At 39.3% G+C, this 60948-nt stretch overlaps 3 protein-coding genes across 17 annotated transcripts; 1 reads left to right on the top strand and 2 right to left on the bottom strand.

Moving 5' to 3' along the window:
• Positions 1-1065: 1065 nt before the first annotated feature.
• MOS (MOS proto-oncogene, serine/threonine kinase) lies at positions 1066-2091 on the bottom strand. Its single transcript, XM_035126171.2, has one exon. The coding sequence runs from the start codon at positions 2089-2091 to the stop codon at positions 1066-1068; it is 1026 nt and encodes a 341-aa protein (XP_034982062.1).
• A 2721-nt stretch (positions 2092-4812) lies between these two features.
• On the bottom strand, positions 4813-43198 carry PLAG1 (PLAG1 zinc finger). Of its 14 annotated transcripts, none has more exons than XM_060277798.1 (4): positions 24644-43198; positions 20752-20855; positions 16007-16365; positions 4813-15472 (listed from the first exon to the last, which is right to left on the bottom strand). In XM_060277798.1, exons 3-4 carry the CDS (start codon positions 16246-16248, stop codon positions 14209-14211), a joined length of 1506 nt encoding a protein of 501 aa, XP_060133781.1. In that variant the 5' UTR covers positions 16249-16365; positions 20752-20855; positions 24644-43198; the 3' UTR covers positions 4813-14208. The 14 variants fall into 14 exon arrangements, with proteins under 14 accessions (XP_060133781.1, XP_060133779.1, XP_034981202.1 ...); XM_060277796.1 differs by having other exon boundaries at positions 16007-20855; positions 24644-24753; positions 30123-43198; XM_035125311.2 differs by having other exon boundaries at positions 16007-20855; positions 24644-24753; positions 35611-43198.
• Positions 43199-43419: 221 nt separating this feature from the next.
• On the top strand, positions 43420-51600 carry CHCHD7 (coiled-coil-helix-coiled-coil-helix domain containing 7). Of its 2 annotated transcripts, none has more exons than XM_035126189.2 (4): positions 43420-43567; positions 48680-48771; positions 50061-50159; positions 51228-51600. In XM_035126189.2, exons 2-4 carry the CDS (start codon positions 48718-48720, stop codon positions 51330-51332), a joined length of 258 nt encoding a protein of 85 aa, XP_034982080.1. In that variant the 5' UTR covers positions 43420-43567; positions 48680-48717; the 3' UTR covers positions 51333-51600. The 2 variants fall into 2 exon arrangements, with proteins under 2 accessions (XP_034982080.1, XP_034982078.1); XM_035126187.2 differs by lacking the exon at positions 43420-43567 and adding an exon at positions 48312-48370.
• The last annotated feature ends 9348 nt before the right edge of the window (positions 51601-60948 follow it).

Below are 60948 nucleotides of genomic sequence, written 5' to 3'. Positions count from 1 at the left end.
AAAGCATGCAAACAATCCAATATCATTCTTTCTCCTTTCCAAACAATACTAATCTGGGAGAATAATGCTTGAGTATTGACTCTAGAATAATGCTTGAGTATTCATTCTAGGGTGGCTAGATTCATGAGAAGCTACACCTGCTGAAATTCCTACTTCTACACTACTATTAAAGGTGCATGGCCCTGTTCTCTATTGTGTCTGGCCACACTTTAAAAGCAATCACTAGATAGTTAAACAATATACTCTTACATTTATTGCCTATAAATGACTGCTTGTGAACTGCAGTTGTATTTGTCCATCAAGGATCAGTCTCTGTTTTGTCAAGCCTTTTGCTATCTATGTACAGTTAAGAAAGTATTTTCATAAACTGCACCACCTGGTTAGGGACAGCTGGATGGTTTATCTGAACTGGAGACAAAATAGCAAGCCAATCTATTATTCATAATGTTTATCAGTTCCCCCCAAAATGCATGGATATTTTACACATACTGATACAGTACCTTGTTTGTAAGCCTGTTTTGACCATTTAAATCATGTCACTTTGGCTTAGCAAATATTTAAAACAAGGAAAGAAATTATATAACTTATTTGTAGCTCAATGCACACAGATATACCACCATTTTCAAAGAGAATAAAATAACATTCACACTGTTATCCCCCCCCCTTTGTGCAATACTAGTTTAATATGACACTGGCAGTATGACAATTGTTACATTTTTCTTGGTATGCATTCCTATTAGGAAGCTCCATTATCTGCAATGGACCCAATTCCCACCAAAGTGTGCCTAGGATAGCAACCAAGCCTCAGATTTTGGGCATATTTAACCTATGCAGATGCTTAGGACAAAATAATAAACTGAATACAGCTAATAGCATTCTCTGAACACCATCAAACCTTCTTACAAATTTCCTGTAATGAACTTTATTTATAGAAAATTGACCACCAGCAACATATATATATTTAAACTTCTTTTGCATGCAGAGAAGGGTCAGAGCAATAAGATACACAAACTGAGCAAGAGATGATCAACAATAAAAATGAAGAGGAACAAGACAAGGTTTTTTTTATACTATTAGAGACAGGGACTGAAGATTGTGAAGGAGAAGTTCTGCACTAGGACGCTCTGCTACATCAGCTCTCCAACAGCTTCCAATTATAGTTTCAAGCCTTTGGCCAGTTGTTGAGTCTCTAAACACAGCTGCAGTCAGAGAAGGGCGCAGGTTATAAGCTACAACAGAGTAGAGTATATACTGGCGCTCACCCGAATAAGGCTCTTGCTGTGTAACCATTTGCCAGAGGGTGATGGCAAAAGAGTAGATGTCTGCCTTGGGGTTGACTCTCTCACCTTTAAGGAGTTCAGGAGCACGGTGGGTGTATGTTCCCCCTTGTTGACAAAGTTGTGGGTCTGATGCAGCGTTCTGTAGCTTTTGGGAACATCCAAAGTCTCCAATCTTGCAAACATTGTGTTCAGTGATGAATATGTTGGCAGGTTTCAAATCCAGATGCACAATCAAATGTGAATGGAGAAACACTAAGCCTGCAATAATGTCACAGGAGTAGCCCAGGCACTCAGCTATACTCAGCTGATCATCTTTCCTTTTAGCTGTTATACAGCCAGTCCCATAGATAACATGGTCCAGAGTGCTATTTCCTACATATTCCATTATTATGGTGCCCAAACTATCCTGATTGCCAGGGGCACATGTGCTAGCAGCTACTATACGCACCACATTTTTGTGATCAAGGCGTGCTGCATTTAGTTCTGCCCAGAAGCTCTGCCGTGATGCCAAACGGTTCTTACTGCATTTTTTTACCTGCTTTACAGCCACTGTAGCTCCATGGTACGTAGCCTTGTAGACAGAACCAAAGCCACCAGAGCCTAGGGGGTGCAGCAGGCACAACTGATCCCAGTCTATAGAACACCAAGCTACACGAGAGGGTAGCCGACGAGCCCTATGCAACGGACCTTCCCCCAACAAGAGCTTTTCACGTTTGGCAGGAAACACCAAGGGACTACTACAGGGTCGTGTTTCCACAGATGGAGAAAATTCCAGATGGAGAAGACGACTATGTGGAAGAGGGGATGGCATAATTATTTCAAAAGAAGGTTAGGCAACACAGTTTCTTCCAAGAGACAGGATTAAGTAGGTTTTCTTGACTTTGTTCTCTTTTTGCTTCCAAGTTCATGTTTCCTTCTCATAAATAGCTGCTTTTAATCTCACATGACAAACTCCAATCAGTTTCAGATGATTCCAATTTTAATAATTACTCTAGTAACTTTAGCCTGTAAAGGGAATTTATATTGCAGTCCTAATCCTAAACATACTTACAGCACAATGCTAAACATCCTAAACATGTTTACTTAGCAGTAAGTCTCACTGAGTTCAGTACAAATTATTCCTACTAAGTGATCTTAGTGACAAGCCTTCCATTCACGGAAATCATGAAAGGCTTATTCCTAAGTACACTTGCTAGAAATATTTAATTTGGATCTTACATTAGGTTCTTATGCTGTCCTGGTCCTGTGTATTGCATTTGAAGGCTGTAGCTAAATAGAGTGACCTCTGGTGGAATTTAACAACTGAATGACAGGTAGAAATTCAACAGGCACTGTACTCTTGATGCCAGGAAGAGTCATAATTTAAATTTCTGCCCATTGTTCAGCACATTAAAGACAGAAGGGCTTTCTCAGAGAAAAGTTGCAACCTTGTGAAGCTATATGGCTCTGAGCAAAAAACCTAAGAGCCTGCTGAATCAGCTAATGGCCCATCTAATCTAGCATCCTGTTCTCCCAGTGGCCAACCAGATGCCAGCAAGCCAGAAATGAGTGCAACAACACTCTGCTCACCTGTGGTTTCCAGCAACTGGCATCCAGTAGCAATCAAGGTTGATTCAGTCCCAAAATTGTGCCTGAACCCAGATTGAGGTGGATCTAAATAATCTGTATCCCCCAGGAACTTCTGTAACTGCTCAGCCATTACTTTCTCCACCACCTTACCCCCCAAATGAGGCAATTGCAGTGGTGGTAAAGGTAAAGGGGCCCCTGACCATCAGGTCCAGTCGTGTCCGACTCTGGGGTTGCAGCGCTCATCTCGCTCTATAGGCTGAGGGAGCCGGCGTTTGTCCGCAGACAGCTTCCGGGTCATGTGGCCAGCACGACAAAGCTGCTTCTGCCGAACCAGAGCAGCGTACGGAAACGCCGTTTACCTTCCCGCCAGAGTGGTACCTATTTACCTACTTGCACTTTGATGTGCTTTCGAACTGCTAGGTGGGCAGGAGCTGGGACCAAACAACGGGAGCTCACCCCGTTGCAGGGATTCGAACCACCGACCTTCTGATCAGCAAGCCCTAGCCTAGACTCTGTGGTTTAACCCACAGCGCCACCTGGGTCCCTAATTGCAGTGGTGGTAGTTATTATAAATTATAGGAACCGGAGTGGGCTTCTTAAGGAGTGAACACACTGCTGCTTGTTTAAGAGAAGCAGGCATCACTCCATCACATAAAGATGCATTCACCACAGCCTGGTTGCATGGTTCATGAGAGCAAGAAACAGATTGCATATTTGTAAGAGTATTGTCCAAAACATTGGGCCACGTAAATTGAAATTGATCCCACAAAGCATGGGAAGGCACTATATATGACATCTCAGGTGGAATTGCAATGACAGTGACACCCAAGGCACCCAAGTTACTTTATCCTCAAAGTGCTGTGAAAAAATGCTGTGATCAGAGCATGCCGCTGAGGGCTCCAGAGGTCTACCACTTCTGGTAATGAGCAGCCTTTGGACTATCCAAAACAACTCTGCCAGACAGCTCTTTGAGGATGCAATGGAGACGGCAAAGTAATTCTCTTTTGTCACCTCCACTGCAGCATTCTCCAGGCAGCATTCTGTGACTTAATAAGCATTTGGTCAGCTTTGGAGTGAGTTTTCCGCCACCTGCGCTCTAGTTGTCTCCCATTGTGCTACATTGGGAGACACACAAGATGGGTCTTCGGCGTGATCCAGTAGGGCTGATCTTCTGTTTGTAAGTGTATTCAGGATTAGATTAAGTCATTTGCCCTAGAAAGAGGCTTCTTAGATTAGTTTTTTAAACTTGCCATAGTATTACTATGAACTTGTTAAGATTTATTCCTATAAGGAGCCCTCATTTTTCAAACCTCCCCCCCCCCATTCTTTAAAAGTTTTCATTTCCTTAAGCTGCTTTACTGAAAGTATTTTCCTCCTTTTCAGCAATTGCTTGCAATTATATCAGAATGAGAGGCTATGGAATGCCACACATAATTCATTATCAATCAGATAATGCAAAGGAAGTGCATTTATATTGGGCCCTTTCACAAAGTGATGCTCCATGCAGATTTCACCACACCATGAGCAACAAATATAATTGTGAGATGATGATGACACAAGTTAGCTGTCATTTTGCGATGTTATAGATCAGCTGCTACTAATCAAAGCTGTGTATATTCAATATGCTTACATGGGACTTTCAGATGAGCATGAGCACAAGTTAAACTTGTGTGTGATATGACACAGGCGTAACTAAATGCCTGGTCTTTATAGGTGAATGTAAGTTTCAGTATCTGATGTTACTTTTGAAATGACAAGATGTTGTTTGTATTGTACTTTTCAAATTGCTTTCAACTTTGCTAAGTAACAATTTGTTTTGCTTTATTTTTTTCTTTATCACACGAGGCTTCTCTAGGGCCAAAGCAGAATTGGAGCTAGAGAAATGTGTGGAAAAATTAGTCAAAAAATTGCAGCATTTTAAAGACAATATGCAATTTCAGTACATCTCCCATAGTGTTGCACAGCATTGTTATTCTGTTACCAGAGCTCATCTGTGTAGTAGCTAAGCGTGTGAGTTGTATGCCGTGAAGTCTTTAGGTCATTCTTACTTCTGCAATATGCGGTCTTGGGTGAGTCACATTTCCTCAGTGTCACCCTTCTTCCCTTACACCTCTCAGTATAGGATAACAGAGCTGACCTATCTTACAGGGTTCTTGTAAGGATGCTGCAGTCCTGTGTGCACTTAGTTGTGAGTTCCTTTGAAATAAGCGGAGTAAACAAAAATCCAACCTGGCTGTGGGATAATACACCTGAATCTCTTCAGCCACCTTATATATGTATGGTAAGCAAAATGCATGCATATTAGAAATGTACACACAAATTAGTATTTTGCGGCATCAAAACCTTCCTTTTTGAATTGTATAAAGGAGGCTGCCTTACCTGGAAATGACACCACACTTCTGATCAGGTCCTTTTTCTGTGCATTGCCCCATTTTTCTCTCTTTCTCCACCATTCTTTCTCTATGGGCATATGAAATTAAGACTACAGTGGTACCTCTACTTAAGAATAACTCTACTTACGAATGTTTCTGCTAACGAATGGAGCTCCGACCGCCATCTTTGATGCAGTTTACAATTTTTTTCGACTTACAAATGTGCATTCGGAACGCATTGAATTCATAAGTAGAGGTACCACTGTACTGGGCTTAATACTTAAAGTACTGGGGTTTGGGTGCCCGCACTATGCTGCTGAAACCCACCTCTCCCCTTTCCAGCTACAGAGCCTAGGGCTTGCTGATCGGAAGGTCAGCAGTTCAAATCCTTGTGATGGGGTGAGCTCCCGTTGTTCAGTCCCTGCTCCTGCCCACCTAGCAGTTCGAAAGCACGTTAGAGTGCAAGTAGATAAATAGGTACCACTCTGGCGGGAAGGTAAACGGCATTTCCGTGCACTGCGCTGGTTCGCCAGAAGCGGCTTAGTCATGCTGGCCACATGACCCGGAAGCTGTTCTGCGAACAAACACCGGCTCCCTCGGCCTATAGAGCAAGATGAGCCCCCAATAAGGCAAAATGAGTGGCTAGTAAGCAGCATATATTTTTGCAGGGATACCTGAGTTGTGGAATGCTCTCCCCAGAAAGGCTCACCAGACCTTTTCAGTTCCAGGTTTTATTTTCCAGTTGTTCCAGTTAAAAACAAGCATGTGCTCTTTGTTTCTGGTTTAATTCTGATGCTTTTATAATTATATATGCTTTTTTCTGTGCACCAGAGAACTTATTTAATGGGTAGTATTAAAATGTTGTTCATAATATACATTGTATATAATGAGATTGGATATTTGCTTCCTGAGTCTTCTGAGATATTGCTGTCATAGTCAAAAGTTAGCTAGGAGAAATTATATAGTTACATTTAATTTCACTTTTTAGTGGCAGAAAATGTGTTAGAAAGTAGCTATGAGTTCAGATGTCAAATATGGGAACGGATAAAAATGTTAGGAAGTAACACTTTATACAAAAAGTGACATTAACTAATTTGGACTTATTATGAATAAGCTTAAGTTACTGGAAAAAATGTGGCCTATACAGATAATATGTAGCACGCTGAAAGCATTGTTAGTTAAAAAATGATATTGAGCAAGTCACTGTAAGACGTCTTATTGCGTGCTTAGTAATGTTAACAAAAAAGACTGATACAATGTATCTACACAAGGGGGCAACCTTGTATTTTGTCTGGCTTGAATTTTTGATGAAACCGATTGATGAAATCAACAGAAGAACTATACGATTCCCCAGTATTTTAGTACTCTTTTCATATGGCATTTAAAAATCATGCATAAATTTGTATTCTAGGAACGATAAGCACAGACACGAAGACTGATGGCTTCTCTGTCTCTCTATGCCCCATGCTCAGTACAAAAACATCTCACTCTCTACCTTGCTCAGTGTATTGGGGATTTAGTAGAGGGTCTTCAATACTACGGTGGGATTTGAAGATAGTGAGATATCACAGGACTCTTCTGTGATTTCCTATCTTCTTCTAACTCCAGTGCAATATGAAAGAAAACAGCTCTCCAAAGTGGTCTTTCATTCTCTCAAACCCCACAACTTTAGATTTGTAAATAATGCCATTGAGAAGTTTGTGACTCCAGACAATAATGTTCAGGCTTAGTTTGGATTCCCTTTCTACTCCCCACCCCATTTCAATATGGTTACATCCAAGCATTGGGTAGTTTTGAGGTTGTATTCAGAAATCTTTTAAATGGGCTGCTCTGTAGAACAGGTGATGTGAGAACCACCGAAACAAAAACGAAAGAGAACAAAGTTTATAAGTGCTATATTAAACACTTGCTATGGTAAAATACAATATAGTTTACACTGTCTATTAAAACCTGTCTTAAAGTCATTTGCAAACAGCAAAAGGGCTTTGAAACTGCTGCAGGTTCCCAAACATCTAGCAGCTTTTGAGCACTTAGAAAGCCCTTGCAAGGGATTTTGAATGGTGGGCTGTGGTGCCCACCTGCCAATCATCTGGTGTCATGTGATGAACAGGTGGACAGCCCCACTCACCTTTCCAGTTTGACCTGCGAAACTGATCTTTTAAGGATTGTTATAGCCATTTGTCAACATAAATTGCCATTTACCACGTCAGACCATTGGTCCATCTGGCTCAACATTTTCTATACTCATTGGCAGTAGCTCTCTTTCACTCCATCCGAAGATGCCAGGAACTGAATATGGGACCTTCTGCATACGGAGTATGTGTTGTACTACTAAGCTCCAATCTTCCCCATATCTTCAGCATGTAGCTTTAGCAGACATTAACAGATTAGGGCAAATGGTTTTCACGCTGTGTCCTGGGGAACTGTTTCTTAAAATGAGATGATCAGCAGCTGAAGGGCAGCTAATCTACCACTTCTTCTTTTCCTGTATAATGCATGGCTATATGAGTGTAGAAAGTAAGTTACACAGCAAGACTTGGCAGACCTGGCTTAGTACCACATTATGTTACTGAGTGGGTGTTCTACCATAATCTTTGCAAGGAGAAAGTCAGTATGACTTCAATTCAAAAAGTCCATGCTTTCTATAGGGAGTTAAAATGTTGTAAGCCAACATGAACAGTATCTGTGATAGTTAGTTGGAGAAATGCAGTAGGCTACCGCAAATGGTGACTACTGGTGTTTCTGCTAGGAGGCAGTGGCATATTTATTCCAGTGATAAGGAAAGCAAAGTTGAGAAATGGTACCAAGCATTACAAGGAACTTTGTAATGAACTTTGCTGGGTTTCCTCATTCAGCACACCAGATGGATGTTGGTCCTTTGTGTTGGTTATCTTGCAGTGCTATCAGCAAAAAGAAGGTAGACAGGCCTAAATGTTAACTGTTGTCCCACGCTTACTAACTGCAAGAGTAAGTATCTGTAAGCCCTGTATAGAAAAAAACCCTGTAATTAGGAAGCATTTGTGGCAATGCACTCAGGAAAGAGAGGACGGCAGCTGTGACTCTTGTCACCCAAGGAAACCTATGAGCCACACCACTGCTACGGCTTTGAAGATTACTATGCACAGCATAGTTCCATTGCTATAAAATGATTCATAATATATATTAAAAACGGTAAGGTTTTGTAGCATAAGTCTAATGCTATAAAGCATGGGTGACTAACTTGCAACCCTCCAGATTTTTTGGACTCAATTCTCATCAGCCTCAGTCACCAAGGCCAATGGTCAGGGATTATGGAAATTGTCTAACAACATCTGAGAGGGCCACAGTTTAGTCACTCATACTAAAAAAATGGATACCTATGACAAACTTAGTTGGTCTCTAAGGTGCTACTGGAAGGATTTTTTATTTTTATTTTGACTGCGTCAGACCAACACAGCTACGGTACCTACCTGTAAAAAATGGTGAAAATGGTTCAGATAAACCTGTCAGCTCCACATTAAAATCTTGATACTGCCCAAGTTTGGAATGATGTCACCACTTTGCTAAAGACATTTTTGAGACTTGTAATATGTATAACCAAATTTTGAACTGAGGGCACCCACAATCTTCCATTAGCTGTCAATTTACTATCTGCAAATCAGAAAGGTTGTTGGAATACATTAATATTAAGTTCACAGCCTTTTGCATAATCACACACACACACACACACCATACTTAATTCCAGGCATATTTTGTACATAACTAAAACCATTCTGTTTTATTGATATTTTGTGGAGTTCACATATTTTTGTACAGCAAACATAACACTGTAGGCCACAAGAAGCTGCAGCACTATTGTTTAATAGCAGCAAGTTATATTTTTATCAGGGTATGTGGACAATAAATAGTCTGTTTCTTTGGATATGAATGTCTAAAATGAATTTCTGCTGCAGCTTCATAATGTGATAGCTATTTTACAGAGCTTATACACAAAAATATATATGCAATCTTTTGTCTATATTTTATACAAATACAACAGTAGTTTGTGAATACATTTTAAAGTAAATATACATGATAAGCAACTCAATTTCCCATATCACAGGATAGTAATTTTAAATGAAATACACAAATTCAGTCTGGAATGCATTTTTCTATTTTGACTCAAAATCTGTATCATTAAACATTTTAGCACACAAGTCCAAACATTTCTCACTATCTAAAAATATAAGTTTCAGCAATCCAAGTCAGGTTCAGGTGTCATTCTTTTTATATTTCCCGCCAGTTTGTTAATATTCAAAGGGCTCTTAAAAACAAGTATGTTCTTCACTTCACACCATATCAAAAGCCCCCCATTTCATCTATCATCTTCTAGTTTTGAGAATAGGTTCATTTGTGTACAAATTTACATGTCCAAGTTTCTCCTTTTGCAAGTGCATATGAATACATGGTGGTGTACAAAATTCATTAATGACAAATTAAGTCACAGTATAAAAATATATCATACATCTATAAATCTAGTATAGGCCTTTCTCTATGGATAAAAATACATCAGTCTGAATGAGACAGGGAGGTCTGTAGCACCATGAGAGGAGTTGTATCCCAAGTTATATTAGCAGCATGATCCACTATAATATATTTGCATGAGTGTTTCTGAGAAAATAAACATTCATTCTGGTTCAACTGTACCACTGAAGCTTATACTGAAAAGTGTTTGCATGCAGTTAGCAATAGTTCTGTGTCAACTTTAGGGTTAAATACTTACAAAAAAAAAACCATGGCCTTCCAGCACATGACCACCCCTTGAAGAGGACTATCAACACTCTTTTTTATTACTGTGACATCACTTTAAATTGTCTTCCTCTATAGTATCAAATAAGTGGCTGTTTTCATTGTAATATGACAGAATGCAAATAGGCAGCTGAACCTACATGGCATACTTCATAGCAAACAATGTATAGATTTTATTACTAAGAGGCACGTTATTTTAAGCTGCTAAACCAGTGTATGAGACAAATAATTAAGAGCTTAAGTCTTCTCTTTATACTAAAAGGCACAGGACCAACCCTATGTTGAATTCCAGCAGCAGCATAGCTATGGTAGGGAAAATCTTTCAAATACTGCATCTTAAATGTTCTGAGGGTTACAGTCCTACATGCACTTACTTGGAAGTAAATTCCATTGAATTCAGTGGGTCTTCCGAGTAAAATACACATAGTATTGAGCTATAAGACTGTGCTCCTGTGCCTAATTTCACACATGTAATTCCCACTGAAATGTATGGGACTTACTTAGCATTAGTGGGCACATGACTGCAACCTCTAAGATTTCAGAGTATACACTTAACTATTGTTGACTATTCAATTTTTGGACTGGTATGAAATGGCAGTAGAAGACTGCAGTAGAAACATGTAAACCTAGGAATCCACTGTAAAAACCCTTTAAAAAGACACACTGGTTTTGTGCAATATAGCAAATTGATACAAAAACACTTTTAAGATGTACCTGTTAAAAGTTACAATGTTTACCATTCTGTACCCAAAGCATTATACCAAAAGGCCCACATATGTCATCTAATGGCACTTGAAAAATTATAATAAAAGTTTTTTTTAATAATAGAAAGCATAACCTGTAAGAAATTCTCTTTTATAAGATTTAGGTTTTTTTTCTTTTTTTTGAAAGTGCTATATCTTGTATTATGTGTAACACAGAAGTTGATCGAGCTTTAGTTAAAAAACAACAAGAGAAACAGCCTACAATACATAGAGCTCACTAGGCAAAAATCCTGAAAATATGTACTCTTAACATTCATTATTAGCTTAATAAAGCAATCAGGTCTGGCTCATGTTTTTAGTCAGTATATGGTTTTTGAAAACCTCTACTGCCAAATGAATAAATCACTCTATTCCACAATTCACTACTAATAAACACAAGCAAATTATATATATATATATAATATTTTTTTTAATCCATAGCAGAAGTTTAGAAGTTGCACAAAGTGTGGTGCATGATCAGCCAGCACACACCACACCCCACCCTTAAGAATTAACCTGGTAACTACAAAATAGGCTTTAACATTGACAGTTTTAAGTTGCCAATAATGACTTTGCCTAAATGATAGTCATAAAGCACTAATGTGTAAATATTGCCTACGCTGTCATTCTGCTTCCATATACTCCTACACCTTACTTCAGTGACAGAAACACAAGGTGTAGCCATCTGCTGAAATACGAACTGAATGAGGTTCAATATCTTGTCAGAGGTCCCTACTACTATAACTTGAAGTGCACCTGTGTCTCTAATTAATCCCATTTTACAACCTGAGGGAACTGCCGTAACAACATGGAGCCTTCATATGTATTAAGGAGTACTGGAAAAACTAGTTTTTTTAAAAAAATTTTTTAAAAAACCAAGTTAACCAGCAACTAACACTGAAAACAGATAATATTGTCATGACATGCTTTGTACATACCACCCCTGTCAAACACCATAAGCAATGTAGTGGTAAGGCTCTATTAGAAAATGAAAGGTTAAAACTAGTTCGACTCACTTCTGAAATGGGTGAACAGCTTTTTCAAATAGTCACCTGCTGGTGTTTCCCCATTAACACAAAAAACTACTGAGTGTGTGAAAAAAATGGGACAGAGAAGGCCAGTCCCTCAGGTACCGATTCTGAAAGGTGTTGAATTGCTCCAACATCTACCGAAACATCATGGAAGGAGGTATACTTTTCTCATAGGACATGACTCCTTTCAAGAGATAGTAATTCCGTCCTTTCTACTACTACTACTAATCATAATCACAATTAAACAATTTTCTATTTGCTTTGTCATTTGGACACAAAGTAAGTTTGTAATGTTTCCAATTTTCTTCTGATGTGCTCCTCTCCCCTCCCTTAAAATGATGGTGCTAAAAGGCTGGAAAGCAATATTGAACAAGTCATTCCACTAAAGCTGTATTTAAGCAACCTGTTTCATAGAAACTAAAGGAAGCAATCATGCAGCAGAGCTAAAGTCTACTTTGAGAAAGTCTTCTCCCAGCATATTGGAGCAGCTTGCAGAATTTTGAAACTGTATTTTCCTTATTAATACACCCCTTTTTAATGCCTTTGGAACATAAACATTTATAAAAAGTTACCATTCAGTAATAAAATTTAAATACATCAGTATAAAATAGTAAAATCACACCTGCATATTGTTCCTACGATAAAAAAGTAGGAACTAATGATACAAATATTGGGAGCCAAAGCTCCTTAATGGGAGCAACTTTTGTTTCTGTGAAGTATATTAAGGTCAACCACTTAAAACCTTGTATTCATTTACACAAATAATTGGAGATAATTATGCCAAGGAATAGAATGTTACCAAGTCACAGCAAAACTACATTTTGCATTTATATATCACAGTTTCCCCCTCTTTTGGTTATTGGGGTAGGGAATATAAGAGGGCATTTTGAAAAGGAACAGCAATTTGATATACAGCATGAGTAGCCATTTTGTTGTTAGTTTTCCCAGACACCCTTTTATATTAGGTAAAAGTGGCATAAGCAATATGCTTTTACTTCACTCCTAAGAGTCCTGTTATTAATTATTGGCAGTGAGAAAAATCACTTGCCAAATACCCAGGCGTGGTAAGTGTGATTACCATCTGCGTTGTTACTTAGGGTGACATTACACACCATGAAATACAACTCAAGAGATCCGCTCCAATGATAATATGGAAACATGTATTTGCCAGTTTACATTCATTTTTTGACTGCAAACTAAACATCAAATCGACATCATATAAAAAAACTTTCTGTCTCGACTTCACCCTATCTTTCTGATGAGACTGCTAAAAAAGATTATGGAAAAGGTAACATTAAAATGGATTTTATTTGATACTTTCTGCTTATTTACTGAAGGAATTAGTCAGCAGAACTGGAAGAAGGCACTTGTTAGCAATTCCTCCTTCTACTGCCCACAATGGTTACTGTAAATCTGGTCCGGAGGGTCTGGCACAGATGGGGGTGGGGTGGGGGTGCAGGGGAGTTCAGGGGAGAGGGGAAACTGTCACAGAGGAAGAGTTTGGATTTGATATCCCGCTTTATCACTACCCGAAGGAGTCTCAAAGCGGCTAACATTCTCCTTTCACTTCCTCCCCCACAAGATGCCTCCCTCCTCCATTCTGCTGATGGATTCCTTTCATCAGTGAGCAGAAAGCATTGGATACTTTGGATACTCATTGGATACCCAGTGAGTAGTATTCAACCATATTTGACTCAAAATAGTCCTACTGAAACTAATAGACCTAACTATAATTTCTATAATTTCAAAGAGTCTACTCTGAGCAAAAACTTAGTTGAATACACCCAATATTTTTATTTGAAGGTCAGCTCTTACATTTTGTCTCTTTTAAAACTTCCCAATCAGGCATAACTTTCTTACCAAATTATAATACTTTGAGATTGCACTTAAGTGAGAGGTTTCTTCCTCTCTATTCTTGTGAAGTTATTTAAGCGTAAGTGGTAGGTCCTTCAGACCTTTGAAGAAGACTACACATAAAAACTTTTTCAAACAAGAGTAACACATTTCCTTATTTATAAATCATGATTTTCAGTTCATGAACAAGGCAAAAATATTCTGAATTTTTCACAAACTTAGTTGTATTAACAGTAATGTTTTGTTCCTAGTCTTGAAAGTATCAAAATAGCCACAATTCCATTGACAAAGTGAATTATCAGATCTTAATGAAACTTTAAACAAGGGATACATAACTTTTAGTGGGAATGGTTTCCTTTTCCTTTTTTAAGTGTGGGTCTGTTGGCAGTGAGAATAGAGATTTAAAAAAACAGTAAACAACTGTGAATGAACACATTCAAAATATTTTAAAAGTTAATTTGAATTTCATACTGGCTTAATGAGATTGGTACTGTACAAAAGTAGATTTACAAATAACGTAGTAGGCACTACATTAATAAAAGTAATCTAAGGCATTTCTACAAATAAACTTGTCACAAGGCAATTTTTCACCCTATTGGAAAGCTTGATGAAAACGTGGTAATGTTGTGGTTGTGTTTAAACTGCTTGTGAAAGCTGCTGATAATGAATGCAAAGACCCAAGACCTATACCATTACCAGGGTCATGTGGATCTTGTGCCTGTTGAGGAAGCTGCGTCATAGATGAATGTGCTTCCTCTTGCGTGTAACTCATTCCAAGATTTCCTACAGAAACAGAAGGATTAAAAGGAGGTCCATTTACTGGTATAAAATTGAATAACTGAGAGAAGTCCAGTGATGGGGTGCTTAGAGGTTCACTAATAGAAACTGAACTTTTCGAAAGGGAAACATCCCCAGATCCATCATCTAGTGGCCCTACTTGAGGATCCAACCCTAATTTAGATGAAGATGCTTGAGAATCTTGGGATGAAGAAGGCATACCACTTTGCAGTTCCATTAAGTAACTTTCAATTTCCCCTTTCAATGGCTGCTCTTTATCAGTCATAGAAACTGTATATGAGGTAGAACTGAGTGGATATTTTAAAGAGAGCTGGTGAGAAGGATGGACAGATTCCATATCTATTGGACAAGGCATTCCTAAAGGTAATGATGTGGCAACCATTTGGTGTGCAGATGTTGAGCTCTGCATGGACTGAATCTGAGTATTGTAGAGATTTAATTGCAAAGTGTTTGTAAATGGCTTTGATGTCAGTTCACTGGAAGATAAAGACATCACTGGAAGTAACTCGTCCTTTATAGGCACAGAAACATTGCAAGTAAATGGGTCTAGTAGATCCATTGGCTCCGTTTTGACCTTCAGAAGTTCTTGGTTGTGACTTTTCTTCATATGCCGTGTTAGGTGATCCTTCCGGCCAAATCTCTGTGCGCAATACTGACAGAGGAAGTCCTTTCTTCCAGTGTGCACTACCATGTGTCTTCGGACATCCTTTCGGGTGTAAAACCGACGATCACAATGTTCACACTGGTGCTTTTTCTCCTTCACTCCACCTGATGATTTGCCTGCATGAGTTTTTAGGTGCTCCAGCAACACCCCTGTGCTTTCAAATGTCTGCAAACATACTTTACAGGTGAGGTCACCACTTGTTGCAGCATGCAAAGCCAGGTGACGCTTAAACCCAAGCTTCGTGTTGTAGTTCTTTCCACATTCTTCACACTTAAAGGCCTCTTTATTGGGATTATGTGTATGTAGGTGATTCTTTAGGTGATCTTTTCGATGAAACATTTTCTCACAATAATTACACTTGTGGGTTTTCTCAGGAGAATGAGTAGCCATATGCCTTGAAACACAGATATATTCTGTAAGTAATTATTTTGATCAAAAAGTACACATGTTCATTTATGGCAGCTAAATACTAAACTATTTTTTTCAAACAAATATTTTGCAGAAGCCATGTCACTATAGACATTAAATGTCATACTTAAATATACCAAATCACACATTACAAGCAATTTCATTTCAATTGACATTTTAGTTTGATGTTTAAGTTATTTTAATAATGTATTTCATTATATATGAATATTTCAATTATGCCCATAGCAAAAATGCTCAATCCATACACTTATTTGCAACATGTTTATACAACTGAAAAAAGCTCTAAACTCCTCTTTGAAAACACACACAAAGACTGAAAGATATTAGCTTGTAAAACTATGCACTATAGTTTATACTGTACTTCTACAATCTGATGTCTAAATTAACTAACATTTCCTCCCTGCAAATCAGCTGAAGTGTACACAGATATATACTTTTACAAAGCTTAAAATGGCCAACAAATGATAATATAATCTGAAAAATAAATAGAGTTTAATACCTTAGTAATTTGTACTTAGAAACAAAGGCCTTGGTGCAGTCTTGTTGTGTGCACTTGTAGGGCCTCTCTCCTGTGTGAGAGTATGAGTGAACCTTTAATTTCTCAACACTGTTAAAGGCCTTGTCACACAGTTGGCAAGGAAAGTTTTTTCTTGGTTTGGATTCACCACGCTTACGTTTCCCTGAAGGGACTTTCTGGGTATCTCTTACTTCTGACAAATCACCAGGAATGACAGTGGCCATCGCAGCCTAAACCAGGCCTTCTTGTTGGACACTTGGGAATTGCCCAACTCCACTAAATGATTTAGCTTTAGATGGCTTCTCAAGTTTCATGTGGTCGTTAAAGAAAGCAAAAGGGGACTGGAAAAAAAAATAAGAAACAACTATTTGTAACTACACTTAATTTTGAAGTTTACTTGCTATGTGATGTTTTTGAATAAAGCTTATATAAAATTAGGTTCAGCTGGTCTAATGTAATATATGTAGGCTCATTTAAGCTATTTATCACAGCTCAAAATTCACTGCTCAGGATGGACAGAACCACATATGTGCTGAAACTACATCTTGCCATTCTTTTGAGGTCCTTGAGGTAATGTAGCAGTACTGCAAGAATTTATCTAAGCCTTTAAAATAAAAGTAATTGTTCCTATATTTCTGTATAAAACAGTTTCTTATCTTGTATCAAATCAAAGTGATATGGCTAAGTGAGTGCCACCTACTGAAGAAAAAAGCACAATTCAAAAGGAATATAGTCTGAAGCAGCACTGTAAACATGACTAAAAATAATGGCACATGATACAGCACTCTCGTGACTATACTACTACAGAACTTTGGGGGAAATGCAAGTTTGAATAGCTTTACATAAAAAAATTTATTGACTGTGGAATACAAAATGCCAAGGAAAAGCCCCTGTGAACAGATAACTATAATGTCTAATCTAACTCAGCATCTTCTGACCTTCGTTATTTGTGCACAGAGACTTCAAAATATGATGATGATGATAATAATAATAATAATAATAATAATAATGTATTAAGTGTATTCAATCATGCAAATCCTCAAATTGCATTCCAGAGTGCTATAGTCCTGAATGGTTTGTACCATGCAATTGTTCATCATGTGAAGAAGCCAAGCTGTGGTGATTTAGTGCTCAGGAATAATATGGGCACAAGTATGTCAACATCTACCAAGAGTTATCTAATCCTTGCTTTTCGTAACCATGAGCACTCTGCAATCCTCTATTCCTAACAGTACTGTTTTTCAAATATTAAAACTAAGCTGAGATCATAGATAGCAAGGCCCAAGAAGCTATTAAGGAAACAGATTGGAAGCTAGATATGCAACTGACAGATACTGAAGGTTTATGAGGAAAGACAAGCATAAGCATAGAAGGTACTGTAATAAGATTTACTCAGTGGTGTAGTTTGCATGTCACGGTAAAGCAAACTATGGTTTACTGAAACCATGTGAATCTAACAGCTCCTGGAGAGAAGCTCACACCTGCTTTGCTCGTCCCCAGGCCTTTTAGCAGTATGGAATGGCATCCCAACCCAAGATCATGATCTCTCCTCAACCACGATCTGTAACCAAAGGACAAATCCCAGGTTCAAAAGACACACTAAGCTGAACCTTGACTCAGCTGTTGCACCACTCTGTGCTAAAGGGTTGGGGGAGGAGCCAGGCTCTCTTCTGGAGCCAACATGTTCATGCAGTTGCAATAAGCCACAGCTTGCTTTACAGTGATTTGCAAACTAGGCCAGTTCCTCCTAACTGAACAATTGTCCGTAAAATCTTTGGTGCTTTCAAACAAACCATGTATTCTAATGAACACCTAGTTACCATCCAAATATTTAATCTTTATATCAACTTTTGAAAAACCTGGTATTGTTTTAAAAACGTCCATCAGTGGGGAAAAAAATCAAACCTACTTCTTGGGGGACAGGGAATGGCAAAACGTATAGAATATCCTAGCATGTTTTTTATTGTATTATTGATTTCTGTACTTCACATTGTAAAAAGAAGATTTTGCTATTCATAATTGGTGCCAATTTCTTTCTAAACGAACTAGATAAATCATATAAGGGGGGGGGGATACCTCCCTTTAGGAAAAGTGGTAATAATTATCTCCAGGATGTTGTTTTATCCACATGCTAAAACCTGCTAGTAGCAGATTCAGCTGGTTTTGGGAGGAGCAACCCTCTACAGACATTAAATTCTAGATTTTTAGGCTTCGCTACCACTACACTTTAACCTAAGAAAGTTCGCAGACAGCAAGTTTCCTGTCCCTTCCACCCCCTTGCAGCCACCTGCCCTTCATGAAAAGCCTTTCTAGAAGTCATGGTAGTGGTGGTGTTCATCTGAATGCCCCTATTGTACAGCAGCCTCATCATGGCTGTATAGTCAGGACCAGAATGCAAATTTGTGTGCTCCTGTCCTCCCGAGTGAGCATCCCTAGCCTCTGAGATTTAGGGCTTACTAAGATTGATTTTATGCCTGCATCAGCAATTTCATTAAACACACTTAGCATCAACCACAGTTTATAACCATAGTTAAGACCATTTTTTATAAAGTGTCTATTGAATATGTTGATGCAGTTGCAATACCAATAATAGTTAGCCCAAAACTGGTAGTGGGAGAAAGACCCATCTGAGAAGGCTAAAACCTCAGGGTTTAAGTCCTCGGGGAACTCCTGATTTCTCATGTACTCATGGTTAGGCCACTGGGAAAGCCCAAAAAAGTTCTACGGTAAGAGCTTTTTAACAGCAGAGCGGAAAGGGCAACTATGAAACTCACAACTGACACACTATCTGGGGGTAGGGTGGGGGGGGCTATATTTTTTTTATTTATTAAAATGGTATATTTTAATGCATGTTCCACAACAAATTGAATACCGTATCCCTATTTGTTGTGCCAGATACTGATACTCTGAGGACGTCCTAAGTGAAAAGGAACTGAGGCTGTTCCAGTGACCAATTGTTGTGTCCCTTAATTAACAACAAAAGCAAACAAGTGCAAGTCAAACTACAAATGAAAAATAAAGCACATTTAATTATTTGCCTGCCATCTTTCTAACATTTCCTTATTGATACCAATAATGCTTATTTAAGAAAATATGATGAAGTAGGAACTGGGAAGCAGAACATGCATCCCCAAAATTCAGTTGTGTGTCCCTATAAAAGTCTTAAGCGAATAAACTGCAAAACCTAAGTGAGCACAAAAAGAAAAATAATAAAATACAAGAAGTGTTTACGGAAATGCTTAATGAATTCGGAAAGCATAACATCTCATGGTGATTACTGCTTCATCATAATTCTGTAGCTATATGGCATCTTCAAGCCCTAAAAAAGAAGCTACACCTATAGTGAACTGTAATTTTATCTACCCACATAGGTTTAGTGGTAAGATTTTCAAGGATTTGTCTCTTAATACAGTAGCGACATTGAACAAATTGTAAGGCCTTAGAAGTACCTTGGAAAAGAACTAGAACTACTGCCTTTTCCTGTCAGGAAGTTGTGAATAGGCTCAACCATATATGTTTGTGCATGTGTGTGTAATTGTTATACTAAAAAAAAAAAAAAAGAGTGAGACTATCTCAAGACCCTACATATGGCACAATCACCTGCACCGTGGACCAAAGGTAGTGGTGTGGCAAGCTGTAAAGCAGGAGGGGTATGACTGAAAGAGTAAAACCAGTACGAGAAATGCTGAGCCCTTGCCCCAGCAACAGGTTTTTGTTCTTAGTATTTGCAACCAGAACCAATCCCCCTAGCCACGTTTCATTTTGGTCTATGAGCTCAGCTACATGTAATGGATTGTGGGGCACAAATGCTAAGGGCAATTAGTTCAGCACTCCTCTTCACCACCTCTCTTTCCCTTTAAATATACTGTGCTTTAGAGTTGTGCTGCAGACCCATGTTTGAATGCTCAAGTCTACCGCTACTACATCTAGCTAAGGCCTCAAGATCATTTAATTTAAGGAGTTGAAACTATGTGCTGAATAAGAAAGATCTTTATTGCTCTGGAATCTAACCGTTGAATTCATTACGATGATGCAAATGCTAATAAATTAAGTGCAGCTATGCCCTCATATAAAAACAGTTTCAGCAGGCAGGATCCAAAGAGGCCTGTGCATGCACGTAAAGCACTTCCCAAAGTACCAGAGGTGGGGAAGTTTATCTTCCCTTACAACTGCACCACCTTGTGCTCACTGAATTCTCTCCAGAGTGTGCCCTAACCGTTAGAAGCAGCTGGGAGGAGAGGGAGGGAAAGGAGAGGGATGCACGCAAGGAGCTTCAGTAGAAAAGGAGGATCAGTAAAGCCCTAGTGCACATGTAGAACATTGCATATGGTCCTCTGGAGCCCAGCCATTTAAATTTGGTTATGCTAGTCCTGGAGTAAATTTCTGATTAAACCACTCACTGGCTTATTATTTCTAGCTATCTAGATAAGCTAATTCAATTGTGGATGTACAGGCTGAGCAATGCAGACAGAATTTTAGCATTAATGTTCAAATATTACACTTCTCAAAGACCAGCTGAAAAAAATTTGAGTCACAATGCCTATTTTCAGCTTCAGTATATTATTACTTATTCATATTGGTTCTTTCACAACTATAGGATGGATGATACAGTTATTAGAAACCATTTAAAATCTACTTTACAAAACAATACTTTTATATATTTTGTACCATTTTAAAAGGTGTTCATACTCAAAACAGATTTATGGTAGCCTCTGTTCAGTGCACACCTGGTGATGGATAACGAAGAAAAACCTTCAGATTTTGGTCTTAACCAGTTCCACTGACATGTCTAGGAGCAAACCAGAATCCAGTGCTTCCCATTTTTGTTGATCTGAAAAACAAAGAAGAAGGGGCTAGACATTAGTGAAGAGGTTGACTTCAGAAAACTAGATGTCAATGGGAAAGAAAAATAGCCTGTGCTCATACTTCTTATGGTATATAACAATAATTAACAGTAATCATGATCCAGATTTTCTGCATGCAGAGAACATATCTTGTCTCTAGACAGGACTAGAAGACAGCAAGTCAGAAGAGGATATAAACTAGAAAGCTAATATAGTCTTCTCCCACACATGGTGCTCAGACAACAGTGTTGCCCAACAGTACACTCCTCTTTCTGGCTGCATGCAATCTTCTAGTCTTCAGCAAACTAACAGCACCAGGAACAGTTCTGCATATAGGATCCGAGTAACTGAATGTGCCCAGAGGAAGTATGTTCTGTGAGATACTGCCATTACATGAGAACCAAGAGGGATGATAAGTCAGGTGTAATCAATCTTCACTACTCTTCTTGTTTGCGTCTTCATTCCCTGTTCTGCTCCTTCCCTTTGATTCACTCACTTGTTTCCAGTCCTTTGCACATGGAATCAACATGCTTTACAATGGTCAATGCATACCAGCTCTTACCATTACCTTTTAATTTAATGCACGTAACTGATAATGGTGAATTACAAAAGGTAGTAATTCCACAAGCAACAGCAGTACCATAAGCCAAATAACCCCAAAGATGAGAGTACATGTGTTTGAGTTCCACTTTGAGGTGTGAGTGCATGCATGCATTTGATTTGAATCAAGAAGGATCAGTTAGAAGAATGGTTAAGCACTCTTCACCAATCATGGCTTCCAGTCATGAAAAGGGATGAAGGGCAGCCATTACATGTACTTATACATAACTTGCTCCCTAGTCTGCAAGTATGAATTGCAATATGCTACTCAGTACACATAGCAGGACTATGCCTGGATCAAATTCAAATTCTTTTTTAAAAAAATTAAGGATGTTTTAATTGTTGTAACCTGCCCTGGGACTTTGGGTGAAGGGCTGGTAATAAACTGTAGGAATAATAATACAAAGAAAACAATTACTCAATCCATTTACATTAGAGAGAACAAATTCACAATACAAACAATGTTACTTTTGACATGTTGGACAATGATCTATTAGCTTTAAAATGAACTTGAAAATATTAGTTTCAAAGGCCTATTCACACACAACACTAAGCCATGGCTTATATAGGCAAAGTGTGATTTGTTCGACCATCCGAAGCATGCCCAGCAAACTAACTATGGTTTGTTTCCAGACAACAAATCATGATGAAAAGCCATGGTTTGCTGTTGGCATATGAATGATGATTTGTTTTTAACTATGGTTTGTAATTATGCCTAAATCCTGCAGCCTCACCTAACCATGTTTGACAACCCCACCTCAGACTCTCACCAAAAATTGTCATCCCACCATAGATACAATCATAAAATATAAAACTATAACATGCAATCTAAACAGTTTTAATAGGAAGTAACACAAAACAGAGCAGACAATGCCTGGGAAATGTTAGAAGTACTAAAAGAAATAACTTATTTATTTCTACTGGGGATGGGCTAGGAAATTTTGGAATACAATCAAGAAAGCAAATAAAAATATAGTGTTACTGTTGAATTCTCTATTATTGTTCACTTTATACAAAAGAGATACTGTTCAACATTTATGCATTGATATTGTGTATGATTGTCAAGAATAAGTTATGCACGATATGAGAGCGTATTCTCTCTTCCCAAACTTAAAATAGAAGAATGAAAACAACACTTATCAAAGCGAACACTTCCATTCAGACAGATGTTCCTATTCTAGGTTTCATATCAAAATTGTTTAATTAGGGTGAACACATGAAGACCAAAAGGTAATACTTATTCCAGTACATTTTTATTAATAATTATTTACAAAAGAAGTTTCACACATCAAATACAATTTATATGTTCAAGTTAGCAATGTATTATTGTTAATACATCGCACATATTTAGCGTGCTTAATAATAATAATAATAATAATAATAATAATATTTATACCCTGCCTATCTGGTTGGGTTTCCCCACATTGCATCAAAGCCAACATTTAGATAATGGCGAAAGGTCATCAACACACACGTGTCTGTGATAAAAGTGTTGATTTTTTAAAGATTTTTGCAGGTGTAGTACTACTATCAGGCACCAGCACAGACTGCAAAAAGCAATCCCCTTAAGCTACTATTCAGGAGACATCCCAGTCCTCTGGACAGGCTTTTCAGAGAATCACAGAATTATAGTTAGGAGGGAATCCGAAGGTCATTTAGTCCAACTCCCTGCAATGCAGGAATCTTTTGACCAATGTGGTGCTCAAACCCATAACCCTGAGATTAAGAGTCTCCTGTTCTACCAACTAGCTATAGTAAGGAACTACAGTGAGAAGAGGAAAAAGAAAAACTGTTTTGTGAGTTTCCTCCTAAATTTGGTTATCAAGATAAAAACACAGTGCCCTTTTCTCTTTCTCAAAATGATACCATTGTAAAATGAAGTGGATGCTATCAAGTTGTCATTTCATATTTAAAAAATCATTTCCCTCACCCCCAATGACACTTGCACTTTGTCTGGATATAACTTTACAACTACAGGGGAATCCCCACTTACATGGGGGTTCTGTTCCAGAACGCACACAAGTGGGGATCCCCCGTTCTGCCCTGACCTTTGTCGTCACCATTTTTGGCACGTGTGTCAGCAGGAGCACACGTGCTGATTGTGCGCAAGTTGGGAGACACCTGTATATTACTGAAGTTGCTTCTTAATCAAATATTTCAGTTTATTTTTGGGGGGGACATATTCATTAAGGCATATTTCTGCAGGGTTTTTTTGTTTTGTTTTTAACGGACTGGATCAAACGCCAGTTAGTTTATAGAACCAGAAAGTTTTCCTGTTCAAAATATTCCAAAACAACCCACAACATAAGAGTATTAACAGACTTGTTAGATCAGGTGAAGTCTAGCGCAGCTTTGTTTTCAATGGTGACTAGCCAGGTGCTTCTGTTCACAATCAAGACATGAATATGATTATATTTCCCACCTGCAAGTGTCCCTAGCATCCAGTATGGAGAGTTATACTGTCTCTGAACATGTGGGTTTAAATATTATGGCTGATAAGAGGAACCTTCAATTAGCAGAGCTGCGGTAGAATAGTAAAAAAAGGTCCACGTAAAGGTGTGGTTAGGGGTAGCTTGACAGGACTGGTAGGGTTTATAGCATTCCCACTTCTGGGAAGCATAAGCCATCCCAGCTTGTAAACATGGGAACACACCTATAATTATAAATGTGACTAAGAGCTCGTCCATTTGTTCTGTGTCTAAAAAACATGGGGCCGATCTGAGTGGTATTCTGCTGGTCCTGTGATTTCTAGGCATGGGTCTGAATGGCTGTGTGTTTGCCCCCCAGCGTTCGCCTAGAAAAAACACTCTCGACTGCTGAATTGGAACAAACAACAATCCACAGAACACCCAATTGCAATTTGGTCTGATACAGTGGTAAACTGTGGGTTTCCCTGTGGGAAAGCAGCAAGGCAAATGGAGGTGTGGATGAGGCCCTAAAAGGCATCATGATATGATGTGTCATGCTTGGACGAAGGAGACCAGAATACAATCTCTAAATCAGTTCTGTGGTCCATTTAAAGAATGAAATATTGTGCCCATTTTTTGATCTAACACACCTGACTAGATTTTTGTAAGCATAAAAGGAATCATCCTAAGGAATACTGGAATATATATCTAATAAAAGTTTGTTAAAGCAAAAACATAAAAAATAAAAATAAAAAACCTTCACCCACCTTTCAAGCCAGACATGTAAATAACCACTTGCCTAGATATGTAGCAGCTCACAGGCAAGTGGGAACTCAGAACTCTTGATCTGCAGTACATCCACATCTCGTGTCTAGTCCTTTAAAAATAAAATAAAATTCCATCGCAGAGGGCTGAGGAAACTTTACACCTTCCAGGTATCAGCACCCAAAAATGCCTTTTACCAGTTCTGTCTGGTTCACCAGCTACAGCTTTTCTTGCACAGTGATACATTAATAATAATAATAATTTATTATTTATACCCCTCCCATCTGGTTGCGTTTCCCCAGCTACTCTGGGCGGCTTCCAACAAAATATTAAAAATACAATAAAACATCAGACATTAAAAACTTCCCTAAACAGGGTTGCCTTCAGATGTCTTCTAAAAGTCAGATAGTTGTTTGTTTCCTTGACATCTGATGGGAGGGCGTTCTACAGGGCGGGCGCCACTATCAAGAAGGCCCTCTGCCTGGTTTCCTGTAGCTTTGCTTCTCGCAGTGAGGGAACCGCCAGAAGGCCCTCGGCGCTGGACCTCAGTGTCTGGGCTGAACGATGGGGGTGGAGATGCTCCTTCAGGTATACTGCTGAGGCCATTCAGGGCTTTAAAAGTCAGCACCAACACTTGAATTGTCCTCGTAAACATACTGGGAGCCAATGTAGGTCTTTCAGAACTGGTGTTATGTGGTCTCGGCAGCCACTGCCATTATATGTGTTGGCAACCTAAAGGCTGGATTACTGTAATGCATTCTATATGGGGCTGCCCTTAGGGCTGCTTTGGAGGCTCCTGATTTGGCAGCCCATACAGATAGGGGTGCATGGCCGACACCGTGACACCACTGTTAAAACATTTTCACTAGCTACTACTACATCATGTTCATTGATTTGCAAAGCCCTGAACAACTTGACAGATCCAGGGTAACTTCTATTTCAGCTCAATCACCGAGTTCATCTGCAAGAGCATTGTTAGTCACCTCCCAAAGATGGTAAAGCTCACCTGACAGCAATAAGAAACTGCACTGACACAGTTCTAGAATGCTCTGCCAATAAAGATTCAGCAGACATCTTCTGTTTTAATTTTTACATTTCCACTGAAAAGCCCTCTGCCCCCCCCCCCCAAATAGCACTGCTACTTTATCTTTTTTGTACCTAATGGAGACCTGGTAATTGACCACAAAAATGCAACAACATGTACGCTAAAGCTCTCAACTTACACACATTTAACTTGTGTGCATTCAGCTTTACATACATGGCAAAAAATTAAAGAATAAATACTAAGGGGGTGGATATCCAGAAAAGACTTTGGCAATGTTTTGAGTATGGCTAAAAGAGCGTGGCTGGAAGCGGGCCAGTTATGAGAATCATAGAGGAAGTGGCATTGTTGTTTGCAAGTCAGGGTCCAGCAAGGAGACCTTATACTGGTAGGAGGGGACCTGATGAAGTGTGTGTGTGTGGCAAGTAAGCACATATCCATGGGTGACACTTCTGGGGCAAGGTCATAATGTGAATGGAGTTCATGGGCAGAGGTGGTACAGTTCATTTAATTTCCATGGGAAAACTCTTCATACAGACTTCAGAGCAGGGCATTTGCTACATGCAAAGTCATATTCTCTGCAAGGTGTCACACTCCTCCATGCTTTGGGCCATCTTTCCCTGCCTCTTTCTTCCAGGGCTCACATGCTCACTTTGCCTTACTCTGCACATGCAAACCTCATGAAACTCTCAGAGGACACTGCTATCACAAGTCTACATGTAGCTGCTTGTTGGATCAGAAGAGGGGAACCCACTTAAAGAATTGAAAAACTGACCCCAAAGAAGGCAAAGTGCTGAAAACAGAACCCCGGATGACCACAATGGAAACCAGAAGGGGAAGCGATGACAGAGAAGAAGTACAGAAATAAGTACTAGTAGTACTCAGGTGGGTGGGTGAAGAAAGAATGGTGGTCAATAGCATCAGAGGCTAGTTATAAATCATAATGGGGAAAGGTGTCTCAACCTCATGGCATAGCTATCTTAATTTCCCCAGCTTTACCACTGTGTGAAATAATTTCCCCTGATTTAGAATGCAAACTCTTGTCTCTCTGTTTTAGCACAGAGCAGAAATCTTCACTTATCACTGCCACCAGCTTCTGTGATTACTAACTCGGATCAGGCATACCCTGGGTCAATAATTCAGACCAATTCCTATACATATAGAAAACCAAGATCCATTTACATGAGACAGAATATAAAGACAGAATGACTGAACCAGCACCACACTTTAAAGTTTTATACCATTAGATACTATTACATCTTCATGATACTATTACATCTTCATACTCTTTCTGACTGCTTACTGTCCCCACAGAGCTTTAGCATAAAGTAACTGGACAATATAATGTGATCTCCAGCTGTGCTTTTAGTTGGCCAAACAAATGACAAATATAGTAGTTTAGTGTGAAATTCCTTTTGATGGACAAGTTTTGGCAGGTAAGCTGTTCCATTCAATAGGCTTCCCCTCAAAAAAACCCACAATGCGTTTAATTTGCAGGGGAATTGTACAGCTCTATTTTAAAAACTGGTGCACATAAAAGTGAATATGGTATCAAGCCCATATTTCCTATGGATGTGTCATCACAACTGTCAAATAATGTGCAATTAGCAGAAAGGTATGTGATTTTATGTTACCCCTGATGTTTTATACATGCCCTGCTGAATGCAAGTTCAGATACATTTAAAAAAAGATACTGATGCTTACTTAATATTTGCATCCATAGTTCAGAATCAGTTATGCTAGAATGGCATAGCCTAGTTTCAGGAAAGAGCCATGGTGCTTATACATTCACTCAAGCGTGGAAATAGATATGACACCTGATGAGCGCCATACCCCATAGTTGCTTTTGACTGGACTGAACCATTTAGGGGTCCTTTACCTTTACCTTAATTCCATACTACGTAAGTACTACAGTTTTCTACAGTTTCATCGTGTGCTTACATACACTTCAGTATTTATGCATTCATATTTTCCCTTGATCTGTGAGCAGACTAGATCTGCAGGTCAAAGTAACCTAATGAACTAATCCAGAGACTGAAAATCAACTGAAATTATGGCAGCTGCTATCCTATATACCCTGGACTCTTACTTTCTCACACAAGCACAATAGCACATTAAAATATAAGTTTATTGATAGAAGCTTGTGGGAGTTAGATGTTAAGAAGTCCTAAAATGTACATGTGTGCTAATGATCTAAAAAGGAGTACCACTGATAATACAGAAAAGTGTAGTGCTTTTCTTTCAGAAGTCTCAATAACAGTGCCAAGAGAATTGACAAAAGTGGTATTTTCACTCAACTTGTATTAGATAATCCTCACAAGTTATACTATCGCTAGGGAAGTGGCAAAGAAGTCTAGACTTGTTTCTTAAAAGTTTAGAAATTCATGCCAATAACATCCAAACTTAGGACTGAACTTAACTAACAGTTCCCACTCTTAAAAACTTTGGGTGGAATGCAGCTAGTGTCTCAGCAGAGGCATCCTTTAATGGTTTAATTAAAGCAGGAAACTGCTAGTAGCTCCAAAATGTTCTCTCCAATCTGGAAGAATGGGCATTAAAATGGCAAATGCAATTCAGTTTAAGTATAAGGTGATACAAAATTCCTAACTTCACATATATGCTAATGACATCTGAATTGGTGGCAACTGATCAGGAATGAGACTTTGGAATGAAGTTGCCAAACCAGTGTGTAACAGTTATGAAAAAGGGTGAATTCCACCTTAGGGATAATTAGGAAAGGGGCTGCTAATATCACAGTCTATGGTACAACTACACTTGGAATCCTATATACAGTTCTGGCCACTTCGCCTCAAAAAGGATATTGTAGAGTCGGAAAGGTTACAGATAGGAGCAACCAAAATGATCAAGGATCTAGAACTACTAACAAAAGGTATAAAGGTGAGTAAAGGGGGACATAATAGAAGGTATACAGATTCATGTATGATGTGGAGAAAACGGACAGGGAGAAAACCCCTCTCTTTCATAGTACCAAAGGCCATCTAATGAAGGGGAACGTTAGAAGATTCAGGACGGATGAAACGATGCATGCACTTCTTCATACAGTGCACAAGATGCAGTGATGCCTTTTAAAGATTAAGCAAATTCATGGAGATAAGACTATCAACAGCTACTAGCCCTGATGGCTATTTACTGCCTCCAGAGGCAGAAGAAACATGCCCTGAATACCTGTTGGTAGGGAGCTTAAGTGCTGAGTCCTACTGCACTCAGGTTATGCTTGCAGGCTTCCCTTGGCATCTCATTGACCACTACAAAAACAGGATGTTGGATCTGATATGCCTTAGGTCTCTTACAATCCTCTATTTAATCACTATTGGTATTATCAGACTAAGTCACAGTTTAAGTAGAGCTATTGAAAACAACTGACTTTAGTTATGATGAACTTAAATCCATTGATTTCAACAGGTCTATTTCAAGTATGACTTATTCTTATACCCCCTATTTCTCAAAACTTACGAATACACATGGGAAGCAACACCACTTACCATTCCTTAAGCAATCCGGAGACCTCAGATCATTTCAGTTCCTCCCTTCCTGGAACTGCTTCCATCCCAGCCAAGTAGGGTTTTATTTTAAGTTGTGTTTTTTTTGGGGGGGGGACTCTTAAGGTGAAGGGGTCCCTTGGTTTGCTTTTTCACCCTCTTTCTTTCTCACCCCCCTTGTGTACTACATCTTTTAAGACTGTAAGCCTGAAATTTTTTTATTGATCTGTAAGCTCTTTTGGCTGAATATCTGGTTTTAAAAATGCTTTAAATAAGAAATAAATATTAGAGAACAACACTAGGGAGGATGACAACCTATATAGATATCCAGGCACAAAGCACGGCAAGCACCAGATATTGACACCAGCACCCTCTTAATAATTTCTGTGGTCTCAATGAAGCAATTATGGGAAGTAATTCATAAAATATTGCCATAAATAAGTTTATTGTAATTTGCTTATTGAGCTAACTACAGTATCTACAGTAGATACTTCTGTAAGATGTTATGGTGCCTACATGCCAAACAAGGTATCTGGTCTGCAAGGTCCTTTGATACCCAAAACTACTATCACACTATCTTTCCATTACCCACCGAAAGATTTATAAACATCACTAGTCAAAGAGTAAATCTACATTTCACCACTCCCCACCCTCATCCCATTGTTGCTACTTTTCAAGGTAAGTGGTGAACTGTAAGCAATAAGAAAAAAACTTGGCTTTTGTTACATTTGTTGTTGCCTCCAAAAAAACAGCAAAGTGGTATACAGCCATAAATAAAAAATAAAGCTGTCTAAACAAAAAGAGATTTTGAATTAAACAGAACTAGGCAAGATTCCACACAAAATCAAGGATAGATAGCAGTTTTCAGACATCAGTAAACACTCTCAATAATAATTTAACCCACCAAGAGAAATCTAACAGAGATGAGGACAGGTATACCTTAGCTGGCAGTGTTCCACTACGTGGGCATCACTGTGGAAAATGTGCAGCCTCATGCCCTTGCAGCACTCACATCTGTAAAAGACAGGGCATGGAGGTGCTTTTAGCACTTGCTATTAATACCAGCAAGTTCCAAGTGTGCATTTTGCTTAAATGGTACAAGCTTATCAAAGCAACAAAATAGCCAACTGTCTTGGCAGCTGTTTTAGAAGGTTGAGCATATGCTTAGCTGGCAGACACTAATTTGCAGGTTATGTTAATCACAGACTTTTGCAATCAAGTACCAACCCCAGTCAGATAAAGGTAAAGGGACCCCTGACCATTAGGTCCAGTCCTGGGGTTGCAGCACTCATCTCTCGTTATTGGTCGTGGGAGCCGGCGTACATCTTCCAGGTCATGTGGCCAGCATGACAAAGCCGCTTCTGGCGAACCAGAGCAGCACACGGAAACGCCGTTTACCTTCCCGCTGTAGCAGCACCTATTTATCTACTTGCACTTTGACGTGCTTTCGAACTGCTAGGTTGGTAGGAGCTGGGACTGAGCAACGGGAGCTCACCCCGTCGCAGGGATTTGAACTGCCGACATTCTGGTTGGCAAGTTTAAATATTGTCAGATTGCAAACTAATAGAACCATTTGAACATTCTGTGAGCTAGTTTATTCCATTATTGAAGAGATATCAGTGGCAGACAATATCTATGAGGCACAAATTCAATTCCTCTATATTTTGTACAGTATGTGTAAAACAGGATGGTGATCAAATGGTGAAACTTAAGCTGGACTTCAGCTGCTCTGCAAAACTCCAATCAACTATCTTATTTGAATCATATAGTCTCGGTAGCGCTTGTTATATGGCAAATTCAGAGACAGAGTTATGAAATATTTTGTAAGTTTTATAACCAAGTCTGTAACTCAAGGGAGTTCATATGTAAGGCTTGAGGATGTGAACAAGGGGCTTGGATCAGTCAGTGCAACCATTTGCAATCTGGACCCTTGTCCCTCTTGGCTGATAAAAACTAGCAGGGAGGGGGCAGTTGGCTGAGTCAGGGAGGGGATTCAAACCTCCTTGCGAGGTGGTGTGGTCCTTGCTTGCTTGAAGGAGGCAGTGGTAAAACCACCCCTCAAGAAAGCCTCACTGGATTTGAAAATCTTAAGTAACTACCAGCTAGTTGCCATTCTCCTCTTCTTGGTCAAGGTTCTTGAGCAGGTGTTGCTCTTGGAGGATATTTATTTTCTAGATCCATTTCAATTGAAGTTTAGGCCCAATTTTGACACAGAAACTGCTTTGGTCATTCTGTATAATGACCTCTGTCAGGAGAGACAGGGGAAATGTGCCCGTTACTTCTCCTTGACCTATCAGGCTTTCAATACCATTGACCATGGTATCCCTATGGAGCAGCTGTCTGAGTTGGGAGTGGGCGGCATTACTTTGTGTTGGTTCCAGTCCTACTTGGATGGTCGTTTCCAGAAGATGATACTTATGGCCCCATGAAACTTTCAATGTGAGTTCCTCAGGATTCAATCCCCACCCTTAAGCACTGAGTGGGGTTATCCAAAAGTTTGGAGTACATTGTCAGCAATATGCTAATGACACACAGCTCTACTTCTCCTTTACATCTGCAGGTGTGACTGTGGATGTGCTGGACTGTTGTATTGCCTCAATAAGGGACTGGGTGAGAGCCAACTCACTGAAGCTCAATCCAGGTAAGGCTGAGGCAATGTTAGTGGGTGGTTCCCTAGACCAGATGGAAGCAGTGGACACACCGCTGTCACTTGAGGCTCAGGTGGCCTCAGTGGCGTGGAGTGCCTTCCATCAGTTTCAGCTACTGGCCCAGTGCACCTCTATTTGTACAGGAATAGCCAAACTTCTGTTGTCTATGCTCTGGTAAACCCTAGGTTAGATTACTGTATTATACATTGGACTGCCTTTGAAGATGCATTGGAAATTTCAGCTGCTGCAGAATTTGGTGGCTAGGTTGTTCACCAGGGTAAGAAGTTTTGAGCATGTTACAACAATCCTGTTCCGGTTGCACTGGCTGCCAGTAAGTTTCCCAGCCCATTTCAAAGTGCTGATTTTTACCTATAAAGCCTTAAATGGATCGGGACTGCAATACCTCAAGGATCACCTCTCCCCATACGAACTGACATGGACCCTGAGATCATCCTCTGATGCCCTTCTTCATGTGCCTCCTCCATGTGAGGTCTGGAGAGTGGCAACACGAGAACAGGGCTTTTCTGTGGTGGCTCCCCATTTGTGGAATGCTCTTCCTAGAGAGTCTGGCACCTTCAATACATTTCTTTGGACCCCAGGCAAAAATGTTTCTCTGTAACCAGTCCTTTAGCTGATTAAATGTGTTTGTGGAAGGCAGAGCTGTGGGTTTTTAAAATTATGTATTGTTGTCATTTTGTATTATTATGTTATGAACCACCATGTGTTCTTCAGATGAAGGGTTATATACTGATAAAATAAAAACATTAAAAAATAATACCTCACACTACTCAGAATTAGCATGTATACCTTTTTTGTGAATAGGCTCACTATTCAACTAACATTAGTTCTGGCATTAAAATCTAGTAATGAAGATGGAAACATCTGAGCAGGTAACCACATGGAAAAGGTTGCATGGATATTTGATCGCTCTCTTATCTAACACTTAGAATGGTACAAAATTACAGTGTATTTCTACAAATGCACAGACACATGTATACTTTTAGAAGGGCTATAAGTACCAGATTCCTTTAAATTCTTACTGAGGCATGTGTTTGATAAAACTTGGATAAAAACATTTGTTTCTGTTGAAGTAGCAGGTTTCAGTTTATTTAGTGAATCTGGTGGTGAATGTTGAACTATTTTCTTATACGCAGGTCCCATTCCTGCTGAAAGACATCTAGGATTTCAGGTTTTTGTATGCATACATGATGTTATCACTGTCCTTCATTAAAAAGCATACAAGTTAGAAAGCACTTGGACTAGTGTAGCATAGCTGAATAATCTAACAATAAAAATGCTATGTAATGAGCTTCTTGATAAGTGGGAATGTCAACCCAATTCAGATTTGTCACTTAATTTCAGGATGCTGGGCCCCAAATTCATTTATCCTCACAGAAACATTTGACACAGGTTGAGAGGAAAAACTTGCCTAAGTTAACTTAAACAAGCTTCCTGACTTTGCAGGACTTCAAGCCTTGGAAAACTCACTTCATCCATTTATTACACAATACCAGTCAAAATTACACACATTTCTTTGATCATAATGAACACATCAAAATTATTTGCCCTAAGACCGTGTACTAATGTAGACAATCTTTCATCAGGCAAAAAAGGGACTCTTTCATCATCAAGTGAAAGGGAGGGGCACCAACTGGATTCCAATTCATGGCTTCAACCCAACTAAATCACTGCAAAAATGAAACAACATCTGTTAATGCAATGGAAGTTCCCTTCCCTTTCACCCAAATACCTCCCAAATCTGCTCTGTGGGGTTCCCTCAACCCTCTGGAGCAGATTAGAGGGTGTTGTAGGGGGAGGAGAGTGAGAAGTACTGTTGTACTTGTGGAAACCATTTCACCTGCACAATGATTTAGTTGGCTTTTATGCCCTATAGAATGCAAGTGATCATATTGCAAAACAGAGTTATTGTGCCCCAAAATAAACCAATTCCATTGGAATTTGGGACTGAATTCACTGGATTGTAACAAATATTTATAGACCTCCAATCAATATACCGTTATTGTGAAAAACAATAGGGCACCTGTTCGATCTCAACTATAAGGGAGTTCTACAAAATTGGCTTTACAATAATGAATGCACAGTTCATGGTGGATACAAACCATGCATTTGGGGACTCATTGGGCTGAGGTACCTCTAGCTGCACTGTGGATCTTACTGGGGGTCCTATCGTTGAAAGGGGGAACTGGTAATATAAGATCAAAGCTTACCAAGAAATGGTCTGGCCATAACAATGGGGTTATCAGGACACCACCCTCCATTTCCAGACTCTCACTCCCACCTGCCCTGAAGCAAAGACAAGATTGAGGATGTGATCTTCTCTGTGTGTCAATGACAGACAGTCATGGAGGTTATGAAGCCAGAATGGATGTTTACACCTCAGAATACAGGTAACAGTTCTTCAACACCAACTTCAAGACCACCTTAGCAAACTTAGTCCAGAAGGGTTAGGGGTGCATGAGCAGCAATCCCAGTCTGTCTTGATTGCCAAACAGTAGGCTCTCAAAGCCCATTCCAGATCAGAGAGGTTTCTTAGCCAGATAAATGAATTATACGGACTATAACAACTCCAACTCACACATGTGTGTTTATCCAATTCAGCTGGTGCTGTAGAAAGTCATGGGTGTGCACATGAGTGTTGCTGTTTTTAAGCACCCTTCAAAGGGAAGTGTCCATTCGGGATTTCAAGTGGTAACAGTTGAGAGCCCATGACTATGGTCAGCTTCTTGTATTTTAAAGACGTGTTGCATGTTTTTGGATTATTCCTCGGGTTGAATGTAGTTGATTCCACCACCACCCTTTTTTGCATGTTCACATCATAGGTGAACAAACTTTCTTGATATCTAGCCCACATATGTCTCAGAAACGCATCCCAGAATAACTCCCTCGTGAGTACCGGGTATGTGTTATTGCGAACTGAACTGGTGCTAAACAGCTTTATTGTCAGAGCAGAAGGCCCAACAACCAAGCTACTAGCAGACAAGAGATAAGGGACAGACCAGAAAGGGACACAGTCTGTACATGGCTGTGTACCTTTTTCTGCAAATGGCCTGTCTGCTCTCTAGTGTCATAACTTCTTCTGCCTGTAACCAATGGAACATAGCTGCCAAGTTATCCTTTATTTTAAGGTATTTTCCCTTATGCTGAATAGGCTTCCTCACGAGAAAAGGGAAAACTTGGCAGCTATGCAATGGAATCAAGGAAAGCCTACTGACCTCCCAGAATATCCCAGAAGCTATCATGACTCTGCTCCATCCACCCCTTACAATATTAATTCTCAATATCCAGTTAAACACATACAGGATTACCGTACCAACATAAAAGCACTCAACACAATCTCATCGAAGCATTACCAGCTCATAATCCCCAAGAGTGTCTATATAAGCCAAATTTTCATCAATCACTTACTACCACCTTCTAGCAGTCAATGCATCAAGCCTATTCCTATCCCATTCTATTTCCACAACCACCACACATACTCTCAAGCCACCCAACACTCATACTGTAAACAGATCCCAGTTGACTCCTCCACCCTAGCTGAAGGATTCCATTATCAAGCTTTCACTTGGTCATAGGTGTAGGTCCTATCCCAACACTCAGAAGATTTGTATTCCAACTCAGGAATCCTTCAAATGGGCACATGCAGCCACTAAAACTGAAAGAGTGGTGCCCTAGCACCTCCCTAAAGCAGAACCCTTGCTTTGGTGTCATACCCCCCTTTGGGGTTGCCTCTGCTGCAGTACCCCACCACTGCAACTCACTGTTTTATGGAAGTGCCGCTTATATCTCCATGGGTCCAATATTCACCACTGCCACCTCTGCTTGGTAGTTCTCTGGCAAGCGTTGCTATTTGGCAGATGGTCTCAATCAAGAAAGCAATGACGGTTATCAGGAGCTAGGGTGGTTAGGTGTTTAAACAAAATTAGGTTACTGAAACAAATCAGTAAGCATATTGGATACAGTTGACCTTTTTATTAAAGTAATTTATTTTCTTGTTTCAAACTAATCTTTACTTGGTAATGGATCTGGACTTCAGTAGCAATCAGTCCAGCCACAGACTCCTTGAGTAACTGTGGGAAATCATTTAGCCTCCCGTAGGTTTGTTTGAGAATTAAAAATATTTCTTCTTCACTCCAAGTCTCAGGATCAGAGCATGCTATAAAATCACAGTTTTTATTAATGATAACATTAAAAGGCAATTATCAAGCTATATGTATCTAATTACTGTTAAAGTTGCTTGCTCAAAAAACAACAGATGCACTTGACAATATCCTCTTTCAATGGACTGAAATGCATTATCTGTTTATGGGAAAGTTCTTATACTTCAGTCTATACATATTTCTAATGTGGACACTGAAAAAAAATACACAATCCAACTGAACCGGCATTTTCAATAAGCATGCAATGCTGGATCTGCTCTTTAGATGCATGGTTCATAGTTTCTTAAAAGTCCCCTAGAGGAGAGTGATTAAACCTGCATCAACTACACTCTCTTCCAACAAGCATAATCAGCTTTAACAATATCTGTTTGACTTGACAGAAAAGTTTAGTTCCAGAATGTTTTAAAAATTGTTTGTACTTAGTAATGTTACTATTACTATGACTAATCTATTCTGAACATTCAAATAGTAGTTTTGTGCTAGTTAAGAATACTAAATGATTTGCTATGTAACCTCAATAAAAATGTCAGCATTTTAAAGAAAACTTTTAGTATCAAAATATATACAACTATTTAATACACAAAGCATATTTTAAACAATTATCTACACTGCAAATAATTTTTAGAACATGATTTACCAGTTGTAAAGTTAACAGCTGACTTTAATATTAAGTATAAAAATATTCCTACTCTTTTAGAACATAAATGTTTTGTATGATTTTCTATCTATCTCACACACAAACACATATGAATGAGGTTCTCTTGGCTGAACGAATCTCAATCACCAGTATGTAACTAAAATATCTTTAAGAGCCTTATGATAACAGTAGCACTGTATATTCAGGACACGTTATATGCTATCATACAATACATATAACTTTATTACATATAATATACATCTCATATGCTAACATAACAAAAACAGTTTCTTCCACTTCTCAAAATGTAATTGCGGAACATTGCAGCCATCTCATTAAGCAAACACACTGAAGAAACAAACAAATATTCATGAACATATTTAAATGAGCTTGGACTATTGCAGTTGTCAAATGGAAAAATACATTTTGTAACACAGTACTTCATTAGTGACTTAACCAGAAATTTGCAAAATTAACATAGTCACTACAAATAAGTAATTGCTTTTGTAATTAAAATCAAAGATCTATGCATAAAATCTGCTTAAATGACAAAAATTCAATATAACCATAATAATTTTGAGTTTGATGTTATTGTGGGAGGAACAATATCACAGTATTCAATATTAAAGATACATTAAAAATTAATGAATCCAGTTCACCTTGTCAACATATGAATCAGATCTTAGCTTTTATAAAAGTAGTATTTGTCCATTAAAAAGCTGATAACTAATTCCCATTAAACACTTTCTAATCTGATTTCTAGGGATATTCTCCACAAAGCGACACTTTTGGCTCAACAAGTGCAAATAAGATTATAACAGCTTATGGCAAGACACTTTCTCCCCATGCTGAATTTCCTAATTTTTCTTTAAAAGTATATTTTTCTTAATTCTCTTTCAGTTTTCTTGTTAAGCTCTTAATACTTCATTTATTTAACACAAGATGTATGAATCCCATTTTGAATATTATAACTTAGTCTTAGAACACATTCAATTTAAAAAGAGCTGAATTAAGAAATTATGCTGTCTTGCAAATAATCTGCTTCATTTTATTCTTGGAAATTATACCAGTTATTTCTATACTCACACATTTTAACATTTAATGGGTAATAGATCTGGCAAGAGATATGCATGCATATGAAACATTCTGCTACTATGTACATTCCTTAATACAGCAAGTTCAGAGAATATATATTTAAACATACTGAAATAGGTAAGAAAACTTGTTTTTATAAACTAACGAATGTTAATATGACTGCATCATCTTTCCTACTTGTTCAGTTCAGCTTACATATAAAAAAAATCCCAGCACTCACAATAACTTTGATACCAATTTTGAAGCAATTTAAAGCACAAACCATAGATTGTATGAATTCTAACAACTGTACTGATCAAAGAACATGGCACTTTCAACTAATATAAATACTTTTTGGAAACTGAATTCTTAGGTATGAGATTCCAAAAGTTATTCCTGCCATGTCCTAAGACATACTGAAAAACATATATGCAAAGGATAGGTAGCTAGAATATAAGATACCAATCAAACAATTATGTATAAAAACAAACATAAACATTTTAAAGGCTGACTTAGTGCTAGGTAAGACAGTGCACAGAAGATTCTAATTGCTACTTATGCAATAGCAATAGCAAAGAAAAATGCTAAAATTTCCAATGAAAAAGGAACATATTCAGTCTGCTGATTCTATTCACAAATCCATGACATTTCCAAATCAAGAACTAGACTACAATTGTATCTTATGTTTTCTTCCTAATATATTATCTATTTCTGAAATGTTTTGCTTGCTTAATGCAGCAACCGTCCATCATGTGTTAGATTTCAAACACATATTGTATGTCAGATCAGTACAAAATATTACATTGTTCACATATTTGAATTATTTCACATTGTCTGAAAGCTTTCTAAATAGTTAGAAATTGGTTAAAAATGGTCAACAGCTCATTTGGACAGCTATTAAATCTTTCTACTAAAACAAATGAATGGTATCTGCAGATATTTGCTTTCAGATGCATACCATCAACATATATTCAGATTTTCCTTTTAGCACTACAATATAGTGAACCACAAAAAAGTTTTGAAGACTTTACCCAATATAATTACAATTATATTTATATACACTAACATTTAAAACTTACAATGAAAAGCTCAAAAGCTACTTTAGACTTCAAAGGTTTTGCTTAAGGCAAGTAGCATCACAAAGTAGTTTGGCCAATAAGATTCACTCAAGAAGCCTTGGAATCTGTCTGCATAATCTATAGTATATAATAATGGATCTACATTATATGAATTATAAAAAAAATCAACTAATTTCATAGAGCACTGTTTTAACTAACCAACTAAAATTATATGCAAGTGCTTCATAGTTTAAACAAAATAGTTCTCAAAGATAAATGCAGCTTTATCGGAATCCATAAATTTAATATTTCAGGCTATTTTTCTACTAAGAGTTACTTTTCTCAGTCTCCTTACTGTTAAATGTATCAATGGAATGAGCATTCACATTTAAAGGCATTAAATTTGCATATGATGGAGAACTTTCATGACAGAGGAAGAAAGCAAAATTGTAATTGGTGCTTTCAGAAAATGTATTTCTTCCACAATGCTTTTACCTTAGACTACTTAATAATTGTACAGCAGATCTGTATATACATATAAAGATCCAAATGCAAGTTTTGTACTTCTCCATATCTACAAAATAGCTTTAAAATTTAGATAATGAAGAGACACCAGACTTCATGTGTTCTGACTTCTGAGCTTAACAATTCATGGCACACACTGTTATGGTTCATGCCTGTGATAAAATGTGCATGCTGTATCAAATGTATTTAGGATAAGAACTGACTACAGGCTAAATTTCTGACTATTATCCTAGGTGCACTTATGAACCTAGTATCTTAACTGGTAGATGAAAATTATCTACAAACACTAGTAAATCATGTGACATTCTTAAACCATATGGCATGCATCAACCATTTGCCAAGTTTGCTTTCAGATATTTTCTATTTTGATTTAAATGATAATGTTTATGCCAAAAATAGAGTTGTTTTCAATAAAAAATAAATGTGTATACAACTCCATGTTAACAGATAAATGTTCCCCTCATGAGCTGATTATTATTTATTAAATCTGTATACTGCCCTTCATCCAAAGATCACAGGTGGTTCACAACATAAAAATACAAAATAAGAACACAAAATACAAAATAAAACAAAAACAAACCAATAACCCTCTCCCACAGACACATTATTATTGCTATATAGTTTGTATAAATCCATTCTCTAAGAATAAATGACACAGTTTACTTTGGGGGACTGTGTCACTGGAAAACAAGGTGCTTTCATTCCAAAATCTGAAGCCACAGGGTTATCCAGGACAGTAGTCTACTACATAATGCAATAAAGGTGCAAGACATCTATGATAACAAATGATGAAATCTTATGTACACTGGAGAATCAAGCCCCCTCAACACAGTGAGACTTATATAAAAGTGAATAGAAACAGATTACACATTGAGCAGAAAATTGATTTGGTATATAAAGAACAAAAGAAAGTATAACTGATGAAGTCTCTCTCAAGATTTGGTCCATCTCTTTGAGCAGAATACCTGCTATCAAGAGTTTAATTTAGATTTAAATCAAGACAGTGAAAGAGCAAATCACTTTAAATGAAAATGTAATTGTGCATAAGAAACACAAGATCTGGGACAATAGATATCCGAAATACCATTCTACTATCCAGCAGCTTTTTAAACATTTAAGTTAAGTCTTTATAGATAACATTTCTTATCATGGAAGTTACACATTTATAAGTTAAAGATTCAGCAACATCTATCATAGATACTTTTTTGGAATCTGTTTCAATTAACAAAAATTTACTGTCAAACAAATAATAAAATCACAACTATGTATTTCAATAAAGCCAAATCAAGACACATTACACAAATCTGTAATAGAGCGATTTAGAAAAGGGCATATATTCTAACCCCTTGAATATTGCGGGTTTGAAATTCAGATCCTTTGAACACTACTTGCAGGTTTTAAATATGAACAGGTTTGTATTTTAAATCAATGGAATGAAACAGAAGACATCCAAACAAGTTGTCTATGTCTGCAAAAAGGCTTTAAAATTATACCATAAAGTCCACTAAATGTCTTGTGTTCTTCCAGTGACTTGAAAACTAGCAGAATATTATTATAATTTAGGCTATCTCTACACACACCATTCTAAATCCAAGACACAACAATGGAATTAAAATTCAGCCACCATACCACAATCTTGAGTTGCATCAGAGATAATAAATGCTAGGTCCAAACAATATCCACCAATTTCTCCTACAAAAAGGGTAAGCCAATAACTGTTTTTACACCTCAACAGCCCCCTTGGATTTAATGCAATCCACCAGGATAAGTAGCCACTGGTCTGGCTTGCCTTCAGAGTTTGATTTATGACTTTACACTTTAACAAATCCAAGCCAACTTTAGCCAGAACTTCTGCATAGGTGAGCATAGCTAGAAGAAAAGAGGAGCTGTCTCTTTAAGATACCATGCTCTGTCCCTGATCCCACGTGGAAATCAACATCAGCAGCACTTTCGCGTTTAGTTCTATGTGATGCAAGTTGAGGCATCATTTTTTAATAAACATGAGAAAATTGCAGAATACATTCTTCCCCGGAATACAAAATAGGTGAAAAAGCATGCTAAAGTAAGCCCCGGTTCTCCTCCAAAAGTGTGGTCTCACTATGTGTATTTTTCATTTTCCCTACGACACGTTGCTTCCAGTCCATACTACTCTAACAGAAAGCACTTCAAAAACCGTGGACACAAACACCGGGATCCATAGGCAACGAAAAGGTACTCCATAAATCGGAAATATTTGCTCTTTTGCATTACATATCATAATTGGGTCGGGAGAAAAGCAATGCATAGGTATTACATTTCGCGCCACCTCCCCCTTTCCCCCCACCTGTGCCCCCCCAAACAAACAAAGGGCACGAAAACGAAGGTACAAAGTTGGCAAATGCAGCATTTATCTCCCGTGCAATCGCTCCTCGTTGCCCCAAAGTTGTGCAGCTCGTGCATTCCCACCTCCCACCACCATTCAAGGGAGAAAGGGGATTTTCACGTTCTCGCATTGTCGGGAACGAGCTGTAAAAGAGCTTTTGCCTTTCCAAAGCAGTCATCAACAACAAAAATAGGCATCAGTTTTAACTCCTTGCTCTCTGAGAGCTGAAACCCCGACGTGAGGGGACGCGGGGTTCAACCTGATCTCTTAGGAGAGAAATCGGGGGACGGAGACGATTTGGGGCATTTTTAAGAATTTTTTGGGGCTATTTTTTATTTTGTTATATGCCTCGGTTCTCCCTCCATTTTGGTTGTTTATGATACTGACAACAAGCTGTCCCTGCTCTCTCTCCAGATCTCTCCTGCTTCCAGTTAGAGAACCCCCCCCCACCTCCCCAATACAACCCACCCTCCAAACGGGCTCGCATTCCCAAACTCCTCTCTCGTACCCACGCAAGGGAAAGAAAAGGCTCCGCGGCCGGTCCAAGTCAGGCGGGAGGCAATCTCGTCTCTTTATGGGGTGGGGGGGAAAGGAGAGAAAAAACTTTTGTCCAATAAAAAGCGGGAGGAGAAGGGCGCTGCACGCCCCAAAGCGACTCGGGAGCCCCCTAAAGCTTTGGCCAGGGGTTCCCGCCGCCCCGTCCCGAGAGTGCAACCCACCCGCGACATTTCTGCGCAAAATGTGCCCGCTTTGGTGCTACGGCTGAATTTATATTAATTTTCTCTCATTTTTTGGGCACCGCGGGCTCTTAATGTCTTCCGCTCCCTCCTCGCTGCTGCTGCTGCTACTGCTGCTGTCACTATATTCAAAGCACAAGCTCCGGAGCTCCGGGGGGGGGGGGAGATAGAGAAGAGAGAGACTCAGAGCGAGGAAAGCGCGGTGGGGGGGGGGGCTTCTCAAAAAAGTTTCTGCAAAACCGCCTCCCCGTTTGTATAACAAGAAACGAGGGGGAAGAAGGAGGGGGGTGCGATCCTCTTTGCAGCCTCTCAGTGAAAACCTCACTGAAGGAGTCGGGGGGGGGGCGCGGAGGAGAGGAGAAACTCCAAGTCAGAAAGCTAAGGAAAGCGAGGCTTTATTTCGAGGGGCTGCTCCTGGGGACCCCCGCGAAAAGCGCGACGCAGCCCAAGAGTGCAGGGGAAGGAGATGGAGCCGCACAAACTTTCCCTCATCGCTGCCGCTCCGCTCTCCCCCCTTCTCCTCCTCCTCCCCCTTCAGAATTTAAATAACCCTAATATTTCCCTGCTGAACCCCGGCTCCTGACCCCCAAACCCGCAGCAGACTCACCGCGGGAGCCTCAGCATCCCCTCAGCGCCCTCTTCCCGCCTTTTACAGGGTTCTCCGATTTTTCTGTAATTTTTTCCCCATATTTCGGGCTGGACGCGGCGGGCCTGGAAATTGTTTGCTTTCCCCTCTTTCCAGCAGCCATTGTAGTGTATGCGCTGCGGTGCAGCTCAGCCTGCCGCACACGCCGCGCCCACACCGCCAGCCGCCCACACGCGCCGCGGGTTGGACACCTCCCCCTGTCACTCAGCCCTTTGGCCGCACCCTGAAGGCGGCCGCTTCGGAGCTCGCGGCTCGCCCCGTTGGAAGGACGGGACGCCGCTCCGGGAAGGGAGAGGAGGAGCCGCGCGCGGATTGGCTCGGCGGCGGCGGGCTCGGAGCTGTCTTTCAGAGCGCCTTGGCGAGAGCGATTGGGCGCCGGGCTTGTCAGTTTCGGCAGGGCTGCGGGGCAGTAACGGGGTAGGCTGCGCCGCTTATAAGGTGGCTGCCCAAGCCGCTGACGTCTTTCGGATTGGAAGCGAGTCCCGAGCCCGCGAGTCGGTTTCCCTCGCGGCGGGTGAGGTGAGTGTCGCCTCCCGAGGAGCTGCCTGGTCCCCAGGCGTCCGGTCCGGCCTCGCCGTGGCAGCGCCAACCTCCCGCCCGCTCTAAAGGGCAGCGCCAAACTCCCGTTCGCTCCCTCCGGCGGCTGGCTTCGTTGCCGGGCAGGCGAGGCGGGACGGAGCGTGGCAGCAGGCTTAGCGGTGGCAGGCCCCGCGGCTCCACGCGGAGCAGCCTCCGAGAGCTGTCTCTAGGCTAGAGGCTTGTGGAGGGCGGGCCGGGACGGCGGCGGCTGCAGGCCCGTGCAAAGCGCCCATGGGTGCGCCCAGGTGCTCCTCCTGACGCTGCTCCGCCCATCGCTGCCCTTTCTGTGGCTGGACCAGGAAGCGCTTCTTTCTTTTTGCCCTCCCCGGCTCAGTGGTGGCTCCCGACATGGCAGCTGAAGTGGGTGCGGTGTGTGTGTGTGTGTGTGTGTGTGTGTGTGTGTGTGTGTGTGTGTGAGTAAAAGACACGCAGCATGTTGTCGCTCCCATCCTATAGCTAGCTGCTGCCCCAGGGCTCGGGGTGGGTTGGGGGCTTCAGCATCCACATCCTCCAGCCCAGCCCATCCGCCGAATGAGACAGGAATTAAAGAGATAAGGGCTTCGACGTCAAATCTAAAGCGGTTTGGCTCCCCCATCCCTTCATTCATTCATTCATTTTTCTTTTTGCACCATTCTTATGTTGCATCGACTCTTTTCTATTCTGACTCTGGCATCTGTAGAGACTGCCTTGAGTTCTACTGTTTCAGTAAATGGTAGGGAAAGCAGCTTTGCTGAGCCTGTGGGCCTCCTTGACAGCACTTGGTTGGAAAGGGAGAGTATGTTAGACTGGAGGGGGGGATCCTCCAGACTGTCAGTCTTATTTCATATGTATTCTGCAGCATGTTGTTGACACAATAATAGTGCCTTCCAGTAGCACCTTAGAGACCTTGTCATAGGTATGAGCTTTCGTGTACATGCACATGAAAGCATGCACATGAAAGCTCATACCTACCGTATGACAAACTTAGTTGGCCTATAAGGTGCTACTGGAAGGAATTTTTTTTTTTTTGCTTAGACTACGTCAGACCAACACAGCTACCTACCTGTAAACAATAATATAGTGCATTAGTGATGGCTTTATTATGTGATGCTTCTTCAGTGCTACTGGATTATTGCTGTCCAGAGGGGTTATTATAGAGCAACAACAGCAACCCCAATCTTGAATATATGTGTAATTAATAGTTAGTGTCTTTGATTTTATGGTGTTAATTCTTCTTCTTAGTGGGTTGTGAAAAGTGCTATTCTGAATAATGCTTTTTGTAGGGTAGAGGGCACTGTGAATGAGGTTAAGAACCAAGAGGGAGGTGTCCCAAAAAAATTGGGAACCACTGTTATAGTTGGAAAATTTGATCTCTTTGGCTACTTAAGCTATCGGTTCCTTGGGTTGTGTGTGGCCTTTCACTTTCAGGAAACAATCTGATTGGTGTTGAAGTGTGGCAAGTTCTTTTCTCCAACCTTCTATATAAGACAAACCTGTCATTACCACATTGAGGGGTTTTTTTAATTGACATGGTTTTGTACTTGGCACATTATTTTTAGGCTTTCCCCATCCTTATGAGAGACAGAGACCTTCATTGTAATCTGGAAAAGCTTGGGACTGTTATCCAACAGTTGAAAAAGTGGCTTGTGAGAGAGAACATGACAAATAGCATCATTTCAATGCAATGATAAACTAGAGTTTCACACTCCAGGAATGAGCCAGCTTTGGACTTAAGCACACTCCCATCTGTTCTCTTCTCCATTGCAGCCACAAGGAAGATATCAAAAGCATTTGCTTCCTGTCATAAACTAACCAAGATTTGTCAGTATGCACTGGGATACACTGGGATTCATTTTAACTTTAAATTGAGGCTTTACAATCCTGGCTTGTTTGGATTTGGATAGAACACAGCTAAAACTAGCTTCAGTTCTTTGTATGGATATAACAATGCACAACAGTTGAAAATGGAAGCAAATTCTTCTGAACTGGGTGAGGTGCAAGTCTGAGGCTCATCAAGGTCTATTCCCATAGCGCAGAACTATGGCTTAGGGCAGGCATCCCCAAACTGCAGCCCTCCAGATGTTTTGGCCTACAACTCCCATGACCCCTAGGTAACAAGACCAGTGGTCAGGGATGATGGGACTTGTAATCTAAAACATCTGGAGGGCCGAAGTTTTGGGATGCCTGGTTTAGGGTTTCATCCAGATAAGGGCAGGGTCATGCAACTTGTCCCTTCTGTGGGAAAACTAAAATTTATAATTGGGATTTGAAACTGGATTTCAAGTGCTAGTTTAAGAGCTGCCTTTTGAGGGATGTACTTTTCAATTTAGAGGTGTGGTTGGGAGTTGTTTTAGCTGAAAGGAGGAACTTGCTGAATGACTATTTTAGGGAGCTGGTATAGTAGAGAATCCACTCCTCATTCCTAATGTGTGCCAAGAGGGATAGGACTATATGTAGTGTTTAGCCTCCATGGACAAGGTTATCCAGTTGAGGAAGCTGTTTAATCTTTTGTGATGACTGCATGAAAAAAAGCCTTGTGGGTTCCAAAGCTTTCATCTTTACTGTTAATACTCTACTAATAATTATAATTAATGACTGCCACCTGAGAGAAGCAAAAAATATTTAGGTGTTTCAAAACAAAAAAAGACCTGAGGTGTATAACAAACATAAGAACAAATATATGTTGTCAGCACATTAGTATGAATGGCTGTGTTAATAATTTAAATTAACATGCTTAAGGACTTGTAAGAAGGTAGATTTGTTCCCATATATCTAGACTTGCATGCTTTTTAAAAAATGAAATACCAAAGCGTAAAAGGGGAACCAGGGTTAGAGAGCACCATTGATGGGAATGTTGTTTACAAAGTTAACAAATATTCAGATTAGCTGGTGAACAATGTATATATTTTAGCCAAAAGTTTGGAATTGTACTCATCAGAATACAGGCCTCCTTGGATGTGTGACTTGGTCTAGTCATACTGGCCAAAAAATTAAATCTAAATTCTCTCTGCGACCGTACTGCTTCTTGGATGCCTTGCAGATGTTAGTAGTATCTTGCCAATATTATTTCTGGTAAGATTATAAAAGTAAGCAGGTTTTTTAAAGTGCCGTTCAGAGTGTTTTATGAAAGTGTATTTAGTTCTCTTGTAAAGCATACCAAGTCATGCATTTTTAGATGATGCTGTGATATTGATGGGAAAATCTGAAGTGATGATGTATTGTAAAACATGCTGCTGGCACCTAGAATCCGAAGTATTCTTCCTTTTTCCTAAAACATGAGATTTTTATTAAGTATTTTCCATAATATAATAAATTAGCAGCTGCAGAAGATACAAATAACACAAGTAAAATACAGAGTCCTCTCTTCAAAGTAATTCTTAGCCCTTACCACCCAAGCAGCTCCTCCCAGCTCTTGTCTAGGATCTTTGCTTTCTCCTCCCAGCCTCTCGCCCTGAGATACCAACATTTCCCCTATTTAAAGTATTCTTCCAGCTCTACTTTGAGGAATCATTTCTAGCCAAACTTAAGCCTATATGTTTCAAATTACAAATATCTACATTCTCTTCAAATAATAGTTTGGTCTTTAGTAATATGTTTGGGGCAGGTGTTAGGAGCCTATGACCCTCCTGATGTTGCTGTTCTACATTTTCATATTTCACTGGTTTTCTGCTGAATGCAGTAAACAGAAATGTGAAACCCATGAAAAGTAAGAGGAATGAAGCTTCTGTTATATCAAAATCTTGTCACCATATTGCAGGAGTAATATGGTTTGCAGGCTCCCTAATTACATTTTTTAAGAATTTGAAAGCACTTTTCTTACATAAGTCCTAAAAGTATTACTCATCCAGTACAGCATCCCAGTAATTTTCATAAAGACATGGTATGTAAAAACTTGTGTTGGGTCACATACCAGCTGCAAGGATATCATTCAGACCATGGCTTGAAGCTGGTTAACAAACCACAGTTCTAGCACAGTTACAGTTGTTGCTCCATCTCAAGAAGCTGTTAGACCTTGAAGACTGGAATGAATTTATGAATGCTAAGCAGATGGAAAATCAAAGCAGACGGACAGCTTTAAACTATGGTTATGAATCTTAATCCTATAAATTCTAACAATAAAGTAAAAATAGTGGATTTCCTATTGTACATTTGTAAGTGCAAGCCATGGTTAGCACAAAACGTGATAACATATCTGCATTGAAGCAGTAAAGGTAAAGGGACCCCTGACCATCAGGTCCAGTCGTGTCCGACTTTGGGGCTGCGGCGCTCATCTCGCTCTATAGGCCGAGGGAGCCGGCGTTTGTCCGCAGACAGCTTCCGGATCATGTGGCCAGCATGACAAAGCTGCTTCTGGCGAACCAGAGCAGTGCACGGAAACACCATTTACCTTCTCGCCAGAGCGGTCCCTATTTATCTACTTGCACTTTGATGTGCTTTCGAACTGCTAGGTGGGCAGGAGCTGGGACCGAGCAACGGGAGCTCACCCCGTTGCAGGGATTCGAACCGCCGACCTTCTGATCAGCAAGCCCTAGACTCTGTGGTCTAGCCTTACTATTGTTGAAGTATAAGAGATTTGCAGAAATATGAATTGGCTGTGAAACAGTATTTTAAAACATTGATTTAAAACATTAATTCAACTTCCTGAAAGTAAAAAATAATTAATAATGGACTATTCAGTTCTCCTTTCTATTTTTTTTAGTTTCAAACAATGGAAAAATGGGATTTATCCCCAGTTTGAGAGTACCCTCATGACTCTACATAGAGGTGACTTGGCTGGAACTTGTATTTTCTTGCTCACATTAGCACCCCATTTAGCTGCTAGCATTAGTCTGCATTAACCCACAGGATGGCTTTTGGAAATTTGATCTCTGGATTAAATCTATAGTTTTGGTGGTGGTGTATGAAGAGAACATTCAAATGTTAAATTTTGGGGTGAGAACCTATCTATGTGCTTCCCCCCACCCACAAAATAGTACTGCTGATAATATGCACCGTTCCTTGGAAAATGCCTTAAATCCTAATTAAGAGAGATCCTGTTTTGTTTTGTTTTAAATACCTCCTCCTTTCTTCTAGGTGCTGTCTTTAAAGTACCACCACAAACCAATATCTTTATGTCTAGAAAAGTGCAACGTCTTCGAGATCATGACATAAATCCCTGCCTTGTGGTAAGAATGTGAATTGTAGTAAACACAGATTCTTTTTGTTAGTATTATTATGTAGTTTGATGCTACACACTGTTAGGCATTTTAAAACATTGGAATAGTTTTTGTGTTCTTGAAATGTTCCATAAATAGAATCAGTTTGTTGCCATCTGTAAAAAATATAAATGTACACCAGGATGCCTTCTTAAGTACAAAACTAGTTCAGAATTGTTTGTCACTATAAATATTTTCCTTTTCATTAATAAAGTATTTAAAATTTGTTATCAAAAATACCAGCCAGCTGGAGAACAAGGGATACATACATAATCTATTTTTGTCTGCTCAAGCCACACAGACAGTCCTGATATTTTTCTGTCTTATAGTTTGAGGTCCTGATTTCATCTGACAACATTTAATCATTAAATAGTTCACCAGAGAATAGAATTTATTGTATTTAACAAGTACATATGTCCTAATTGTACATTTTTGAGACAAGTCAAAGGGAGAAAGAAAGATAATCACATCTGTGGTCCTAAGAAAAATCACACCCCAAACACCTATTAGTCCTAGGAAGGATCATAGCAATCCTTCATCGCTCATTGCAAATGAGTGAAACAGAGCCATTTTTCTCCTCCCCCACATTCTGTACTAACTTTTTTCTTTGTTTTGTACAATTGTTTTCTACAAACTTTAATGTGAATTAAATTATATAATCAGTTACCTGTAGTTTAAGGCATTCTTAGTATTTTCTGGTCTGAAATACAGAATGATTTGTTTTCTTGTGTGCCTGGTAGGCAGATTGGATGATCTCCTGGGTTAAGAGGTTTTGGTGGTTTTTCTTTTCTTTCTTTTTTTAACAACCATCACTCTTCCATTTGCACATTAGTTGAAATGTATTTCTTGGCACAGATTGTTGGGGTTTTTTTTTCATTTGGGAAGTATCTTGCAGGTATGCTGACTGCTGTTAATGCCCTTCATCTAGATGGGTGAGCACAAACTTATTTGAACTTAAAACTGCAAAGCAGCTGAGAGTCCTTTTTTCGCAAGCTTCTCAATTTCAGGCTAATCCTGATGGGCATTTCTCTCTTAGGTACTCAGTGTAGCATGACTTGCTTTCTTCTAAATATGCTTGGGATTGCATTTTGAACCAATCTTCTGAGGAAGCATAATAAGTACCACTTAGTTCGTACATACAGAATTTCAGCTTTGCTGTTCAGCAGCATTTCAACCAGTATGTGTGGCATTTAAAACATGTGGGAAGTTAATATTTGTCCCCTGTTGGCTTTTTAAGTGTATCTTGTTTCATATTCAAGGAAGCAGATGCCTCTAGCAAATGTATGGATAAGAACAACTACAATAAAGATGCATGCACCCTGTACTTTTTAAGATACAAGAGCTGCAAAAAGTTTTGGGTAAGTAGGTTAATCACACTGTAATCAGAATGTTTGTGGTATTTTTTACATCTGAACTTGCAAGATCATGGAAATGCACTTTAATTAGCCATTGATCTTGGAAAAGCCGGCAATTTTAATGAGGCAATGTATTTTAAACTGCTGTGGGTATATGAAAACACAATTATGATGATGATACTCACACAATCCAATTTATAGAATTTAGATGCAGACCCCAGTCCCAATAAAAGTGCAAGAGTTATCAGGGGTTGCCTTACCCTAGTCCTGCAGGGGCATATGCTTTTGCAGCCAAATAGATCAAAATTAGATAGCACTGTCTTCATGTGAGGCAGTGGACTCACAAAGTAGAGCTAGCCAGATGCTGTTATTCATTACAGCAACAACACTATTTCCATCTTTTCCCAGGTAGTAGCTCCTCAAGCTGACATCCTTGCTAAAGCTGCTAGCACATCTCTAGCTCTTCCTTGGTAGTAAACTAAATGTGTGGCTAAAGAGGGAAAGTTAAGGCACAGTGCTCTCCAGGCAGTTCTAGGAAGTGCAAACAGTCCAGATTTGTGCAAGAAATCATTTCGGGACCATGTTCCATTTCCAAACTGCTCAATCGTTGCTGGTGTGGATCATTAACAGTTTACTTGATTGAATTTCACTTTAGATATCTGATACCATTCTCCTTTAACCTGCTTTGCTTTGAATCAGTCTTTGCCATCTTAATGGGCATAGCTACCGGTATGCAGGGAGTTCACATTTATTTTGAGTTAACATGACTTCTCCAACTTTAGACTCTAATTAAGCAGAATATTTTTAGCAGAGAAAATGCTGCTTTTAAATTAGCAAATACATTGCATATTATGTGCAAACTGGTTTTGGTAGGTTGTCCCCTTGTAGCTTTGTATTGCAGCAAAATGACAATTCTTGTAACCCAGTGTCTTGAAACAAGTAGGGGAAAGTTGCCAGTATATCAACTTCGAAGACAGCTAGACTTCCAGTTATCTAAATATTTAAAATACATATTTTACTAATAATGAAGATAATTTAATTCACTGCCACACTGATTGTCTGTATTTTTAGAATGGCATCGTGATGCAGAGAAGAAAAGATGGAATCAAACCAGATATGCCTACAGCAGAAGAGAGAGAGAAGATCCTGGCATCAGTAGGAAAAATACCATACTGATTGTGCAGTGTTACAGTGGTGTTGTTGTAAGCAAGACATTCTGGAAAGAATGTTGAAAAACACCATTAGACTTGGTGGCTATTGTTGCCACCTTCTCAAACACCTTTGTACAATACCCTTCTGAACAACAATTTAGGGTATTGCGTCTATAAGCTGGTTTTTATTGAAAGCAGAAACCTGAAGCCTTGATGACTATCAGAAAGTAACTTACTGTACATGGTATGTAAGAGAAACTTTTAGTAATAAATCAGCCTTTTTAACGATGAAACTATGTTTTTTTTAATTTTTATGCTATGCTATTAAAAAGCAAACAATTGAATCTCATAAGATTACAAACTGTGGCATATAGGAATTTAATTTGAGAGAAAAAGCCTAGGTTATACCATATTAGGAGAAAGAGTGAATATTGTTCTGAAAGAAGGAGAACCACTTTTAGTTAGATTTGCTTTACATAATTGGGGGATTCTCTAATTTGTCTATAGTAAATCAGTTTTGCAATTGTATCAATATTGCACGTCCTGAAAAATGAAACACTTAATTGGTGTTATGCTAGTCTTCAGTACAATACAGTGGTACCTCGGATTACAGACGCTTCAGGTTACAGACGCTTCAGGTTACAGACTCCGCTAACCCAGAAATAATACCTCGGGTTAAGAACTTTGCTTCAGGATGAGAACAGAAATTGTGTGGCAGCAGGAGACCCCATTAGCTAAAGTGGTACCTCAGGTTAAGAACAGACCTCCAGAACAAATTAAGTTCTTAACCCAAGGTACCACTGTACTATATTCTCAATTCCTGGACCGGCTCTGCATCCCCAAAAGGAGAACAGAGCGGGAAATCTTACAATTCCTATTGTTGGGGAAGGACCAGGTGCTCACCAAGACGGTGGCTCATTATCTTCTATTTTCTCGTCGTTATATTCTGCAGTCGTCTGAATTATTAGAAGCCCCAATGTCGTGAAAGCGGATAGCGGAATACTCCCTTCTCTCTCTTAACACAGCGTTTGCCACAGTGATAGTTTTAATCTGTTATTATTTTGTCTGCGTGTTTGTTTGATGCCAATAAACAAACTGTACTATATTCTCACCACAGTAACAGATCTAGTTACAACTTGAGTATCTCCTTTCACCACAGATTGATTCAAATAATTCAGTAGTATAGCAACTGGGTCTTCTGATAAACTGTATTGCGGAACTTCCTATTTACCAACACTATTTCCCACCAATTATTACATCACAATTCTGGAATTGTGTAAAAGTTGAGGTACAATTTAACATATCTCAAACTGTCATCATTTTGCAAATTACAACTAATTTTCAGCCTCTGTTGAGTCAGGAATCACTTGTGATGCATCTTTAGCATGTTTCCTATTGAGTTCATAGAATCATAGAAATGTAGAGTTGGAAGGGACTCCAGTTCCTTTAATGCAGGAATCTCAGCTAAAGCATTTATGATAGGTGGCCATCCAACCTCTGCTTAAAAATCTCCAAAGGAGAGTTCTTCTGAGGGAGCCCACTGTCAAACAGCTCTAGCGGTCAAAACGTTTTTTTCCTAATGTCTAGTTGGAATCTCTTTTCTTGTAACTTTAAGCCATATGTTCAAATTTCATTTTGTTTGGACCCAGTTCTCCAGTTTGTTAAGCAGTTAAGGTATTTTGATTCCCCATTCTGTCTTCTGCAGCATTAGCCACCCCTCCCAGTTTGCTGTCATCTGAAAATTTGATGAGCATCCCCTCAGTTCCTTCACCCTAGTTTTTCATTAAAATGTTGAATATCAGCCGGCCCATAACAGAACCCTGCAGCTTGTCACTTTTTTCCAGGAGGAATCATGGACTTGTCAAGAGCCTAACAAAAATCAAGATACACTACTTCCACAGCATTCCCCTGATCTACCAAGCTTATAACTCGTATCAAAAAAAGAAAAAGGATTTGTCTTGCATGGCTTATGTCAGGGGGACTCCTTACAGGAACCCTCCCCCAGTCATCCTGACCAGCACTTCGCCCAGTGACAGTGCAAGCAGTGGGTCAGAAGGAGGGAATGAGGAATGAAGCAGAGTGGAGAGGGGGCTCCAAGACGTGTCAGAGCCTCGGCACTGACCCAGCTGGCCAGAGGACAGCGCAGCGAGGACAGCGCAGAAGGACAGCGCAGCGAGGTGTCGGAGCCTCTGCAACACTCCAGCCAAAGGGCGGGCGAAGGCATGCAGCCCTTTCCGGCGCCCATGTTGGGTCATGCACCCAGACGTAGGGAAAGGGGGGGCGGCGTTTTGGGGTGCCCCGACTATTATGCTGGCACAAAAGCAGAAAAGCGCCATTGCCGGGTTCTGAATCAGACTAGGCAGTCATGTTTTCCGATGTCTCTGCACTGTAAATAGTATGCACAATAAAGCTCTTAAAGACAGAGCAGGCTGGAGCGTCTTTACTTGAGAGTAGCCACAACAATGCCCTGACAGCTTGTTTATGAGAAACCACAGCATCCTTATTTAAGTGCTCACAGATCTGTTCTAGGACCTTTTCTGGTATTTATGTCAAGCTGACCGGTCAGTAGTTGTAAAAAAGTGGCATGTGGAAGCACCTCACAACATAAACACAGTACCAACATCTGCAGTTTTAGCACTGATACAGCATGTTGCTTAATCAACTAAGTCCAGGTTTAAAGTCAGAGCATATTTTCATTTGACATTACATAATATTATTCCAAAGTTATTGTACTAGTCACAGCTGGCAAAACTGAACAATAGTGGCTAAACTACAACTCCCATCGACTCTGAAAATTGGTTAGGGTTGATGATAGTTGTAGTTCAACAATATCTGGAGGGCTGGAGGTTAGCCATTCGGACTCTAAACTGCAGAAACCAGAATGAAGTTACTGCAACACATTGTAAGAAAAGAAAGAGACATTTTCAGCTGGCAAAAACTGAACTGACACAAAATCATTGTAGTGCAACATTGCAGCAAGTTCAAAGAAAACCTGATACAACATGGACTAGCTACTTCTACACTTTTGCAATCCCTAATATGCCTACTTTTGCCTGTCTGTACATGTTGCATCCTACTTCTGTTTATGTTCAGCTGCTAGCTTTATTATTTTCATTTCATTTCTCTATTACTTTATCTTTTTAAAGGGGGGGATCTCAAAAATGGTTTACAACCTATATTAAAATATCAAATACAACAATCAAGAATAAAACATCACTAACTAAAATCAAGGAACAGGTAGGTAGCCGTGTTGGTCTGACGTAGTCGAAACAAAATTTAAAAATTCCTTCCAGCAGCACCCTAGAGACCAACTAAGTTTGTCATTGGTATGAGCTTTCGTGTGCATGCACGTGTATCTGAAGAAGAGTGCATGCACACGAAAGCTCATACCAATGACAAACTTAGTTGCTGCTAGAAGGAATTTTTTTTATTTTGTTTAAAATCAAGGAGTCAGGGTTTGTTAGGACGAATTATTTATAGTAGGCTGATGGCTGTTGTAAGTTTGATGTAGATTTTCAATTTTGTTGTTCTGCATGGGACAATGACAATAAAGATTGTCGTATCGTATCATAAACAGCAAAAACATCTTAGTCCATCCAAAGCTTGGGCGGAAAGGTAAGTTTTTACCGGATGCCAAAAAGAAATTTGTGAAGACAGCAGGTGGAGAGCGTTTCACAGGTGGTAGCCATAATGGAAAAGACCCTTTTGTCATCAACCTCTATGTCTCCTTCAAATAAGGGACCTGAAAAATGTATGTACTGTGAGTGGTACATTTCCACTGAGCCTTTTTGCCTTCATTCTTGGGATGAACTGCATTTTTTAACTTTGCTGGGAATCATAGTGCAGTGGTGTGACTAGTCAGCTCTGTCAGTGTGTAGGCTGTTTGTTGACTGTTGTGGCTGGTTGCATTTTTTTTAATAGCGTTTAGTGGCTTTTTCCTTAAGCCTGCTTGACCTTGCTCATGTCTGCAGGAGCAATTCTCTTTAGCCTTGGCTAGATCCCGTCTGCTTGCCTCCCCTATAACCTTGTCCCTTAGCAATAACTTTCCTATGGTTAGCTAGGAGCCCTGCATGGATGCATAGGGAAGACTTCTCCATTTTTGAACTTCATTGGGAAGGTTCAAAGAAACCCAAGGTCAGTGAGCAGTGTGGCTCAAGGGTGACCTATGAAGTCTTGTCCACCTTTGGCCATTTCATCACTGCCTGAAGTATTTTTCCTGGTTTCTAGAAAATCGCATGTTCAGTGTTTAGAATAATCGAGTGAATCGCCACCAAAAGCATTTAGGCTTTGCTTCTTCTAGACTCCAGATATCCAGCCATGACTCAGAGGCCACAGTGAAGCTCAGCCTCCCCATTTCCCCCAAGAAAGGGGGAACTATTGGTGTTTTACTATTTCCTTTGATATGTATCTTTCTGATTTGCTAAATTTCATCGCCTTTCTACCCTCACATTGTCCAGATCCCAGTTATGGGCATTTATGCATCCGTGTGGTGTGTTTCAGGCACCCAGCCCTGCCAGATCTCTAGCGCCTCTCCCACTGCATGTGGTAACTTCTTGTCCTCCATCTATTCCTATCTCTGTCGTACAAACAAAGTGTAATCTATAGGTCCATTCAGCAATATGTGTTTGACTAGACTGGTTATTGTTACAACTAACCAGTTTGCTATTCTGTATCATTGCAATAGGCACACCAAGCTGCTAACATATTTTACTCACTGTCTCCTGTTTGGGCAGAAATTTAGACTAAATAATATTTATGGAGAAATTTATTGACTTTTCTAATTCCTCCAAGTATGCAATAATATTTTGACTTTGTTAAACTGCTATGGACAATAGTAGCTGCTTTGTGCAGCGAAATGGAACATAACCAGAACTGCTTCCATGACCGCACAAGAAACAAACACGTTCATATATAAGTCTAAACCGAGAAAACTGGAAGCCTGGGAGGAACTGAGCAAACAATAAAGAGCGTAGTAGTGGTCTTAATGTTAATTAGGTGACACGCTATAGAAAACCTCAATAGGAGTCAAGTTCTGTAGCATTATGGGATGGCTGGAAGGCATATAACACTCTCGCCCCAACAAGAAACAAGACCTGGGAGCAAAAATCCGTCTGTGTTTAGAATGACCTTGTTGGAAATGGGAAATAGAATTGGTCTGACTGTATATTGATGAGCTACAGCAACAATGATATCTATGAAAAGACAGGACTACATATGTTATATAACAACTGTATGAAGAAGCGGTGGAAGTCATGACTTACCTTAGGGGACATTAGGCAATGTCCTCATTTTATTTCTTCTTTTTCTTTTTCTTCTTTTTTTCTTCTTTTGTTTTTCTTTTCTTTCTTCATTTTCATTGTTTAATTATTGAGTTATAATGGTTCTGTATTCTTTATTATTTCTTTTATGTAATAGTGTTTTGTACGATTGCTTAAATATATTATTTGTTTTCTTTATATTGTTTTTAACTTGAATATACCAATAAAGGATTTTAAAAATTAAAAAAACACACACACTCTCACCCCAAATATTGCTTCTTCACATGGTGGTATGCCATTTCTCTCCAGTTTCTAGATCTCCCCTGTACGATTAAAGTGAGTATTCTCCAACACACACACACACACGAGGGAAAGAGAAAGTATAGGCTTTTGAAGAGGAAAAATACTGAGTGGGGAATTTATATAAAATATAGGAGTGATATAGAATATAAAATCACAATGTTAAAATGCCTGTTGTCTTTGTCCATGGAGTTTTCTTGGCAGGGATACTGGAGTGGCTTGCCAGTTCCTTCTCCAGGTGGATCACGTTTAGTCAAAACTCTCCACTATGACCTGTCCATCTTGGGTGGCCCTGCATGGCATAGCTCATAGCTTCTCTGAGTTATTCAAGCCCCTTCGCCACGACAAGGCATTGATCCATGAAGATTTTAAACTCTTTTAAAATAGTTAAAACAATTTACAATTGGAAGAATAGTGTGGGATATTGGGCACTCATGCTATATGAGGGGATTCCACACAGAAAGACATGTCCCAGGCCACCATTCCCTGTACTTCTGAGTATGCTGGAACTACCAAAAGGCCCTCTCTCTGTTTATCTTAACAGCTGAAAGGGCATGTAGGTTTCAGCTGTTTGTGGCCTGTTTATGGCTTTAAACACCAACAGGAGCACCTTTAATTGGCTAGGTTAACAGGTTATTGGAGCCCCCGCCAGTAACATGAACTCTGCATTTTGGAATGGTAAGTTTAAGTAGCCTTCAAGGGCAGTCCCATACAGAGTGCAAATGCAATCCGGAAGTTGCATGGAATACAGATGCCAAGCCATCTCTGTGTAATAGGGACTGAAGCTGGAAACAGGCCACCGAAGCCAACATTGGCTCCAGGAATATACCCATGGCACGGACTTGTTTCTTGCAGGGGAGTGCAAGGCTGTTCAGAACAGCCTCTCTACTCACTTCTCAGACAAACAAAAATGCCACAAAATAGTATTTTGTTTAATATCTTGCCTGATGGGGGAATTCTGCAAAACTCAAAAGCTTGTTCACTACTTAATGACATTTTAATTGGTCTTAATAAAGATATTTCTTTAATATGGCTTATAATTGTCACTTTCTGAATCCAGAATTCCAAAGAGAACTCAGGATTAAGCCAGTTTTTCATAAGTGCAGATGCTAGAATTGCCTGCTAAACCTAACAGATGAATGAATATTGTGTCTTAAGTAAACTTATAATGTATCTTCCTGCTGCCTTACTGGTGTTTTAAATGACATTTTACATATAGACCTACTTATAGATTGTTTTTGATATGTTGTAAGCTGCCTTAATATGTTTTATGAAAAGCAGATTGTGAATTTTCAAATAAATAAATTTTAGTATACCTGTAGCAACATTTTATCTCTGAAACCTGCCTCCCCCCCCAGAGAAATTTGAGTTTCTGTGGTGAAATCATTCTCTCTCAAATGATTGGGTATGACTTTTCCATCTTACTGAAGTTGGTAGCTCCTCACAATTAGCAAGCGCCATAAATAAAATATGTATTATAGAGTAAGAAGTGGATACTGTGGAATGTAAAGTTCAACAGTGGACTTCTGAAAATATATACATTCTTCTGGTTCTTCCATCATTTCCTGGTTACTGAAGCTGGAACAAAGCATCCTTTTGTTGCCAATCACATGGTTCTCATTACGAGGGAGCTTTGATTTTTGTTCTCCAAAAAGCAGAAGCATGCATTTAGTAAATTGGAGGTATTTGAAAACTTTACCTCCTGTCTAAGGTGCTGTTGGTAACCTCCGGAGAGGAGGCAAAATAAGCAAATTTTCCTGCAATGAAATAAGTTCAGTTTACGGTCTTCCGCTTTTGGAAGAAATGTACCTTAATAAAATGCCACACTATATAAAGTGTCACTACCTGACTGTATCATTCATATGGGTTCTGTATTGTTGCCTCAGATGTTGCCTTTGTAAAGCAAGTGGCTGAATGATTGCACTTCTAGAGTTGATCATTGTTTTCTTTCTTTCTTTTCTTTTCAAAATATGCAAAGATCTGAAAGATAAAAGGCTGATGGAACACACTTCTACATTTAAGTGGAAGCAAAACTGTTGTTTTTATTCCTGTACCTTTTACCAGTTAACCCAATTTAGAAAATTATCACATCAATGAAAGTATTCCCACTATGGATTTCTGTGCAGGAAAGTGATTTATTTGCTAAACTTATATATCCAATGGCTACTAAAATCACAGAGGTAAGCCTGGGAGCGGTAAGGTGGCAACTCTTGCCGCTACTCTAATTTTTATTTAAACCTAGAACTACCTTCTACTCCTAGAACCAGATGGGAATAGATTGTTGCAAAGATAAGTAAGCATTACCTCGTGTCCTTCAGCTTTTAGATTGGTTTCTGGGTGGCTTGGCGCTTTTGTTAATCCTTTCTGTTTTTAAAAGCAAATGTTAGCCCTTGAGGTTCATGGAATTTTTTTATCTGTGTTTCTCAGGGCTGAACGAGGGAAGGCAGAGTTGCATGAGCATAAATATCCAGTAATTAGAATTTAAGAAAAGGTTTTGTGAAGAGAGATATTGGGAGCTTTTCACATACAGTAGCATCATGGGAACAGATGTTTTATCTAGACAATGACAGTTGTGCACAGAATGATGGGCTATATGGAACTTGGGCTGAAAGGTGATTCTTAGGGGGTTTTTTATTTAAAAAATAACATTTTATTTTATAGCAAAAACACAAAAGCATTGTAATGGGAGATGCAGACTGAAAGTGCTCTATATAGCTAAGCTCGGTTTCAATAATAAATCAGACAAGACTGAGATGAGGCTAGTCTCCAGCTTCCACAAGTGTGAGTCTAAATCACAATGTTGCTTTCATCTATTCAGATCCCCCCTCTGCCATATACAACCAGGAGTTAGAAAGGTAAACAGAAATTGGACACTGGAACATGTGCAACTAAGTGTGTGTACCTCTCAGATGACCTGAGAGGGGTTTATGATGTTTGGTCCCCATCTACATGTGAGTCTCTGCATTTGTGAAGCATTCCATATTTTTAGCCTAGAGATAGAAAGAAGGAAGAGTCCCTACCAGAGAGGAATGATGGACTACACTGAAATGGCAAAGCGGACTGGAAAGCTCAGACACCAAGAGGACAAAAACTTTTAAAAAGAATGGGGAAAAATTATAATTTATTTAAGAAACCACTGCAAGCAGATGAAAACATTAGCAGCATTTTAATCTCACTTGTAATATAACAGATATAATGGACAATATGGATTGATATAAAACATGGAATAATATGCAGTTGTAAATGTTGACAAAAGGACCCATGGAGGGGATGGGGGGGGGGAGTCTCGAGATATGCATATGGATATGCATTAGGATTTTTATAAATTTATATTTGTAAAACCAAATAAAATGACTTTTTAAAATAATATATATATATATATATATATATATATATATAGAGAGAGAGAGAGAGAGAGAGAGAGAGAGAGAGAGAGAGAGAGAGAGAGAGAGAGAGAGAGAGAGAGAGAGAGTCTCTGCAGCTTGGTTGTGTTATTTAACATGCATGCTTTGCATTCATGCAAGCATTTGGTTTGTATACTCTATGTAAAGGAGGCAGAGTGCTAAAGATTTTTTGTTCATCATATTTAAGAACCTGAGAATCATTCAAGTAATTTCTAAACTGTAAAAGCTCTGAAAAATCGAACATTTGAAAATGTGATAAAAAATTTTTAGAGAAAGGTTTGAATTATGAATGTGAGTCTCTGCATTCGTGAATTATGAATTATGTCAGAATGGGATAGTCACCATGGGGCAAAGAACATAGGATAAGTAGATTTCTTGAATATATGAATCAATGGAAAACAGTAGTCATATGCATTTTAGTAGTGTACAGGTTTTCTTAAGATGCACATTGTTCAATGCAATTCTTTCATATCACATATTTGCAAAGCATTTCCTCCTGATATATATATTTTTTGTACTGTACGTTCTTTTATATATGCATTTGTGTGTGCACTTATATACATTTTTGTACACATTACACATTACTTGGCTTGAGAGCTGCATTGCAAAATTCAGAGAAGTGTGAATTTCAAAGGGTGGCTTTGGTTTCAGAAATGCTTTGAAATGAGAACTGAATAAA

This window comes from Zootoca vivipara, chromosome 8 (genome assembly GCF_963506605.1).
Source record: "Zootoca vivipara chromosome 8, rZooViv1.1, whole genome shotgun sequence".
NCBI classification, from domain to species: domain Eukaryota; kingdom Metazoa; phylum Chordata; class Lepidosauria; order Squamata; family Lacertidae; genus Zootoca; species Zootoca vivipara.
Note: the sequence above shows the minus strand (reverse complement) of the source record. Positions and strands in the feature narration are given on the sequence as shown.

What these genes read in the sequence shown, in the direction of transcription:
- PLAG1 (XM_060277792.1), bottom strand. Translation starts at nt 16,248, where the DNA reads ATGGCCACTGTCATTCCTGGTGATTTGTCAGAAGTAAGAGATACCCAG. An exon ending in TCTAAGTACAAATTACTAAG is followed by an intron (nt 15,473 to 16,006) that starts GTATTAAACTCT and finishes CTGTGTTTCAAG; the next exon opens with GCATATGGCTACTCATTCTC.
- CHCHD7 (XM_035126187.2), top strand. An exon ending in ACATAAATCCCTGCCTTGTG is followed by an intron (nt 48,772 to 50,060) that starts GTAAGAATGTGA and finishes TTCATATTCAAG; the next exon opens with GAAGCAGATGCCTCTAGCAA. An exon ending in AGAGCTGCAAAAAGTTTTGG is followed by an intron (nt 50,160 to 51,227) that starts GTAAGTAGGTTA and finishes CTGTATTTTTAG; the next exon opens with AATGGCATCGTGATGCAGAG.
- MOS (XM_035126171.2), bottom strand. Translation starts at nt 2,091, where the DNA reads ATGCCATCCCCTCTTCCACATAGTCGTCTTCTCCATCTGGAATTTTCT.